Source organism: Periplaneta americana, chromosome 15, assembly GCF_040183065.1.
Source record: "Periplaneta americana isolate PAMFEO1 chromosome 15, P.americana_PAMFEO1_priV1, whole genome shotgun sequence".
Lineage (NCBI taxonomy): Eukaryota > Metazoa > Arthropoda > Insecta > Blattodea > Blattidae > Periplaneta > Periplaneta americana.
Genome location: NC_091131.1, coordinates 19,974,861 through 20,046,949, shown reverse-complemented (window position 1 = coordinate 20,046,949; position 72,089 = coordinate 19,974,861). Strand labels below are relative to the sequence as shown.

Here is a 72,089-nt window from a genome sequence, read left to right as displayed (position 1 = left end):
AGTCTTCTAATTGTCAGTTCCTCTAATACTTAACACATGTTTTGCATACTATTTCGTGCCTGAGCTTAATGAAAAATAAGCTATTAATCATTTTAGTTTCTTTGTAGGTGTCGTTCATTTTTTATTCGTATTTGTTGATAGGCGTTATTCATTTATTTACCGCACGTGTTGTAAGTTTAACTTGCAAGGCCTACCAAAACATTGGTAAGATTGTTAAAAAAACACGACCGGCCAAAAATGCAGTATTAAGACAAATAATTGTGTATAATTTGGTATAATGAAATTACCGAAATATAATTGTGTATTTTCATATGAATATCGCTGTTTTCTAACGCGGCATTTAATAAATGGACATATTATTCGAATTAATATCAAAAATTCATACGGAAAATTCCTAATTTCTACAGGAAATAAAATTGTCCGTAATATTTTAAAAGGCGGATACTTCTTACAACTGCTAGCAGCAGAGAAAATTGATTCGATAGACCCTCCATTTGACTCTCATTTCATCCTGAACAGACGGAAAAACTATTTTGGGAAACTACTAAATGTGCATAGGTCAAATATAAATGATCTGGACGAAATTCAAATACAAACGAAGGCATTCATTCTCGAACCCACACTTTCTGAAGTCGAAATTGCGATAGAAAAGCTGAAAAGTCTCCAGGTATCCACCAAATTTCAGCAGAATTAAGACGAGGGTGAACGCGAATTATTTAGTGACATTTATAAGCTTGTATTTACTATTTGGGAAAAGAAAATTGTACCAGAACACTGGAAGGAGTCTATAATTGTACCTATATTTAAAAAGAGTGAAAAGACAAACTAGTAACTTTCGAGGAATATCTCTTTTGTTGACGTCGTACAAAATTTTGTCCAATATTCTTTGAGAAGATTAACTCCATGTGTAGATGAAATTATTGGAGATAGTGCGGTTTTAGGCGTAATAGATAAACTATTGATCAAGTATTTTGTATTCTACAGATAATGGAGAAAAATGGGAGTATCAGAGTACAGTACATCAGTTATTCATAATTTAAGAAGGCATATAACTTGGTTATAAGATTTTTCAAATCTTATTGCGTTTGTCGTTCCGAAAAGCTAGTTCGATTAATTAAGAAGTCTCAGCGAAACTTACAGCAGAATCCGTATAGGTCATTTTCTTTCTGATGCTTTTCCAATTCACTGAGGGCTAAGGCAAGGAGATGCACTATCACCTTTACTTTTTAAATTTGCTCTAGAATATGCCATTAGGAAAGTTCAGGAAAACTGAGAGGGTTTGGAATTGAATGATACATCAGCTTGTTTATACGGATGATGTGGATAGTAGGAGAAAGTCCACTTGAAGTAAAGCGATAGGTTTGAAAGTAAATCCCGAAAAGACAAAGTATAAGATTGTCTCGTGACCAGAATACAGTACGAAATGGAAATATAAAAGTTGGAAATTTATCCTTTGGAAAGGTGTAAAATTTAGTGCCTTGGAAAATGGTAACAAATGACACTCGATGAGAAATTAAACGCAGAATAAATATGGGAAATGCGTGTTATTTGGTTGAGGAGCTTTTGTCATCCAGTCTGTTTTCAAAAAGGCTGAAAGTTGGAATTTATAGGAGTTATATTACCGGTTATGTATGATTGTGAAACTTGGACTAGCTTGAGAATAACAGAGGTTAAGGGTACTTGAGAATAAAGTGCTTAGGAAAACATTTGGAGCTAAGACTGATGAAGTTACAGGAGAATGGAGAAAGTTACACAACGCAGAACTGCATGCATTGTATTATTCACCTAACATATTATTAGGAACGTTAAATTCCGACTTTCGAGATGGGCAGGGCATGTAGCACGTATGGGCGAATCCAGAAATGCATATAGTGTCAGTTGGGAGTCGGAGGGTAAAAGATCTTTGAGAAGGCCGAGACGTAGATGGGAGGATAATATAAAAATTTTAGGGAGGTGGAATTTGATGCTAGAGACTGGATTGATCTTGCTCAGGATAGGGACGGATGGCGGCTTATGCAAGGGCAGCAATGAAACTCCGGGTTCTGTAAAAGCTAATTAAGACCCTAAACTTTCAACCACAGCTTCATGTTTAAAGTGCCACTACATATGCTTCAGTGCAAATTTGTATTTGAGAAAAACTCTGAATTATCTGGTGTAGCAGCTCAGGACTCATCCTGTATGTAGCCTATGTTGTGGTCTTCCACGCCATACTTTAGTCTAAAAATCAGTTGTTTAAAAGCCAATTAACCACTGTTGTTGCAGAAACGTGTATACTTAGGTCTAATTTTTTTTTTAGAGATTTGTCCGGGATTATACGATATCTCAATATTAATACATACTGTTTAAAGTTCAAATAGACTTTCACTCAGAATTCATAGCGATTCTGAAATTTTACGTATTTCAAGTTACAATCCGCGAATTTATAGCCATGCTGTGTTGAGATTGTTTTCAATGCCCTATATGTTGGAAGACAGAAGTTATTTCAAAATGCATTCAAATTTGTACTGAAATATTTATAGGCCTGCCTCTAGTAATGTAATGGAAAATATCGGATTTCGAATTTCGTGTTGCAGGTTACATAAACATGATTTGTTTACGCATAAAATTAATCTAGATACTACATACACTACGGTTAAAAAATTGTTTCGATTTCACGACCTTAAAATAGAGGATAGCCAATTGAAGCTTCTGACTTAATGTTTGACCTCAAACGATGACGTGACATGTTGGAAATGACGCGAGCACTTATGAACTTGCAGCCGAACAAGAAATCGAAAATAAAATTGATGCTGTAAAAAATGAACATTCTGAATTCGGTAGTACTTCTAGTAGGCCTATTTATGTAGCACGTCGTCTGTACACCAGGACTAGCAAGACTGGAGAAACGCTCTACTCTACTGTAAAGTGCAATGTTTATTAATTTTGAAATCTTATATCTATTATTGGATAATTTTCGATATTAAGAATTAAATTCGTGCCAATATAGGATACATTTTCGAAATATTGCGTCAATTTCAAAGTACTTCGAAAAGAACAAGGCAAAAAAATCGCGATTTTCGGTTTCGCACTGAGAATTTAATAAATGACTTATCTCCTAGAACCAGTAGATAAAAGTTTCCGAGTCTTTCATAATGAAATTGAAAACTTCCCAGTAAAAAATCTTGTCTCAAAGCAATGCGATTTGCTTTCGGTATAGAGAACTAAATAAATCTCCTTTTCTGTAGTTGTATCTATTACGGCGAGTATATTACTTGGCTCTGGAAATCTGTTGCCATAGCAGTCAAACGGAATTCAGGATTAAAATGTTGGCAATTCTTTTCAATTACAGAAAAATTTCCCTATTGAATTGGGAAAGATGGTAAGGTCCCTAAATATCTAATGAGGATGGAAGAAAAGTCCTCAAGGACTTACGTCCGCCAGATTAGTATTAGTACTAACTAGTGATATTTTTAAGATTTTGTTTCTGGCTTAGTGGAAGAAAAATCCTCAAGGACTTGTCCGCCAGATTAGTATTAACTAGCAATATTAAGATTTTGTTTCCGGCTGAGTGGAAGAAAAATCCTCAAGGACTTGTGTCCGCCAGATTAGTATTAACCAGTAATGTTAAGATTTCGTTTCTGGCTGAGAGGAAGAAAAATCCTCAAGGACTTGTCCGCCAGATTAATATTAACCAGTAATATTAAGATTTCGTTTCTGGCTGAGAGGAAGAAAAATCCTCAAGGACTTGTGTCCGCCAGATTAGTATTAACTAGTAATATTAAGATTTCGTTTCTGGCTGAGAGGAAGAAAAATCCTCAAGGACTTGTCCGCCAGATTAGTATTAACTAGCAATATTAAGATTTGGTTTCCGGCTGAGTGGAAGAAAAATCCTCAAGGACTTGTCCGCCAGATTAGTATTAACTAGTAATATTAAGATTTTGTTTCTGGCTGAGAGGAAGAAAAATCCTCAAGGACTTGTCCGCCAGATTAGTATAAACTAGTAATATTAAGATTTCGTTTCTGGCTTGAGTGGAAGAAAAATCCTCATGGACTTGTGTCCGCCAGATTAGTATTAACTAGCAATATTAAGGTTTTGTTTCTGGCTGAGTGGAAGAAAAATCCTCAAGGACTAGCGTCCGCCAGATTAGTATTAACTAGTAATATTAAGATTTTGTTTCTGGCTTGAGTGGAAGAAAAATCCTCATGGACTTGTGTCCGCCAGATTAGTATTAACTAGCAATATTAAGATTTTGTAACTGGCTTGAGTGGAAGAAAAATCCTCATGGACTTGTGTCCGCCAGTTTAGTATTAACTAGCAATATTAAGATTCTGTAACTGGCTTGAGTGGAAGAAAAATCCTCATGGACTTGTGTCCGCCAGATTAGTATTAACTAGCAATATTAAGATTTTGTGTCTGGCTGAGTGGAAGAAAAATCCTCAAGGACTTGTGTCCGCCAGATTAGTATTAACTAGCAATATTAAGATTTTGTGTCTGGCTGAGTGGAAGAAAAATCCTCATGGACTTGTGTCCGCCAGATTAGTATTAACTAGCAATATTAAGATTTTGTGTCTGGCTGAGTGGAAGAAAAATCCTCATGGACTTGTGTCCGCCAGATTAGTATTAACTAGCAATATTAAGATTTTGTGTCTGGCTGAGTGGAAGAAAAATCCTCATGGACTTGTGTCCGCCAGATTAGTATTAACTAGCAATATTAAGATTTTGTTTCTGGCTGAGTGGAAGGAAAATCCTCAAGGACTAGTGTCCGCCAGATTAATATTAGTATTAGCGGAATATTTTTAAGAATTTGTTTCTGGCTGAGTGGAAGAAAATTCCTCAAGGACTTACGTCCGCCAGATTAGTATTAGTATTATATTTTACGATGTTGTGATATTATTGCATTAAGCAGTAATTAATGTATTTGCAAAACTGTTACATGCAACCTTGTGTCCATGAAACCATGCTTGGAAGCCCACCAGGGTCCCGGAGTTCCCTCGCTGATGGATGGTCATCTGTAAACGGTGAGTTGCATAGTTTACTTTTCTCGTACTCTTAAGGGGACATATGCACCTTAGGAAGTTTGAAAATATATACTGTATTTTGCACGATCGTGTTCTTTGTTGTATTTACAGCTATTGTTGTTAGGCCTTGAAAGTTGGGATTTCCATTGGTGCTAGGGAAATTATCTTCCAGGACGTAAAGCTATACTGAAATATACCCATTACAGTGCATTTGTTACTATTACAGTGCAGTTTTGCGAAGACTTTGTAATAATATTGCTCTAAATTTTTAATGAAAAATATATTGTATTTGCAATTTTAAAAATGATTCTGCAAAAAATTTTGTACAATACGCATTTGTGAAGTGCATTAGAAAATTTCGGAAATTTAAAAATTCGCTCTGCTAGTTTTTCAAACTTCTTCCTCGATTTTGTTGAATGGACTTGTCATTAGAATGGAGGAAAAAAATTTTCCTTCGTAAGTAGGAAAAAAATGTAAATATCTCTAATACTACTTCCGAATTACAACCTAAAACTTGACTCTGGAAGTTAACTTGGTGATTTAAATGTGAATATGACATTTAGTTTTCAGTAATTTCATAGCGTTTCCCGGAACTTAAATTTTCAAAATCCATTTCCCTTAAAACTTCCACATACTTAAAAAAAAATTCACACAATTTTACATGCAACTGTATATCATACTAGAGAGAAAATAAATCTGCTTTTAGCACTATTTTATCATTTAAAGTTATTTTTTCATTAATTTTTATCCAAAAAATGAAATGATAGTCCATGAAAATAAATTCAAGAAAAATGTTTGTGTTCGTCTGATGAGGGTAAGATTTTCAACAAATTCATTACGAATAAAATAAAACGATAACATATATTCAAAATCAGGTAAAATATCACAAACAAATTTTCCCTACACAAATTTAAACCCTCAATTAAAAATATAGGCGCACGCTTGATTTTTTTATTCTTAAAAACTAGTCATTAATTTGTGTGGTATCATTATACCAAATACCAGCCCAAAATTTAACTCAGGATTTGTAGAAATTAAATTTTGAATGTTGCTAAATTTATACTAGCGAAAGGTGTACAATCTTGAATAAAAAGACCTGTTGCAGTATGTCCCCTTTGAGAGTTTTCAGTTAATTCCGTTCAAGTTTAGGTTTACACTTGAACGAATTTCTTAAGCAAGACTCTGCCCTGGTTTTCCTTTATTTCGTTTGTTTTTTGCTTTTGTGTCTAATCTATAACAAAGATATATGCAAGGGATAAATTAGATGCAGAATAAACATGCTTTGCCTAGTCGTGTGAACCCAAGCTCTGCTCGAAGTGAATTTGTCTCATCATGCTACAGGGAAGAGGTAATTTTTTGTCTAAAGTTCTGTACAGAATAAACTGTACATGTTATTAATTTCAGGAGGTATTCTTTAAGATATTTCGAAGTTTAATTCAGTTTTGCTCGTTTTTGCTTCCTTTTAGAGATAAAAATTGTTTCATATGAAAACTTTCATAGCGTTTTTTGGGAAAGCCACTGATTTAATTACAAATATGCTAAAGTCAATTTGAGAACAGTATATTATGATAAATGATTGAAAGAATTTTTGTCCCCCAAATGTGCATTGATCTGAACAAATGTAACTTTTCGTTCTGCAAAGTAATTGTACAAGGTTACATTTGTTTGGATCAAATTTCTTCACATTTAAATGGCAAAACTAAAATTCTTTGAATCGTTTATCATAATACACTGCTCTTACATTGACGGAGTATATTGATTTAATTCCCAATGGCTTTCTCAAAGCACTCTATGAAATATTTATACTAAGTTTTTTTTCTAGAAAACGAAGCAAAAACGAATGAAATTTTATGGAAATTTTTGTTTGAAATATCTCTAATAATTCCCTGGAAATTAATAACATTATGGTTCATTCTATATACTCCTTAATTTGATATGAGAATCTCTAGCAAAGCGTGTAACATTGGCCGATGTCTGAATATGACTTTCGATTTATTTCAGGTTGGAGTCACTTGATATCCCCGGATGTCCTCTACAAACAGTGAGTTACCGCCAAGTGCAGCGTCTCGAGTAGTGTTTGAGGGTTGTACCACGGCGCCGTATCGGGGTATGCACGCCATTGCTAGGTTTACAAGTGTGGGCATCGTATCCGACCCTAGATACGATGAACGATTACTGTGGCCGCAGGTAGCACGACGTCGATGCGGGCGCCGGTTGATTATCAGGGCCTAGGGCTAAGAGTCACGGCGGAACCCTGTGATGGTTATTTTTTTTTGTACTTCATAAGTCTCTTAGTTTCTAAGGTCCTCCGCTTCCTCCACGTTAGGCACACTCAACGTTGTCTTGCAATTGGTGATTCTATGTACGTCGTATGATTGATGGGGTTTAGCTTTGCATCCATTAGCCCTCTGTCGGCAGAATATGGATTGTCCTTAGCCTTCTGCTGGCATAACATGGACGTTCAATCAGGAGTGTTTAGCTTGTAAGATGCTTTTTTTTCATCATAGGGGAAAACCGTGGCGATCGGACGCTTGCACGCCTAGTAACTTTTTTTTCGTTAGTCTGGTTAGGCGACAGCCCTCACATATACACAATTCTATTTCGGCGGGTTGCCGCAGGACTCCAGTGATGGCGTAGGACGAGCCCTGCCACTCAGGGTTCTAGGGACGGGGGGTACCAGCGTAAAAAAAAAAAAATAGCTAGCAGATAGAATAAGAATCAATATTTAGAAATTCTGTTCAAACATTGAAGTGTTTTGAAACTCTGACACACACAAACACACTGAATAGAGAGAACATTTTATTAAGGTTTCAGGAACATAGAGATCTTTTATAACGTTGAGGAAGCAAATTGCTCAGATTTCGTCGATTTGATACTCGTTGAAATGCAAAAGATGCATTTGAAGAACATACTCAACTTGGTTTCCTCATATACCTTACTCAGTAAAGACAAATATAATGAAGTAAATAATCACAAAATGAATACACATAATGTAAATGTAACGAAGTAAATAATTAAAAATATATATAATGTAAATGTAACGAAGTAAATAATTACAAACTGAATATACATATTACAAATGAAGTAATGACGAAGTAATTGAAAACTCAAATTGAATATCTATTTGAAATGGAAGTAATATTTTTCATAATACAAAGTAATTGAGCCCTTTGAGTACAATAAAAATGTAACGTCTATGAGGAAACTCGTCGATTTCATCGATCTCGCCGATTTCATCGATCTCACCGATTTCGATTTCGTCGATATGATGTAGATCAAGAAGACTAATTTGAAGAATATTTTCTATTGGTTTCCTCATATACCTTACTCAGTAAATGTAATGAAGTAAATTACAAACTGAATATTCATTAAATGTAATGAAGTAAATAATTACAAACTGAATATACATATTGCAAATGAAGCAATGGCAAAGTAATTGAGAACTCAATCTGAATATATATTTGAAAGGGCAGTAATTTTTCTTAATGCAGAGTAATTGAGCCCTTAGTATACAATAAAAATGTAGCGTCTATGAGGAAACTCATCGATTTCACCGATCTCACCGATTTCATCGATCTCGCCGATTTGATGCAGATCAAGAAGACGAATTTGAAGAATATTTTCTATTGGTTTCTTCATATACCTTACTCAGTAAATGTAATGAAGTAAATAATTACAAACTGCATATTCATTAAATGTAATGAAGTAAATAATTACAAACTGAATATACATATTGCAAATGAAGTAATGGCAAAGTAATTGATAACTCAAACTGAATATATATTTGAAAGGGCAGTAATTTTTCTTAATGCAGAGTAATTGAGCCCTTAGTATACAATAAAAATGTAACGTCTATGAGGAAACTCGTCGATTTCACCGATCTCACCGATTTCATCGATCTCGCAGATTTGATATAGATCAAGAGGACGAGTTTGAAGAATATTTTTTATTGGTTTCCTCGTATACCTTACGCAGTGAATGTAATGAAGTAAATAATTTCAAACTGAATAAAATGTGATGAAATGTAAATGTGATTAAGTAAATCTAAACAATATACATATTGCAGATGAAGTAATGACAAAGTAATTGATAACTCAAACTTAATATCTATTTGAAAGGGCAGTAATATTTTTCTTAATGCAGAGTAATTGAGCCCTTAGTATACAATAAAAAAATGTAACGTCTACGAGGAAACTCGTCGATTTCATCCATCTCACCAATTTGATGCAGATCAAGAGGACGAATTTACTTAAATGTGACGTGTGATAATTGTAAATCAGGTAATGACAGAAGTACATAATTGATAATTAAAACTAAATAACTTAAATTTGTAGGAGCTGGATTTGACGTTTTTCAAAATTTGTTAGGACTTTAATCCTAATGTGTTGTAAACTTGTATTTAATACAATTTGTATAATTTCAAGATCTATGTACTTGCTCAAAACATATGCCACGTGATATTTTTAAGCTATAATTAACTTCTAAATCAAAGTGGCAAATGAGTTCATAATTGCTTGCTTTAAGCTTCCGTTACAAAAAATTTTCTAAATATCTAGGAGCAAACATAACTTTGATAGGTACTGTCTTTTCAGTCTGTTACAGAGATTGTAACACTAAAATCTTTAAATTTTTCTTCGTGTAGTGGAAGCTGTTAAGAGCCTAAGAAAAAGTTAATTTGTTTTGGCAGGTTCAAACTATATCACATTAGGGTTTAGTTATATTTTAATGCTTGATGTTGACGTATTTCTCTGTCTGTTTCAGGTCCCGCCCATTGTCCCGTGCCTCATCGTGGCGGGCGGGTGTAACAAGGAAGGATGCAAAGCTTCTGTCCTAACGGAATTGAAAATAGCAGTTGCATCCTTCCTTGGCTAAACGGGACAAATGAATCACTATTAAAAAAAGGCAGAAGTTACATTTTTTCACAACTCATTTTTTTATTGAAACGAGTTCTGTTACCATACACACATCAATTTATGTTAAGACTTAAAAATCCAGTACAGATGGTTAAAATTCAATTTCATAATTTGTGTTAAAAGGGTTGACAGTTTTTTCTCTCCTGTAAAAATTTCTATTTTCGGACTTCCGCCCGCTTAACAAATAGCTATTCAAATGTGTTTGGGTAAAGGGAGAGAAGTCATAAAATGAGTTTGGAGACAAATTTAAGCTTCGGAACCTTATTGCAAATAATTTTTGTGCGAGATCGTGTGTATTTGCTTGGTTTCCGCACAAAACCAATCTGCGGAAAGTCTAAAATTCCACATTCGGTATTCCCGACCTAACACACACAACAATTTCCCTCTTCTTACTGCTTAAGTGACACATTGATTTTACTGCTTTAGGCTTTTAACATATTTTTAGAGACGTTCAATACAGTAATAATTATAAATTGGAAACTTACCACTGCAATTTCACCTAAATTGCACTGTTAATTATTGTTTTTAAATATTTGCAAAAATTAAGTAAACTCTAAATCATTACATAACCTTACCGTTTGTTTTAAGTTCGCATTTATAGACTGGGGGGGGGGGAAGACTTATATCACGACCTGCTGGAGTATAGTAAACACAGAAAACATTTTAAAGTAACAATGTTGAAGATAGATATTTTTGTTTTGAAAATTTGCCGTCATTGAACAGAAACCAAGATGGAGATTTCATTGAAACTAATTAGAAATTCCTCTTTCAGGTATGTAATAAACGGTCTTCGCACAAAATAATGTACGATACACGAGCGGTATGTTTTCTTTCAATTCTCTGAAATTAAAAAAGCTCAACTACATTTCGCTTTTTCAAACTTTTCCTCGAACATGAAAACTTCAACATACTGCTCTTGTAACGCATATTACTGTTACACAAATATAACAAAACTGCTATTCTTTCGAGTTTTGCAAACTTACTTCCTTTACCCGAACACCACAGAAATTCAGTGCTTCGTATCGTGAAAAATTCTGCACAGGACTGTAGGGAAACCAATTCAATTTTGACATTTCTAGATTTTATTGGAAAATGGTAGGAAGTGGAAAAATATGGTGAAATGAAGGGTTACTCGTATGTTTAAATTAACCAAAACATTTTCAGGTTTTCGGGCTACCGACTTAGCTCATCCAGTAGCGCGTTTTCCTGCTGATCCGGACCTGTGCTTCAATGTGAGTTCGATTCCTGCTTGGGGTGATTACCTGGTTGGGATTTTCCAGAGGTTCTCTCCAAACGTAAGGTGAATGTCTGGTAATGTATGGCGAATCCTTGTCTCATTTCGAGAAATAACAATTGGCTATCAACCCTAATCACATTAGATCGGCCATTCCAGTGTTATGAAGTGGAAACCTAAGATGAGAACCATAACCAGAGCATCCAGTTGGAAAGGCATTTTTTGGTAACTTCTTCTAATGGAAACATAGTTGCTTCATGCAGTTACTTAAGGGTTATAACGTGACTTTTGCAGTCGCTAGATGGCAGGATAGTGAAATTGACAAGTGGGTGCCTTGAAAGTCCATTAGTTTGATCAGTGTGTTGTATGATCAGGGCTATCACGAATTGAATTGACTCTAAACGCAGTAGTTGATACAGCATCGTTAAAGTAAGAAAAAATTAATAATGTAATTTTCTCCATTTAATTCTGAACTTCTCTATACAGGGTGTTAAAAATGGCATTCAATATTTTGAGGTACTAATAATGAAAACAAGGAAAATGTCTAATAAACATGGTCCAATTATCTGCTATGTCGAACAAGTACTCATTGTCTCGGGAGATACTTGTTTTAGGACTTCTGTATATGGGTTACGTTCATACATTTTTAAATGTACATGGTTGAGTTTCAATGGCCGAATACCAAGGGTCCTTAGAAATCGCACCAGGTTAAAGCTCCTGTTTCTCAAAACTATATTTTTTACTTTGTGTTGGACATAAAAGTAACCAGTCACTTCAGTAGGTATTAAATGTGTCTTATCTTTTGTTCCAGTTTTTTCCGGTGGTTGCAGTACATGTAGACGTAGTCCCAGGATATTTTGGTACATACATCAGATACAGCTTCTTCCACCATGGTGCACTGGTACAAAAGTTTGAATTACTAAACCAACTACTGTTACTTTAGTTCACATTGATCAATAGACTTATGGTCAGTTTGTCCAAGTAATGTTTAATTTTGCTTAACGAATGTTAAATTAAGTCTGTTTATATTTAACGCTTTGTTAATGTGTTTTCCATTTGTTCAACATAATTTTGTTTAAGATAACCAACACTTAACTATAACGTCTGTTAGCACTATTTTAACTACTCAACAGCAGTTGGTAATGATGCTACACATGTAAGACAATTTCTGATTGGCTAAAATTAATCTTTAAATTCTATATTATAGAGTGAGTCATGAAACTTGCATAAAATGACAACCTGTTATAGTAGGCCACGCTCCATAAACAAACAGTTGACAAATGAAACTTGTTGGTGACGTGCTGAATAATAATTACAAAGTAAGGTTATATTTCCTAATTGCTATTATGGAAACGAAATACGAAAGAAATAAAATAACACTGATGTATTTAAACAGTCCAAAGTATTTTTTAAGTGTTACATTACCAGTCATGCTAAACATTCCCTACAGAGAGACAAAAACTATTAATTTCGCAACTTCTGTTCGAACAGCTGTGGGGACATCGGCCATATTTAACTGTTAAACGAGTTAACTGCCCGAAATCCTACATTTAAAATTAACAAACTGTTAACAATCTGTTATACCAAACTGGTGTTGAAAACATACAATTTTATTAATTAACAAACTGTTTAGAGTTTAACAGACGTTAAATTTTCTAACAATATTTGAAAAAACCGGCCATTAATCAAATGTAGCTCCTGTTAATTGTACTGGCCCATTAAAATCTGTATTCAAAGTGTGATATATTCAGAGCCCCAATTAACTTCATATTTCATAACTGAGTCACTCCATTAAAATAAAATTCACTGAAAGAATCCACTGGAAATTTCAAGATTAGGGCCTGTATTGATGAACTGTCTTAATATTCTAGCATGTTAAACAGTTCAATTGAATAGATTCACTCAGTGGCGGTTCCTCGGGGGAGGGAAGGGAGGAACATCCTCCTCAAATTTTTTTTTTCTTTTGAAAGTAAATACAAAATAATATGTGCCTTGCTGCTAGAAAACTGTGAGAAAGATGCGAGATTGTTTGTGTAGATGAAAGTCAATCCTTTCCTCCTTTACTGCAGTTAACACACACAGACAACAACGCACTAGCGGCCAGAGAAAGAAGCAGAGTTTTAAAGCAAGTGAATGAACGGTTAGGGAGGAGATCATCCTCTGAATCAGTGCATGGGCGGGAAATAGTGTAGCAGACAGAAACACTGTCATGGAGCAATCATGCGATGTTGCATTCAACCAGACTATAACACATCTAGAAAGAGACAAAATAGAAACAGTTTTAACGCAATGCTATGAAAGATATCATATAAACTTTTTTTAAATTATAAATCAAAATAATATATTCATTGCAATTTATATAGGCTACTAGTCATGGTTTCAAACTTTCGAGGATATTTGAAAGTTAGTCAGGTTTATGTGAAACAAAGATGAAGTAGTTCTAAGTTATTATCGCAGAGCTTTTTGGCCTCTGAAATTCACTTCCATTCATTGTCTACTAGACAGGGAAACAGCCAAGTTGTCAGTTTTTGTGCAAATATATTTGAAATTGAAAGTACTCCAAACTACATTATTTTTAACATAAACAAATTAATCGGCCACCGGCAGCTTTGAACAATAATAGTATTATTTTACAAGAACTGACATTTTTCAAAAGCATGTGATACTGAACTTGTAAAATGTACATGTGGCAACACAGACCACGTGGGTGAGTGCAGTGTTCTCGCTTTCCTAACAGGTTATTTCCCATTCCGATTTTGTAAAACGGTTCTGGTTACGTGTTAGTAGCTAGTCTCTTCCAACACGTGTGATGCTGTAGTGTGTGCGAAAAATACTGCGAGGTTGTGAATTTCTTGTAATTGATAATATGTGTAATTATTCAATAATGAATGGAAGTGAAAACATATTATATTTTGGACAACTTAGGGAACTCAGCTTACAAGAACAGATTATTGCTATGCAGAAGGGAAGGCCAACCACAACACTACCTGGTCTTACATGTATGCATGTAGGCTAATTTGTAGCATGTTTCATTGAAGGTGGTGTCATTTTGTGCTGATAACTTCTTTCCTCCTCCTAAGAAATATGCAGGAGCCGCCACTGGATTCACTCCCTTAATTTTATCAAAACTACAACTCTGATTTCGTATAATTACATTATTCTGTTCCTATATATAAGTAGCTAAGAGGGAAACAGAATGTCGACGAATCACACTAATAAGTTCTGTATTTTATAATGGTTTTGATGTACAGCTGTCAAAAGAAAGTGGCCGCACTAAGTTGCCAGGTGATGATTCAGAATGTGTTCATATATCTACTTACACCACAGCTAAAAGTGTGATTTTTTTTTTTTTTTTAATTAAAAAGGTACAAGGTTATTCAAAAGTTACGTTGTTACGTTGCCATAATCTTTGATAAGAGTTAATATATACAGAAAACAGGAACACACTTTTGCTCATAAAGATACGGAGTTTATTAGTTTCAGTTTAAATGTTCAATAAATCCGCCATTTTGTTCAACCAGTAGGCCTAACAATCTTTCTTTTATATTGTGAACAGTGTTTACTAATATAATTCGTGAAATATCTTCAATTTGTTGCGAAGTTGTATATTTTATTTATTTATTTATTTATTTATTTATTTATTTATTTATTTATTTATTTATTTATTTATTTATTTATTCTGGTGTAGTTAAGGCCATCAGGCCTTCTCTTCCACAACACCAGGAATACAAATACAATAATAGAAATAAACAAAAAAAAAATACACTATATACAAAATAAAGCTACACAAAAAATAGAAAGTCGTAGAATTAGTTTAAAAAGTGTCTTAAATATCTCGCAGCCAAAAATCTGCTGGATTGATATCAGGGAACGTGCTGGCTAGGTGTTAGATAAATTTTGTTAATCTTTATATGCAGTTTGTTAAACTTACTACATTCATAATAACACTGAACAAGACTAATTCTGTCTTGTAAAGTCAAAATCATTTTTAAGTGAATGATAGTGATTTAAAAATTCATGGGGCATACTAAAAATGTTTTGTATTAAACACCAAATTGTGGAAAAAATTATTATAGGAATTGTCAAAGATCTTTAACATTTTGAATAATCACCTTTATTTTAGACTCTAATACTTTAATTTGATATACATTTTAATTATATATATTTGTGTCATTATTAAAATATGTAGTGTATCTGATTTTTTTTATGGACAGGATTCAAAATGTTCAGTTTCAATTAGAAGTTTCATTTTTTCAAAATTTATACACCACACTTACTGTTCTTCAAAACATCCAGAAATTTGTTTTCTAGAATTTAGGTTCCTTGTAGTCTGCCAATCTTATTGGTCTGATGTTTTAAATTTACAATTTACTTACTTTCGACATTACAAACAAATTTGCAATTCATGTTTTGATTTTCAGTTAAGTTGGTTATTAAATACAATAATGTTAAAAATGTTCAATCTTAAGACTTATCAATTCAATATTAACATTTGTTAATAGATGTTAAATATAAAGCACATCAAGCACAAAATAAGTTTAAAAATAACAAAAAGATCAAAATTTCATTTTATATCGCGTAGAATTACACATCTCAACAAACACCATGACATTAACATAATATTACGAATTAATTTTATGAATTGTGACTAATATAAAATGAAGATATAAATTACATTAACAAAGCTTTACATAAATTGAGCTATATATTGCAAACACAATAATATATTTAAACACAGTTTGATAAACGTAGGCCTATTTGAATTTAAAATTGACAATTTAAAATACACATGTAACTGAAACCATTGTAACAAGAGTTTTATGTATTTCAATACTAAATAGAACATTAGTTTCACAATCTAGACTTATTTATAACCTAAAAAATTTTCTAACGAGTAAAATACATAAAACTCGTTAGTCATATTAGGGGGCCCACTTATTATAACGGCAGTTTGATGGTTTACTAAAAGAGAACAAAAATTCCAATATGTAATTTAGATATTTTAAAAGCAAATTGTATCTGATGCTGTAAAAGGCAAAAACGTTTATACATTTATATTTAACATGTATTAACGAATGTTAATATTAAATTGATAAGTCGTAAGATTGAACGTTAAATTTTCTATTATAAACAAAACCTGTTACCATGTTAACCAAAACAAATGTGTGATAAATGAACAAATCCTGTTGTTAGATACATACAAATGTTACCATTTTGTGTTATAGGTACGTTAATTTAAGAAAGTGTTATATATTTTTTTCAAAATGTAACTTGCATTTTAATAATTTTATATTTCTTCAAAAGAAGAGATGAATTTATCCCACTAGTCTGCTGACAATGCACTCCTGTTTGTATTTGAACACGGAGGTTATTGAAATGAAATGTTAATTACACCACAGAACAGGATGTCTATACGTAAGACTAATGCTTTATGAAAGTGCTAGTTGAAATTGATCCTGATAATTGTCAACACCTCGAAATCTCGAAGGTGAAACAATGTAGTGAAGGAACAATGTGAGGAGTAAATGTTAAACATGCATGATTACTTGTAAACATTCTTGAAACAGCATTGATATATCATGAAAATCATTAATGTTTTTGTTGTGATATCGTTGATTTTAACAAAGTTCTGCCAATAAAATATTGAATGTCTGAGGTAATTCTGTTCATTTCATCCAGTTTCCTACCCAAGGATAGGTTCTCCACTGCAAATCTAGCATTCTCCAATCTTTCCTCTTTTTTGCCTTCCTCATTGTCTCCTTGATTCCTCTACCCCAATTATTCTCACGTAAATAAATTTGATTTGCTGCTTTATTATTCAAAAGTAGTTTGGAGTATTGAAGATATCATAGTAATATTTCAATAATACGTAATGCCACAGCCTTCCCAAAACTTAATTATTCATTACAGTTTTTACGTAAATATTTTCCCTTGGACGTTTAGAATTAAATTTTAATTCTTTTTATATATATTTCAATGAGTATTGTCTTAGCCTACTGCAACTTTAGTTAGCTTTCATTATATAAAATTAAGAAACTTTGCACTATAAATAGTACCTAATTATTAAACATTTAAAATAAAAATCCATTCTCTCTAGACCAAAATGTTTTTGTTTCTATTATGTTTATTAACTGTTGAAAATAAATGCGTTTTTTTTTTTATTTATTTTATGCTGAACATGGTTCTGATGATAAAGGGTTTTTCGGCAACATTTAAGTGGTTGAAGGGAATCAAAGGCCCTCAATACTTTTTATTTTCTACCTTATTTTTTCACGTAGTTAGCGAGATGTTTGCTAACCATAAAAGTGGAACGGGTTGGGCACGAAGTCCTCAATTAAAACTTTTATTTTTCTATCGCGTTTTCACATAATTAGCTAGAGGCTTAAAATTCCAAAATTAGTTTCTTAGTAAAACAGAGGGGTTGGGACGAAGCCCTCAATTAATACTTTTATTTTTCTATAGCTTTTTTTACATAAAGGCTTAAAATTTCAAAAATAGTTTCCTAATAAAGCAAATAGTGGGGTTGGGGGCGAAGCCCTCAATACTTTAATTTTTCTGTCTCTTTTTTTTTTTACATGCTTACAATTCCAAAAATGCTTTCCTAACCATACAAATAGGGTATTGGAGGAGAAGCGCCCCAATTTTTATCATTTTTGGATGTTGAAATTGCATAAAAACGAATACAGCATATCTTTATTTGAACCAGAGGCGTATACTGGTTAAAGGGTTTGGGCTACCGCTGACCCTATTATTACACAAAATATATCTAACAATTACTTTAATTTTAATTACTATGGTAAAACTAATAATACAAAATTATTACATTATGTTATATTATAAACTTTTTCTTTTGTAATTTCCTTGGGTTACCGCCGGTAACCCGCAAAATACTCCCCTGATTTGAACACACGAAAATTAAATTTAAAAAAATAGTATTAACTCCATAATTGCAATTCTTTGCCTTGCAATTTAACCCAGTAGAAAGTTTTTTCTCAATTTCACTTTGATATTTGTAGCGTTTGAAATACTCGCCATGGTGACATGCAGACAAACTTCGTTTCTCAATATTATTCAAACAATAGGTATCTATAGTTTGTTATCGAACTGCTACTTCCGTTGACTTTTTCTTTTCAGGGACTCATAACTGGCGGTACCTATAATGGATCTGTTCCTAAAATATAACTGAAAAAATAGTTACTGCTTAAAAATTAAGTGGTTTTTTTTTTGCGTATGTGTGGAGGGTGACAACTATAATGCATCTGTTCCGTTTTTTTAATTACAAACTGAATAATTAAAGGAGCTTCCAACATTATTTGTAATACTAATAACTTTACCTGTACTTAGGCTATATATGATCCAGTTTTAATGTATAGCTCAAACATGAAGATACCAATGCATGACAATATTAATTAAAATAATTAAATTTAAAACAAAAATATTTGTAATAAAACATATATACAGACTATAAAAACAAAATATCAGACTCGTGATTAAAAATTATGGTTTATTTAACGACACTCGCAACTGCAGAGATTATATCAGCGTCGCCAGTGTGCCGGAATTTTGTCCCCCAAGAATTCTTTTACATGCCAGTAAATCTATGACATGAGCTTGTCGCATTTAAACACACTTAAATGCCATCGACCTCGGCCGGGATTGAACCCGCAACCTCGAGCATAGCAGGTCAGCGTTACTACACTACCGAGGGCGACATTCATGATTATATTATCATAATAACTTTGCAAAAGGTAATACAGTATTGAAGAAAATATCACGAAAGATAATCAAATATTACCGCCCAATTGCTGTCATATGCGCATGTGTAAACCCACGACTTAGAGGAGAAAGTTGTGAGAAGGTCATAAACACTGCCCTAAGAGATAAGAGTTACTGAATAATACCGATAATACTTTTATACACGAAGCATATTTCGATAGCGATATTTTTTCATGGATATTTCGCGTCATCAGTCACAGGTTTATAAATGACAACCACGTATCCGTGACAAAATATCGGTTTGTGAAATATCGGCCATCTCTAGTTCAAGCATTACTTACAAGATTGCTCTGTTATAGAGAGTAAAGTTACTTTCTTGCAATTTAATATCTGCTTCGCTTTGCTTTCCTGTATCCTTCTTGTAAATGTTGTGTGTTTTGATTTGTTAGATTGTTTAAAAATGGCGACGAAGCAAGTTAATAGTAGTGAAAAAAGAAAACATTCAATTTCCACATCTGTCCAAAAGAAAGATAAGTCACAGAAAACTCCGAAACCTGACGTCGCAGTGAAGGAAGGCAATGCGGAAATTAGCAAAAAAGAAAAGAAAAATGGAATATTCTACACAGTGTCATTAGTTTCTTTAGGTACAGTATGTCAGAGTAATACCGGTGCTAACATTGGCTATGATACCATTAGTTGTAGCAGTGTAACACGTGACATGAATTACGTTATGACTGAATAGCAGTCTGAACATCTGTATGGACGTTATTCTTGTTTATTTAATAATAATTTATCTTAATTTTAAGTTGGTTAAAGTAGAATGATGTAGGTTATGTTAACTTATTAGGCCTATAGGTTAGGTTTGCGTATCGTCACACTAGAAATTGAAGTGAGAAAAAAACACCGGACAACTAACATCATGTAAATTTCTTCCTGATCTGAGAAACTGCATTTTGAAACATGACAGGATCATAATTATATCGCATTTCAGTTTATCCGACGTTCACCTCCGACAGATTACATATTTTAATACTGCAGTGCCTGATATTCAAGGGCTGCAGGGCCCAAAATAGTATATTACATTTATTCTGATACATATAATGACAGATTCTGTGCACTCTAGTACTAACTTCGAAGTCTTTTTGAATCCATATGATATAGTGAAGGTTGCAGAAACACTAATGAAGTCCTTAGAACTAGTGGCTGAAATTACGAACATGACAAGTTACGTGTCTCTCCCTATTAAGAAATGATAATATCTATATACCTACGTATTTATGCGGTTTATTTCAGTGAATCACCTTTGTTATTCTTTGTAAGGGATATTATCATAATATTTTGTTTGTGTCAATTTCACATTATTCCAGAGTTTGTTGGCGTTCTGATGTAAGTGAGATAGGGGGAAGTATGAATTATCTTTACCAAAATTTATTTAGATTTTCTTTAAGATATACTGCATGAAATAGGCCTAATCTGATCACTCTTCATACTCGTTCTACTTTCTCCATGTCACGCACATCATAAGCCTCGCTACATCCTTCGTTAGTTCAAATAAAATTAATTTCGTTATAATATAACTTAACTGTAACTAGAGGCATAAGTATTACCAGCTCTGGTCAATCACTTCGGAATTTAAAAACGTATGTAATGGAACAGAAATGGATTAGAGAAGTTCCTTTTAGCGCCAATAAAACCCACGTTGTGTCAACCCACTTTATCATCTAAGAAACAAATGTAAATAAGCAGCCTTTAAATTTAATTGATGATAATCTCTGGTCGCATTTATGATGCTAAGCTATTGATACGTGGAATGAATCGTATTGATACATCACATGCCAATTTCTTACATACCGGTTACATACATACATACATACATACATACATACATACATACATACATACATATACATAAGTGCTCTGCCCATGGGCAAGTCTTTCACTGCAAACCCAGCATTCTCCAGTCTTTCCTATTTCCTGCCTTCCTCTTAGTCTCCGCATATGATCCACATATTTTAATGTCGTCTATCATCTGGTATCTTCTTCTGCCCCGAACTCTTGTCTCGTTCACCATTCCTTCCTGTGCATCCTTTAGTAGATAGTTTCTTCTCAGCCAGTGACCCAACCAATTCCTCTTTTGGTCTTTCTGATCAGTTTCAGTATCATTCTTTCTTCACCCAGTCTTTCCAACACAACTTAATTTCTTATTCTGTCTGTCCACTTCACACGCTCCATTCTTTTCCATATCCACGTTTCAAATGCTTCTATTCGTTTCTCTTCATTTCATCGTAAACCAATCTCTTATAACCTGCAAAGGCTACACTTGGGTTTCATCAGGGAGTCACATCCTGTGCATTTGTCTTGTAAGGATACAATATCCCGTCAGTAAGTGCATCTTGCTGCACTCGGACTTGAGTCTGATTCTCGCTTGGGCTGATTACCTGGTTGGGTTTTTTCCAAGTTTTCCCCAACAGTAAGGCAAATGTCAGGTAATCATTGGCGAATTCTCCGCCTTATCTCATCTCGCAAAAAAAAAGTATATTACCTTTGACTTGTTCACATCTTAAAGCTTCAATGCTGATGTAAGATAAATGAATAACTAAAATGAAAAATGAAAAATACAATCCTCATGTCCTTTTCAAACCCAGAATACTGTATGTACTTTGTTATCTGCGCAATCACTTTTTTTAGCTGTATTTACTTTTAGTCGCTTTAACTTTTAGGCCATAACATTCAACTAGATTTAGAAGAACCAGTTACAAAATCTGAAACTTCCAAACCTGTACTAAAAGTGCTGGCATTAGAAGCTGTGAACAATAGATACCCACCAGAAGAATGGTTACATATCTACACAGATGGGTCTACTATCGATAACAACTCAGGATCAGGAATTACGTGTGCGTTATTCTCATTTCATCAACCAGCAGGACATCATAAAACAAATTTTGATGCGGAAATAATGGCTATTCATATCTCACTCCAACACCTACTATACAGGATAGATAAATTTCAAAATGCTGTCATTCTCTCTGATTCTAAAGCAGCATTATATGCAATAAATTCATATAAAATGATGTCAATCCAAATTAAAGAATGTCACAAAATGATCCAACAACTTCAAAAACTACAGAAAAGAATTCAATTGCAATGGATACCTGCACATTGCGGAATTGTTGGAAATGAAACTGCTGACTTTCTTGCCAAAAAAGGATCCATTTTAATTCAGAATACAAATACAAGCCTACCTTTTACATCCATCAAAAGACTAATTAAAAATAAATATAAAATCAAGCACTATGTACCAAAGCCAAAGATAAAAAATGGAGCATTTTAATAAAAATCCAGAAATTATTCCAGAAATCTCACGTAAATCTGCAGTAGCAAAATTCAGACTGCTTACAGAACACGATTATTTTGGCCAAACACTTGAATAAAATAGGAATTTACACAAATCCAAATTGCCCTCTATGCAACAAAGAAGAAGAAATGGCTGAAGATAATCTCATAACCTGTGAAGTTCTACCTGATGGATCCACCACAGAGAAATATTGGAGAGCAAGAACGCTAATGGCTTCGTTGCCAAAGCCCGGCATTAGATAACAACAACAACAACAACAACAACTTTTAGGCCATATTGCGACTGTTTGTAGTTGATTATTGGGAATGCCTAGTTTTGTTGTACTGTATTATTCCGGGTTAATGGGGATCCAATCCGACATTCGCTTATATTTAACTGAAATTAGTTAGTCATTCGAGGAAAACCAGGGAAAACCTCGACCAGACTGATCGGCTTCGGAAATCGAACCCTAGACTTCCGAATGCGGGTCCAGTGTGTTACCACTTGTACCAACTTTGGCATTTGATTTTCATTCACGAATAAATAAAATGTCAGTGTCAGGTACAAATACAAGTGCAGGATGTAATTCTGTCACATAGGAATTTTAGCAACAGCCATGCCTGTAATATGTAGGCTAAATAAATTGAAACTTCTTTCTAATCCATTTTTCACATTTGCCTATACATGACACAGTGCTAATATTGTGCTTTATTTTCACAGCATTTGGGTTTGCTTGTTTGCACATTTACCACGTTGCAACAATGTTTGAAAATGATAGACATTTCTCCCATCTCTCTATGCTTGAAAGAGAAATGACCTTTCGCACAGAAATGGTAAGTATTATTGTATTATTTTAATGTCTTATATTTATTTATTGTATTACATTGTGGACAAAATTCCTTCACTCGTATATTGAGAAGCATTTGATATTTTCAGTTCGTCTGGCTGCGAAACCAGTCGAATCCCGGTCGGGGCAAGTTACCTGGGTTAGGTTTTTTCCGGGGTTTTCCCTCAACCCAATACGAGCAAATGCTGGGTAACTTTCGGTGCTGGACCCCGGACTCATTTCACCGGCATTATCACCTTCATATCATTCAGACGCTAAATAACCTAGATGTTGATACAGCGTCGTAAATTAACCCAATAAAAAAAAATATTTTCAGTTTCGGTTTTCAGTGCTGTCATCAGCTCCCTGTTGTCTACAACATATGATGGGGGGGGGGGAAATTGTACGTTGTCCCTTTAATATTTCGCAACAGTTGTTAGATTTCATGTACATTATTTCTGAATAAATTGACAATATCTGTTAATTGGCAATGTTATTTGGTTTATTATCAAACGTCGTGTCTGTATGCACATGTATGGTGTTTGTGTAGCATAGTTAGAGCCTAAATGTTCTGCAAAATGCCTTAAATTTTGCATATTTAAGTTGTTGCTTCCTATTTTAAGAATAAGTTCCTATTTTTTTGTTTCTAAAAAGACATTTGAAGATTATTTAATTTAGTTGCTGTTTTAAGTCATTTTAACAATTAAAATTGTATTGCCTTCTCATCTGTAAGTTTAATGTTAACTATTCCACAAATGTAGAACTTATTTAACTATCCAAAACAGAATTACCAGTAGTCTATATTTAAAATCTCCTCCTATAGTCCTGTTGCTCTAATTTCCGGCAGCCAATCGCATTGCAGGTCGGCTACATTTAAACGTGTGCATCTTGTGATTCGCTGATGAAGACGTTATTCATTTCTTAAGGCTCGATAAATACTTAATATATTCGCCCGCCATTTTGGCTCTTTCGTTGGCGTTCGCAGAAAGCACACAAAGACGTTATTTGCCGCTCAATTATTTGCTGAAGTACAGTGCGTTTGATTTATTATCATAGGAGCTACGACATGATAATGTTTAACGGTGTGGCAAATAGATTCCTCATCTGGTAGCTCGGCAACGAAAGAACAAAAATGGCGAACGATACTACCTACCTAGACTTCATAGAGCCTTCACTTCCTAAGACGTAAGCAAAGAGGAGGAGTCACGTCAGGAATAACAGCATCTGTCTAGTTGACAGAACCTAACTGTGCCACAATTGTAGCTCATAACCACAGTAGCAACGCCAGTCCAAGGCTATATAACAAGATAACAGCGAAATTACCAAACATTCAATTTGATTGTTGTTGCCAACAAGGCATCATTCATGAGGCAACTAGACTAGAAGATAATGGAGTAGGATGGCCAGTTCCTTTCCTCTTCCATTGCATATTTCGCCAACTAGCTACATATTACACTAGTCAGACTTCAGATGCATACAAACAATTGTTTTTCCTCTGACACATATCGTCAAGTGAGATGTACTGCCTAATAAATAGATGTACAGTACATATCAGCCATAACCTCAATCAGAGGGTTCAGTTTGATAATGCTCCTTATTTTTAAATCAATTAAAAAGTTGCTGTTTAGGGAGGAAATATAAAGGTTTAATTACTGTAATATCTGTGTTCTTTTTATCTTTTTACTTTTTGTGAGTTAAATACTTGTTTTAAAATGTTGTGGAATGCCTCCTGAGCACGAGTATGTGCTCTTTCTGGGGGTGCTAGAGTGATTTTATATATATAAAAAACAGTATGCATCTTTATTCTAGCAATAAAAATTTATTATTATCATCATTATTATTATTATTATTATTATTATTATTATTATTATTATTATTATTATTATTATTATTATTATTAATGCTTTAGTATACATTGGTGCGATCGAAACTCGAATATGCATCTGTAGTTCGGAACTCGATTACAACTACGGACTCGGCTAAATTAGAAAATATACAAAGAAAATTTATATCCTTATGTTCATTCAGATTTCTGCCCATTAATTCCGGGTATAGTTATGAGAGAAAATGTGAATATTTTAATTGTCAAAATCTATATGCTAGATGCCATGAGCTAGATTATCTGTTCTTTTGTAAAGTCCTCAAAGGTGATATATCCTGTGACTCTTTCTTAAACAATATTACCTTACGTATTCCAACAAAAGATATGAGAACCCACAAACTTTTCTATAAGCTTATTAGAAATTCGAAATTTCTTTCACCAGTCTCCAGATGCATTAAAAATGCCAACATGCATGGCTGCGAATTCGATCCCTTCAATGTATAGATTTTGTTTGCTCTTGGCAACGATTTATCATTTATGTATTCTTTTAGGCATTATACTCAATTATCATTGTCTCATAGTGTTTTTAGTTATGTATTTTAAAGTCTTCCATTATTTATCCATTCATCGTCATTATTGTAATTAATTGTAATTGTATTTATGTGTAATAATTATTTTTGTATTATGTTTTTGTTATATTCTTTGTGCTGAACTGTAATTGGCCACTGGCTGTTGTACAGCACATTAAATATAAATAAATAAAATAAATAAATAAAAATTATTATTATTATTATTATTATTATTATTATTATTATTATTATTATTATTATTATTATTATTATTATTATTTAGGCAATTTCCATTAGTGAAAAATGCAAACAGTATTGTCTCTAAATACTGGAATACAGGAAATAAAACAAATCTGTCAAATGATGAAAGGTAAGTTAATTAGTACAGTTGTGGTAGACAGAAGTCTGTCTACACTAGCATGCTTCAAATATCCCCCAGTTACGCCATTTTAAGTAGAACGATTTTTTTCTGTGATGAAAACTCTTCTGATAGAAAGTAGAATTTAGCATAAGAAAATCTAAATACTGTATATACCTTGTAATGAGCAAGGTGTGTTGCGTGAATATCTTATAACTTATTTACAACTGGCTTTTAAGGAATCCGGAGGTTCATTGCCGCCCTCACATAAGCCCGCCATCAGCCCCTATCCTGAGCAAGATTAATCCAGTCCCTACCATCATATTCCACCTCCCTCAAATCTATTTTTATATTATCCCCCCATCTACACCTCGGCCTCCACAAAGATCTTTTCCCCTCAGGTCTACCAACTAACACTATTGCATGAATATCACATAAATTAAGTATATTAAGTATATTAAAAGTATATTAAGTATATTAAAATATATTATTCTTTTCCTTAAACTATGTATTTTAAGTATTACAAATGCCTAAACATCCTGACTCTAGTCATGGTACTGTATTGTGTGTTTCAGGGTCTATATTATTCCTACTATAAAACTCTAATTGAAGCCCCAACATTTGCTGATGGCTTTCACCAAATCACCAATGATAACTTGACTGAATATCCATCTGTCATCAACACGTTACAGAGGTTTAATCTGTATCCAGAAGTAAGTTCTTAAGATCTGAATTTTTCTTTTCAGTCTGAACTAGCTTAATTAAGCTGGTAGTACGAGGCGTGTTCTTAAAGTAAGTTCCGTTTTCACGAATGGTAGCCATTAACTGTCCAGTTTGTTCTAGCAGTTTGGATTGTTGAATGTCCATGTATCTATCTCGCAATTCATGTAATATTAATAAAATTATGAACATTTTTACTTACGAATATTCTTACAGTGGACATTTATATACTATGGACCTTTTGGTTACTGGACATTTAACTGTTACCCTTTTTACTACGGACGTTTTGTGATATGGACGTTGTCCTGCTGGACATTTTAACCTGACAACGATTTCCTCATCTTTACCTTCTTTTTTGCTTCTGTTTTTTTTCTTTCTGTTCTTTCTATTTTATTTCTGCCTCTTGTTATTGTCCTATTTGTTTCATCTTTATCCTCTTTTTCCTAATCTTCCTTTTTTATCTATCCTTTCCTTTCTACCTCTTCCCCTTTTTGTTCTTTGTTCTATTTTGTATTTTTCTTCTCTTTGGCCTTATTATTCTCTTTTCTCTTTTTTGGCGGCCTTTTTTATTTCTTCCTTATTTTTCATCTCTTCCTCATTTTCTTTCTTCTGCATTTTATCTCTCGTCCATATATTGACTACACCCCAACTCTGGTTACTAGCAACAGGCATCTGTAATGAACACCGATCAAAATACCCCTCATTTCTCGTGAAAAACAACAACTGAATAGACTACAGTGGACTTTTTTGGACTTTGTTGCCAGCAAAAAACTGGCTACATTAAGAAGATTGATTGATTCTTTTCCTTTTCATCACTGCAATCGTTATTTTGCGCATGCGTGTTTTCTTCTTCAGTCCTCAGGCAAGCTGTACATGCAGTTTCAGAGCTTCAGTCCGTGTGTGTGGTTAGTTGTGATCAGTTGAAATGTTTAAAGTGATCGAGCACCCCGCCGACTGTGAGCTGCGGTCTGTTATCTGGTTCTTGAATGCGAGAAACATCAAACCAGCTGACATTAATCATCAACTTTGAGAGGTGTATGGTGATGATGCCATTAGTGATGGAATGGTCAGGAGATGGCCACACACAGCTCGTGACACCCAAAATTTCATCTCGAAATTTGGCTGGGAACAGATTGACCATCCCCCCTACAGCCCGGATTTGGCTCTGAGTGACTTTCATCTCTTCCTGCACCTCAAGAAGTTCCTCGGTGGTCAACGTTCTGATGGCAAAGATGAAGTGAAAACAGCAGTGCGGGAGTGGTTCACATCGCAGGCGGGTGAATTCTACAATGAGGGGATAGAAAGACTTGTGCCACGACTCGATAAATGCTTCAATAATGGTGAAGATTACGTTGAGAAGTAATTGAAGTGTGGGGAATACAATGCAACAAAAATGATTTGTAAATATCTTCCCGTTTACTTATTACACCCTTTTGGAACTTACTTTATGAACACGCCTTGTAACTGCTGTGTTACATCATTATGGTATTTTATCCCTTTTGCTTATTGAAATAGCCTATTGATTTTCCACAAGAAGGAAAGATAAAAGGAAAGTGATGCACAGATATTCCCTCTGAATTGTCTTCCACAATATAACAGAACATTATGATACATGCAGTTGTGGTACATGAGAAATTGTTACGTAAGTTTGTCACTACAGGGCAAGATTTTTTAAATTTATTAGTACCACAAATTAATACTTTTTAATACGTATTTTTTAAAATATATCCATACATTACATCTGTAGCATTCTTCGAGATGTGTATGCAGTTGTCTTTCGTCCTCTTCTTCCCTCTCTCTTCTCATTTTTCTTCTTTTTTCGTCTTCAGCTTTTTTTGGTCTCTCCTTCTTGACCTGTTTTTCTCATACCCCTCTCTTTTGTTTTCCTTCACTCTCTTTTCTGCCTGTTGAACTTTTCATCTTTCTCTCTTTTCTTCCTCATTTTCACCCTTCTCTTTTTCTCTTCTACCCTTCTGCTATTGTTTCTGTCTTTTCTCCCCTGCTTCAGCTTCTCTCTCTCTTCTCTCCTTTTTTCATCTCTCTCCTCTCTCTGTTGTCATTATCTCTTTCCTCCTCTTGTTTATCACCCAACTTCTCTTTCTCTTTTATCCTTCCTTTTTCCTCACTTTCCTTCTCTTTTATCTCATCTCTCTCTAATCCTTCCTATTCTTTCCCTCCATTTCTGCCCCTTTTCTCCTGATTTCTTCGATACTAGGTCAAAAGGTCCACAGGAAATTGTCCACGTAAAAATGATCCACTATGTTAGAAGTCCATAGTCGTAAATGTCCATATCAATTGATAAAAGTCCAGAATCTAAGACTTATGCGGAATTTAATGTTTAAAATATGGCTTACATAAATGTCCAATGCTAGTAAATGTCCACAAATATGATATAAAGAAATTTTTGTTCTTTATTATATTCTTAATTCGCTTCACCTTCTTTTGAGGTTCATCGTATCTTTTTAGCTGACGTTATAACTCTAATATTATCTATCTACTTCGCTCCATAGATGACGCAATAGTAAGCACATTCCTTTCACGGTTTATCTACTGGTTGGAGAACAGTAGACTACAGTGGACTTTCTTGGACTTTATATTGTCAGCAAAAAGTTGGATGCATTAAGAAGATTGACTGATTCTTTTTCTGCTTGTCATCGTACTTCTTCTCCTCGTCGTCCCACTTCCCATAGTCTCTCTTGTACCTTCTTCTGGTTGTTCCTATTTTTCTCTTTAACCTCCTTTCTCCCCTCGTCTTCCTCTTTCTCCTTCCCCTCCCCCCTTTTCCTATAAGTAACCACATATATCACCTGTACCTATTTTATTGGACCATTGTACTTACCATCACAGACATTGCAAGCCCTTCGGAAGCAATTATAAAATTACATATGTTGGCTCATTTAACTGCTTTAAATTTTCAGAAGTCCCTTAAAATTTACCAACAGTTCAGTGGACAGAAGCAAAAAATGTGAGATTTGTATATGTATGCAAGGCATGTTTAAATTCCATCATTTCCTCCAGTACAGTATAATCTCACCTGTGTTGAATGATGACTAAAATTCACGTGTTGTGAAATAAACTGTGCTTGATGTGCGAACAGGTGGCAATCGGCTCCCTGTATCGCCTGTTCATTACAGTTGCTGACAGGCTGGGCTGGGCGACCAAGCAGTGCTGGCAGGTGGAGCGGGGGCAGGGCTTGCCCCCTGTTACCAGTTGTGAGGGGCTTGGTGACCCCACGTACTTCTACTTGGAGATGGTGTGGCTCTGCGCAGGCCTGACTGTGGCTCTCGTATTCCTGTATGGGATATTCCTAAGGTATGACTAGGGACCTGAATTTTTAGCATCTGTTTTTTTCAAAATTAGCATCTATTTTGTTAAAAGTAACATCTACTTTTTTCCAAATTAGCATCTATTTTTTTTTCCAAAATTAGCATCTATTTTTTTAAAAATTAACATCTATTTTTCTTTTCAAAATTAGCGTCTATTTTTTTTTCAAAATTAGCATCTATTTTTTTTAATTAACATCTACTTTTTTCCAAATTAACATCTGTTTTTTTTTTTCAAAATTAGCATCTATTTTTTTCAGCATCTATTTTTTTTTTCAAAATTAGCATCTATTTTTTTTTTCAAAATTAGCATCTATTTTTTTTTTCAAAATTAGCATCTATTTCTTTAAAATTAACATCTATTTTTTTCAAAATTAGCATCAATTTTTTTTAAATTAACATCTATTTTTCTTTTCAAAATTAGCGTCTATTTTTTTTTTCAAAATTAGCATCTATTTTTTTCAAAATTAGCATTTATTTTTCTTTTCAAAATTAGCATCCATTTTTTTTTTCAAAATTAGCATCTATTTTTTTCAAAATTAGCATCTATTGTTTTCAAAATTAGCATCTACTTTTTTCCAAATTAACATCTGTTTTTTTTTTTCAAAATTAGCATCTATTTTTTTTTTTCAAAATTAGCATCTATTTTTTTTTTTCAAAATTAGCATCTATTTTTTCTTTTCAAAATTAGCATCTATTTTTTTTTTCAAAATTAGCATCTATTTTTTTTTCAAAATTAGCATCTATTTTTTTTTAAATTAACATCTACTTTTTTCCAAATTAACATCTGTTTTTTTCAAAATTAGCGTCTATTTTTTTCAGCATCTATTTTTTTTCAAAATTAGCATCTATTTTTTCAAAATTAGCATCTATTTTTTTTAAATTAAAATCTACTTTTCTCCAAATTAGCATCTATTTTTTTTTTCAAAATTAGCATCTATTTTTTTAAAATTAACATGTACTTTTTTCCAAATTAGCATATATTTTTTTTTAAATTAACATCTACTTTTTTCCAAATTAACATCTACTTTTTTCCAAATTAACATCTACTTTTTTTCAAAATTAGCATCTATTTTTTTTAATTAACATCTACTTTTTTCCAAATTAGTATCTATTTTTTTTTTCCAAAGGAAATTTTGTGCATTCTATCTTTCATTTCTCAAAAGATAACACTGTGAACAGTTCAGTATTTTTCTCCTTCAAATTACATCATCTGTCTGAAACAACAGCATGATACTGTGATAAAACACGTTCACTGTCAACATTGTTTGTTGGTGTCCACTATACTTGTAAACAACATTCTGAAAATTGAAAATGCTTTATTCTCCAACATGGTATTTGCAAAATTTACAAAAAAAAAAAAAAAAAAAAAAAACTAAGATTTGAAGCATAGAGTCCCTGAATGGAATACTGCTGGACTCTTTCATGGACAGTTATAGTTGTTCGCCCCATTTTACGGAGTAACACGTGTCTCACAAATTCAACCAACTTTGATTATGATTAGAATAACTATCCAACTTCAACTGATAAATCGCTACTGGTATTTAATAGCATTTTTCTCGTGATTTCGCAATTTGATAGCAAATTCCCAATTTTCGCATTTTCAATTCTGCTAGAAAATCATGCTAAATCACCTTACAGATGAAGAAAAATACTTTCTACTGCACAATTAAAAAATTCGCTGATTTCGCAAAAGCGAAATTTTGAGGTCCCTAGGTATGACATGTAACAGTAAACACCTAATTACGTCGTCGCCGTAAGTTTTTATAAAGTGGTTTAATATCTCTGGAAAACATATATAGTCCCGTCGCTCTAATTTCCGGCGGCCAATCACGTTACAGGTCGGCTACATTTAAACGTGTGCGTCTTGTGATTCGCTGGTGAAGACGTCATGCATTTCCTAAGGCTCGATAAATACTTAAAATAATCGCCCGCCATTTTGGCTCTTTCGTTGGCGTTCGCAGAAAGCACACGAGGACGTTATTTGCCGCTCAATTATTTGCTCAATTACATTGCGTTTGATTTATTATCATAGGAGCTACGACATGATAATGTTTAACGGTGTGCCAAACAGATTCCTTTTCTGGTAGCTCGGCAACGAAAGAACAAAAATGGCGAACGATACTACCTACCTAGACTTTATAGAGCCTTCAGTTCCTAAGACGTAAGCAAAGAGGAGGAGTCACGCCGGGAATAATAGCGTCGCGACTATAACATCAGTCTGAATTTTACACTGTGAGAAAATATTTTACTTCAGTTGTGTTTAATAGAGGTCTGGATATGTCTCCAGCTCTTCTCTTACTCCTTATGAGTAGACTACATTCATTATGCACAACTTAATGCAGTTTATATTTTTCAGTGAATCCGTGATGGGTGGTTTGTTGGCAGTGATATGCTTCTTTTACAATCATGGCGAGGTGAGTAAAAATTAGATGATAGTTCTTGAATGAAATAAAACAACATTTTTCTCTGGGAAAGGTAGGTGAAATATAAAAATCCTATTCTCTTCATAATGTAAGCTTATGATTGATTGGATTGACCTACTGTCTAAAAGACATGTCTAAGTTACACATCTGGAATGCAGTGATAACTGATTATGATAATAATTCCTGTATGCACAAATGCTCCAGCACATTTTTGGTTTTTGTTCAGCTATAATTTATTTTGTTTTATGAATACAGATCAGCTTCGATTATCGAAATTATTCATTCCACAAAATTGCGACAGAAACCTGCAGAAAAGTATATTCTATTATGTATGTATTTATTTACACTGCAAGTGGCAAGCACCTGGTGGGATTGGTATACACAATATAGGCAATCTATACTAATAATAAATCTATAGCCGAAATTTTTCTGGTAATTTTCGATTTTTCAAAAATAATTGATCCTAACATATATAATTAACCACCCTGAAACCGAAAATCGCATTTTTGAAATTTTTGTTTGTATGTCTGTCTGTATGTTTGTTACCTTTTCACGCGATAATGGCTGAACCGATTTATATGAAAATTGAAATATAAATTAAGTTCGTTGTAACTTAGATTTTAGGCTATATGGCATTCAAAATACATTATTTAAAAGGGGGGTTATAAGGGGGCCTGAATTAAATAAGTCGAAATATCTCGCTTATTATTGATTTTTGTGAAAAATGTTACATAACAAAAGTTTCTTTAAAAATGATTTCCGATAAGTTTTATTCTTTACAAAATTTTGATAGGACTAATATTTAATGAGATAAATAAGTTTTAAAATTAAAATAACGCCATCTAAGACGGTGCAATGAAATAACAAATGACTTCATCTATAAGGGACCCTGGGCAACAACAATCGAAAAAGGGGCCTTGGACAGCAACAATCGAAAGCTATTAAACTTAGCCTACAGACAATGTTTATGTGTTTGTATGAAATAATATCGGAAGCTAAATTAACCGATTTGTATAATTAATTATTATTTCATCATTGGAAAGTGTAGTTTCTCTAGATGGACATATTGCTGTAATGTTATTACAGTAACTTCTGAGTGCTCTCTGGACCAAAATGATGGCATTTTAATTATTTAAATACAATTTAAATTAAGTAACATATTAAACGATTTATCCTTCTATCAAACACAAATGTTTCCTGGATCAAACGTCCTATTTTAATTATGTAATTACTTTATATTTACTTCTAACAGGTGCAGCGGAGCGCATGGGTACGGGTAGTACACAATAAAATTACAATACACAATACGGTTATATACACAATACAATAAGAATACACAATACAATTGTACACAATAATTACAATTAATAATAATACATAAAATAACCTAATTAATAAGCAGACATCGGATTCTAGGGCAAATGCCTATTTTGTTTCTTTAGGAGAAAAGTAAAAATAATTATTAATATTTGTGTTTCATGGAAATTGAAAGGTATTCAAAGAGTTTTATAGTGCCCTAAAATGCCCTAAAACGGTTATTAGAGCCTAATTTGTTAACATTCGCCTAAAAATGCCTAACTCACTGTAAAGTTTCGCATTTTACTCTTACTTTTTATAATTTATATATGCATTCACTGCGAAATTTAAGGCATTTAAAAAGTGGAAAGTTTGCTTCACACCGGCCATGAAACCATTGATAAAGGAAACAAAATGTTTTGAATCTCACGACACTCGCAATAGATTTCACCGAATTTAACATGTTTGGAGGCATAAATGCCGGCAAAGAACCAACCTTAGTTTTGAAGCAGGCAACAATCACAACATGTGCTGCTACCGACTCAGAGATATACTATACTATAAAAATGACTGTTTTCGGTCTGAAACCGATTAGCTGTACTGCCCTTCAGAGTGTCATAAAATCACAATTTTTGGAGAAAGAGTGTTTTTGAAATATTTATGAAAAGTCGTAAAACTGCGAATTAGTAGGGTAAACCGTTACAAAATATTTAAAAGAATGGCCCTCCTAGTGTTAACACTACCAGGAAATGCAACAATAAGTGGAACTTTGTATTTTTGTCCAATTGAATCTCAATAACAACGGTTCATTTGAATGCTCGTTAACAGTTGCTCTTTCCCTCACCTTATTTGTGTTGAGAAGTTTTGAGCGGTAGGACGTTTTCCTGTGAAGTTTAACGCGATAATGCCGAAAAATATAAGTGCAAAACCTACATTGATCCGGCAATGGCTAACAGAATATTCAGAATTCACTTATGATGGAAAAATAATATTCTGCAAGATTTGTAGCAAACAGGTATGTAACAATAGTTGAAATATATAAATTCTATTAATTTTAATGAGTAGGCCTATAATATTTATACATTGACTGAGCTATCCTGAGGTATAATTCTTTTTAAGACCACTACACTTTAACCTTTTAAATTCCGATAGTTAAAGTATTTGCAGGTCATTAAAACTTTGATTGTTCGAACCCACTAACTTTGTGATAGAAATACGGCAATACAACAATTAGGATTAGGTGTAAATGTTCCAGTAAGTATTGATGTTTCTATTGTACCTAATTTAAAATTTGCGCCTCTCACATCAGTTTCGGTTGAAAGAAGTTTTTCTGCTTTCAAAATGATTCTCAGTGACAAAAGGCAAAGGTTAACTGTGGAGAATTTAGAAAAAATTCTGGTGGTGTACTGTGCAGATAATTATAATAAAGTCTGAGCATGGAACTGAATATCAATAACTTAAAATGAGTAATCTTGATATCAATAATCATTATTTCATTAGTTTTAATATATTAAATTTGTGCAGCTCTGTTTATAAATATAATATAGTATTCTTTTTGAATGTTTAAACATACTTTTTTGTGCGTATTTTAGTGTATAACTAAAAATTTCAGTGAAAGAAATAAGTATGATACCTTGATGTGCCTAAAATGCCTATTTTCATTAAAATAGAGCCTAATTTTACAAATTTTGAGCTTATTTTAGGCGCCTAAAACTGCAATTTTTAGTGCCTAAAAATCCGATGTCTATTAATAAGTGAACCTAATTTTACATTACAACCTACATTTGTACGGATAATAATCTTTCACTTTACTGTCATCTCACTCCCTGTAGTGGCACTATAACGCATTTCACTGACACTTTAGCACACATTTCACTGACACTCTATAACACATTTCACTGACACTATAAATTATCACTGATCAGAACTATTCACTGCACTGTAAACCATAACTTCACTGACTCACCTCGCTTCACTGATACAACAGCTCAAATAACACAAATACTTACACCCTTATGCATACTTATAAACAGAACTACATTTAAACTAACAATGTCACCTTAAAAATTAAATGTCACCTTAATTTTAATTTACACTTCATACACAACTTTTTAAGTAATTCTTGAATCTCCTTAAGAAAGGACAGCCCTCAAAGACCGCTGCAGGTAGGTCATTCCAATCATTTATAGTTCTATTTAAAAATGAAAATTTACCTACATCCATTTTCTGTTTCCTACATTTGATTTTAAAATCATGATCGTTCCTACCATAGTACGTTGGCTTCTCAAACCAAGCCGTTATGTCTACCCATGCTTTCTGACCTAGATGTGCTCTATACAATCCATGTGCTAAAAAAAATAAATGTTCATCTTTCTTCTTGTTTAAAGAAGGTCCCTTGTGTAGACTCTTGCATTGCCCTGCTTTGACTATGCCGACATTTTACTAACATTTCCAGCAACAACAAAACGAAACTTCAACGTGCTCATAATTTGTGTGTACGTTTTGTAAGCAATGTTCGCAAATATCATAAGCAATAAGTTGATTTAAACTAGATAAGAAAATAAATTTACATTCACTTCTCCATCTTTTCGAAATTTTTAATTTTTCTAAAAGATGTGAGTTCATTTGTGTATTTTTTTATTTTTGTTTACCTATTAAACTTTTTTTTTTTAATCATTGTGCGTTACTTTCCAATCCACCCTCATATAATGTCATATATGTTGTAAATATTGTGTTTCTAAGTCCATGAACTATGTATGCTGCAGCTGATTGTGTCATGTTTTGTGTAGTGTTACTTCTTTTGTAGTCGCAGTGTGTGTCATATTTAAAATCTTGCTTGTTTCCAGTGTACTCGAGTACAGTGGACCCCACCTCTGCGTGAGAGCTTCGCATATCCGTTCTGCCTTCTGCAGATGATCTGTGTCAGCGTCTGCCTGCATAAACGTAGAGGCAACCTATCAGTAAAACCTTCTCTCCTAATCCAGGTATGATGTACAGAATTGCGACAATAAATTGAAGTAAGCTGTAATGGAAATGTCATGGCCTGTTGCCGATCTAAATGCAGCTACCAGAGTGCTACATTGGAGTTAAATCACTCGCTTGAACTCAGTTGAGTGTCGCACCCTCGAGTGAGATATGATTGGTCATGATACGCTCGCAATAAATAGAAGCACAGTACAAGGTCATCTCACCGACATGTCTTATCTTGTATGGAAGGCGACACATAAGATACACATATGTTTTGCTCACACGGTAAAAATAAGGCTTTATTTTCTACGTTTATGACGAATGTCTAATGGAACAGTCAATGGAACGTACGAAAACAGGAACATGAAGTTATAAATAAAATAGTATGAAAAACTTCCATATACAGTTGTTATTGCTAATTAATAATTATTCAATATTTGATTTACCACATATATAATATGATAGGTCCGTACATAGTGTTCCACCTATATACTGCGACAATGTAGAAATGTTTTACAAAATATTATTGATATAGCAGTAAATTAATAGCAATATTAGTACAGAGATAACGTCACAGAATATATAATAAAACGAATAATCATGCTGCACAACTGTTAAAGATGAAAAGATTGATACACTAATTATTAGAGATTATTATTATTATTATTATTATTATTATTATTATTATTATTATTATTATTACTAGAAAACTTGATACAGTTCTTGCATTATCGTGATTGTGTTCTCCTATTATAATAATTACATTTACATCCAATGACATCTATCAGATATGGCAAAAACAAAATCACTCCCGTGTGGGGGAAAAAAAAAACATTTACCTACAACATTTATATTACATTTTAAGGCAAGTTTTGTAGTTGTACTATGGAGAGGTTAGTTAAACACTGCCAAGTTTTGAAATGATAAACATCTATGATGTTACTACAAGTTCATCACTGTAACAAGAACAAATGTCTAACACTCGGCTTATACCATTCGAGGATTTATCGCTCGTGACAATTTTACCCATCATGCATGTGCACTACCTATCGGATTATGCTATGAACTACTTGGCGCTCGAGCAAAAACATCCGATGCAGACCTCTGGCATCTACAGACGATTTTCGTTGTAAGTCGGGAATTAACTGTGGATTATGATGCAGAGAGTTCCATTTTGGTACTGTTGATATCACTGGCTGCATTTTCTGCTGAATCTTGTTTGTTCCAGCTGCTCACTGTGTCAGGATCCACGTGGATGTGTCTCATTCTGTGGCAGTTTTCGCAGTTTGTTCTCGTCACACAGATTGTCGCCCTAGCTGCTATGTTCATCGTCGGTGCTATAGACAAGCACACACTCCTAGTCATCTTGTTTGGACAGGCTGTAAGTACAGCAGAGCAGTCGAATCTGTGTAATTGCTAACATCATCTAGTTCTCCTGACTTAGGAATTTGATTCCACCTATCCATGTTGTTGATCTGACTCTTTGTCTACCCCAGCCTCCACCTTTTCTATCTCATTCTCGGCTTCTTCCTCTGCTTCATTATTTTTCTCTTCCTCTGCCACATTCTCTTCTTCCTTTTCTATCTCTTCTTTCTCCTTCCACACTTCTCCCATTCTCATCTTCTCCACGTCTTTTATCCTATACCACATCCTTCATCTTCTCTTTTTGCTTCAATTCCATCTATTCCTTCATCTCCTCCTTTTCACCCTTTTCCCCCCTTTTTTTTATCTTCCCCTCTTTCTGATCTTTCTCCTACTTCTGGTCTTCCCCTCTTTCATGTCTCCCACCTATTCCTTGTCTTTTTCCTCTTATTCGCCTTCCATCTCCTCTTCCACAACTATCACCCATGTCGATGGCATTTAAGTGTGTTTAAATGCGACAGGCTCATGTCAGTAGATTTATTGGCATGTAAAAGAACTCCTGCGGGACAAAATTCCGGCACATCCGGTGACGCTGATATAACCTCTGGAGTTGCGAGTGTCGTTAAATAAAAACATAACATTTATAACATAACATTCGTGATACATTCAGAATGCAGGCATGAGTTATCACAAATCCATTGTCACATGAAATTAATATTACTGTTTAAAGTAGGCAGGCTTTCTTTAGGCCGTACTGTTACATTCCATGCAACTAGAACCTGCATTACAATCTAAAGGTACGATCACACGTCGCTACTTTTGCAGCGCTGCAGTACAAAAAACTGCGCAACTCTTGTACTGCGACGCGTGAACAATAGTGCAACCCGAAAAGTAGCGGCTGCCGAACCTGCTGCCCGCTACTTTTCCATGCTGCGCTCAACTTAAAAGTAGCGACGTGTGAACAGGGTTCTCAGGGTTGCAGCCGCAGCATTTTTGATATCGGTTTTGTTGAAACTTTTGCTGCGGTTGCAACCAGTGTTACCACCCAAATGTGCCAATGATACTTTTATTGCTTGGATATATTTTAATGTTAAATGTGATGAAAATAAATTATTTGTAACAGTTATTAAATACACAACACAGTCTGAGCATAATTGGTGATGATATAATTCATTTTTTAAATTTTCCTTAGCGTAGTTCCAAACAGGAGGGTTGCCAACATTGATTACGTGAATATGCTGTTGGTTATCAATTAAGTATATAGGCGTTTTTATAAGCTTTATAGTAAAAATAATGTCAATTTCTGAATACTAGATATGACAGAAAAGGAAATAATTGATAAGGAAGCTTTTGCGTGAGTTTCTTAATAATGCGAACATAACCACAAAATGTATATTGAGAAGTCAACACGGAGATGGAAACCTGCAGCATGACTGCGGCTGCAAAAGTAGCGCCTTGTGTGTGAACAGACTCGCAACCTCCAGTTGCAACTTTTGCAGCACTCGGGTTGCGCAGCACGAAAAGTAGCATGCAGCGCGCTTCTTTTGGCTTACGTGTGAACACGACACGCAACTTTTGCAGCTGCAGTATAAAAGTAGCGCTGTAAAAGTAGCGACGTGTGACCGTACCTTAACATAAGCTATACCATCATAGCAGTATTAATTTGCATGATAATGATGTACACTTTTTCTTATACAGTAGAATCCCTCTTATCTGGCACCAAAGGGACCAGGCTAGTTCCGGATACGAGATTTTGCCGGATAATTGAATAAATACCGGTATAGACAGAAAAAAGTTCGTATTTCATGGTTTCAAATGTTGAAATTGCAGCCCTGTGAAGCTTATTTCTCTATCACTTGCTCATAACTGAATAAACATAAAAACTGTGTGGATTTTCCGTATTAAAATACATCCCACAACACAAATAATACACTAATTTTAGATCACAGTATTCACTGAAAATGAAAGTTCGTGCAATCTTCCTAATGTGGCAAACCTGATGGTCCAGACTGTGGCAATGTGGCAGATTTAAACTTCTTTTTTGCCCAGCCAAAAGTGCCATTGTTTTGGTATTGCCCGTTACAAGGGATTTTACTGTAGTTGTATTACATTTCTGGTGGTTTGAAAGAGAAGCCCTGATGGCTTTAACTCCACCATTGTAAATAAATAAATATATAAATGAATCAGTCGGAGCTAAAAGGAATTATGTCAAAATATGAAATTTTGGGTTATGCAACAATTTGAACAACTGATGTCATGCGCATCGAACGGTGGAAGAAGGAACTAAGACTTTTAAATATTCTTTTGTCTTCTATAACATAAAAATATAATATTTGTGTTATTAGTGGAATATTTTTTGCTTCTCCTGAAAAGTTGTCAAAAGTGACTTAATTCCTTTTAGCTCTGTCTGATTCAAATAAATTTCCCTTCTTTTATTTCTTCTCTTCATTTCTTACTTTTGCTCTTCCATAAATGAAATCCATATCAGCAAGTTGAAAGTTACAATGAAAGTTGTAAGGTTTAATCAGTCAAAATATCGTTTGCAGGATCAAGTTGTCTGCAATCAGACTTCACAAGAATGGCCTTGAGATTTATTCTAGCTGGTTACACTGACAACTGTTTATAACTGTCTTCTGTATCATCCTTAAAAGTTGTAACTTAGTCACTGAATCACCCTGTAGAAGAATAAGAGATGTTTTAACTTATCACCTGGTGTTGCACATAAAAACTCAAATAAATAAAAGAGAATTAATTGAACATTATCATAGTTAACATAAGCAAGACTGTTACCAGTTGGTCGCTCGCAGTATTCTTACACAGTAATTGAGTCTGGTTGTATCTAAAGATTCTGCAACAAGAGGTGTTTGTGTTCACAGCTAGGAATACTTCAGGCAGGCATTTCACTGTTCGGCAATGAATTGTTGCTGACTTCAGTCCTAACATGCCTGATTGCATCGCTGCTTATTGTGATGCTCATGTTCGAACCAACTCTGACTCAGTTCAACTCGATACCCAGGGGATTCATGATGATTTGTCTCACCACGTTGGGCACAATCACACTGAAAACACGCTTGTCCCAGGCTCTGGGCTATAAGGATGATGTAAGTATGTAATGCAATTTGTATAACTTACAAGCAGAGTCCTAACTTTGTCCATTTATCTAGTATTTTGTACCTGCATGAGGATTCGTAGGCTTTTTTATTAAACATGTCCGTGCATGCACAGACAGCCAATATGATCCTGTCGTGAACTGCACGTCACCTGTCATGTTGATACATTTATTTCATACCAATGGGAAACATCCATTTCATATTTTGCAGTGGCTATTTTCATGGCCAGCACCTATTTTCTGAACATGAATGTGTAGAAACCTAACTAGAATATTTGAGAGTAACACTTGTTTTTATTACCGGTACTTGTGTTATTATTTAATTTGCATTTACTAGACAGTCACCAACTATTTGAAGTAATTTCTGAAAAAGCTCGTAAAAGAGTCTCCCTTCTAAAAAGACTAGCAGGAAATAAATGGGGATGCTCTAGGAAAACTTTGAACACTACATACAAAATGTTTATATAGCCTGTGCTAACATACTGCAGAGAAATTTTAATTACTTCACCTTTCATAAACGAAATAGAATATGTTCAAAACCAAGCTCTCAGACTCATTACTGGTGGAATCAAAACAACTCCAATAGATTCTATGAGATTCCTCACTAATATTGACAGCATCACAATGACAATAGAAGAAAAAGCACTGATTCAATATGAAAAACTTATCAGATTACCAGGAAACAATTGGCAATCATACAGTCCTCTCTGTAGATTGAAAACTCAAAAAAGTTTCATATCCATGGTTCAAGAATTAAAACAGAAAATCAATATCCCGAATTTAAAAGAAAACTTACAAATTAAACCAAACCCTTTAACTCTATTAAATATAGAATATAATCTAAATTTAACAGAAGAATCACTGAAATCAGAAGTAAGCATTGAAATAATGAAACAATTGTCTTTAGAGACAATTAATATTAGGTACCCTCCACAAAACTGGCTTCATTTATACACCGACGGATCCTTGATCTCCAGAGAACAAGGTGCCGGTGCCGGTGCAGGTGTTACGTGCTGTCTCTTCTCACTTTATAGATCTCTTGGGTATGGAACAACAAGTTTTGATGGAGAAATTGTTGTAATAAGTGAAAGTCTTAGGAATATTCTATTTCACATCAATAAATTTAAGAATGCAGTTATATTGTCAGACTCCAAAGCAGTTATTCTATCCATAGTCTCTAAACACACACCTTCATCTCAAACAGCAGAAATAACTAAGATGCTCTCTCAATTAATATCACTCAATAAAATAATTGCATTCCAATGGATACCATCCCATTGTGGAATCCTGGGAAACGAGAATGCGGATTCACTAGCAAAGAAGGGCAGCACTGCTACTTACAGACCTGTTACTAAATCTACGTATTACTCTGTGAAGAGAGTTATTAAATCTACATACTTAGACTTCAACAAACAAAATTTGATAATACAATCACAAGGGAAAAAACGGAACTCTCTGCATCATAATCCACAGTTAATTCCCGATTTACCACGAAAATCGTCTGTAGCTGCATTTAGATTGGCAACAGGCCATGATTGTTTGGCCAAACACCTGCATAGAATTGGAATATATCAGTCCCCTAACTGCCCATTGTGCAACTCAAACCAAGAAATGGATTCGGAACACCTCAAAATCTGTGCTTCAGTGGCTGACCATGATAATATCTTTGAAAAATATTGGAGTGCAAGAGGTCAAATGACTTTATTGTCAAACGCCTGGCATTAGAAAACAACAACAACTATTTGAAGTAAAAAAGGGACAATATTTGAAATTAGATCTTTATTATTGTTTGTTGTATTACTGTTATTTTATTATTTATGTTTATGTGTCATTTACTGAATATTTGAAACAATAGAATCAGACACCTTCTCCAAGAAGTTATCACATGATGCACAGGTTCTGTATGAACCATTAATATTATAAATCTGCCTCCTATTTATGGGAAAATGGAAACAAATTACATTATTATTAAATCTGCTTCCTATTTATGTAACTATGGAAACAAATCTGATCCTGAATTATGCATCTTCTGAAACGAATCATAGTTGCTGTCTAGCTTTAAGTATTGAAAATTTCCAAATTATAAGAGTCTAAGAATGTTGTTATTATTATTATTATTATTTTTTTTTTTAAGCAATCAGTTTTTAATGTATTCCAATTTGTGTGAGCAGTCCTCAAAGGAAGTAATGTAAGAGTTATAATTTTAATTTTGCTGTGATTCATTTTCTAGTTTAATGTTAAAATTAACTGATAATTTCACACACTTGTTATCTTCTATGATACAATGAGTGCTGATAGTTTTTCGATAATTTAATTGACCTTAACTAATGTTTGTTGTCATAATAATTACTTGTCTCGAAATAATTATGACAGGAAACATGAGTTTAAAAGCGAAACTAAACGCTATACTGGAGAATTAGCACGGTCACTTTGAACCGTGCCGTTATGTTTAGCACCAAATTTAAGTAAATACACAATGTCACCAACATAAGAACGTGACGTTGGTGTGTGGCGTAGTTGGCGGGAGAAATTTTTTCTCTCTCTGTCTACCTCCTTCGTTCTGAACATTATTGAGAGATAGCACCACTGTTAGCGACAATGTGTATTTGCGTAAATATTGCGAGTAAATTATGACGAGTGCCTTAGATGAGAGGCTCGGGACAGAAACAGTTTTGCTGTAGCGCATGCGCGGACCTCTCATGCAGTGGGAGCGTGATTCTTACTTGAATTTATTTTTGCGTGTACTTGCAGATTAAATGATTGAGATCCCTTCTTGCTCCGGTTACAGGCCTTGCATTTACGAAGGTTATGTTATGTTATGTTAGGTTAGCTTAGCTTAGATTAGGTTAGGTTAGCTTAAATTAGCTTTGGTTAGGTTAGATTAGTTTTGGTTAGGTTAGCTTAGCTTTGGTTAGGTTAGGTTAGCTTTGGTTAGGTTAGATTAGTTTTGGTTAGGTTAGCTTAGCTTTGGTTAGGTTAGGTTAGGTTAGGTTAGCTTTGGTTAGGTTAGGTTAGGTTAGCTTGATTTGGTTCGTCCATGTAGTAGTTAAAATTATATAATATGACAGTTTTTGATTCGTAATATTGTTAAAAAATAATAGGCCTATAATGAAAGCGGTGAATAATTTCACGGTCCTTAAATTTTTTTTTCGTAAAAGGCTAGGTATTTTTCTATAGGCCAGAAATAAAACAGCAACGCCGTCATAATTACGTACTTTACGCTTTGGCGAACATTAACCGGAAATTTACTTTCCGTCATTTTAATTGTATTCCGTGAAACACATCTTTTTTCCTGTTAATTTCCTTGTGATAACCTAGTTTATTATCTTATTACATCTTCATTTTCATTTAATGCATTCAAAAAACCGCCGTTGTACTACATAAAACCTTGAACTTGACTAATGGAGTGAATTATTTAAGAATATAGTCGCGAATTTGACTACCACCATTTCGATTATATTTTGTTTGATACGGCTCGGTACGGCCCGGTGACTAGTGGCCAGCGAGTAGAGTCGACTATCGATATTGGTCTGCCGTGCGTATTATCCAGTTGTTCCAAACTAAATTACCTGAGGATAACTATTGTCATGAATTGTATTCAGCAAGATAATTCCAATCCGAAGAACTGTAATTCTGAACAACTAAACTTTCGAGGTTATAGTACTACCACAGTCTAATATAGGCCTATACAGTCACGAAGCTTGAGTTGTTGAGGGTACTAAGAACAATAGACTGTGCCGGTACTATTTCACATTGTCTGTGATGAGGCGATAGTAGCGATCCTAGTGGTTAGCAACTATCTATGGATGCATATTCCCTACATATTGAGCTTCGTGACTGTATATACTTGACTGTGATAATAAGATCCAGAAAAACAGTCGAATCGAAGCAGAGATGATAAGAATAAAAGACTCCTTAGAATAAAAACAACTGAACATTTGAGGTTATAACAACACTTTATTTTAAACTTTTTTATCATTGCTTATCAATAATTTTCAACATGTTTAATTTTATTGTAAACATTTTTACTAATAGTAATTATTTGTGCAATTATTATAATTAATTTATTGTTCCATGTCGAGTCTTACTTAATCGTTTGATTGCTGATACATCAGAGTTGATACAAATGAAACAAATGAACGTAAGAGAAAAGAAACTATCATGTATCAATTTTGAGCAGCATGCTTTTAACTATCAGTATAATTCGATTCTCATTGGTCACTCTAGCGTCATTGAGCTTGTTCATTGGCTGAGAAACGTTCACATGGGATTATCAATGTAATTTCTGTCATCAATAGTTACCCGTTCTCAAACAGAAATATAAAAAAATTATCTTCACAAAAGAATAGAAACGGATGAAAACAGTGTTGTTAATTTTGTTGCAGAGTCACATTATCAACGTCTTGAAATCCAAATTAACAGGCTACCGGGACTTCCATACATTGCTGTACACATGCTCGCCAGAGTTTGATTTCCTACCCTTGGAGACACTGTGGAAACTGACAGAAACACTTCTTCTGCCAGCAGTAATCCTGTCTCTGGTGGCGGTGTTTTGGTGTTGGATATCAAAGTTCCTTTCCAGGTCCAAAGGAAATGAACAAAGGTGAAAATACTTTTTTTAGGCCACTGAGATGGCTTTTTATTAAATGTAGCTAGTTTGTATAGCTAGAGGGTTTGGAATTGAATGGGTTATATCAGCTGCTTGTCTATGCGGATGACGTGAATATGTTAGGAGAAAATCCACAAACGATTAGGGAAAACACGGGAATTTTACTGGAAACAAGTAAAGAGATAGGTTTGGAAGTAAATCCCGAAAAGACAAAATATATGATTATGTCTCGTGACGAGAATATTGTACGAAATGGAAATATAAAAATTGGAAATTTATCTTTTGAAGAGGTGGAGAAGTTCAAATATCTTGGAGCAACAGTAACAAATATAAATGATACTCGGGAGGAAATTAAACACAGAATAAATATGGGAAATGCGTGTTATTATTCCGTTGAGAAGAGCTTTTATCATCTAGTCTGCTGTCAAAAAATCTGAAAGTTAGAATTTATGAAACGTTTATAATATCTGTTGTGCTTTATGGTTGTGAAACTTGGACTCTCACTTTGAGAGAGGAACATAGGTTAAGGGTGTTTGAGAATAAGGTGCTTAGGAAAATATTTGGGGCTAAGAGGGATGAAGTTACAGGAGAATGGAGAAAGTTACACAACACAGAACTGCACGCATTGTATTCTTCACCTGACATAATTAAGAACATTAAATCCAGACGTTTGAGATGGGCAGGGCATGTAGCACGTATGGGCGAATTCAGAAATGCATATAGAGTGTTAGTTGGGAGACTGGAGGGAAAAAACCCTTTAGAGAGGCCGAGATGTAGATGGGAAGATAATATTAAAATGGATTTGAAAGAGGTGGGATATGATGATAGAGAATGGATTAATTTTGCTCAGGATAGGGACCGATGGCGGGCTTATGTGAGGGCGGCAATGAACCTCCGGGTTTCTTAAAAGCAGTAAGTAAGTAAGTTTGTGTAATTACACTTGCTACAAGATGGAATATCTCTGTGTACTCATTCTATTACAAACTTTAAAACAATAATAATAATAATAATCATCATCATCGTCGTCGTCCTTGCAGGTATTAGGTCTAGTGGCCTGTTATGGTTTCCGTCCATCTTTTCAGGGGAGCGTCCCAAAGATAGTCTTCCATGTGGTATATAGCGGAGAATTTGTCTTGGGAGTCTGGAACGGTCCATCCTATTGACATGGTTAAGCCATTTTTGTCTATAGTGGTTGAGATGTTCATAAATAGGTGTAATTTTCAATTCATTTGTAATTAGTTCATTCCTTTTGTGGTCAAGCAAGCTGTAGCCGGCAGTCCTCCTTAGAAATCTCATTTCCGCAGTTGTTAGGCGTTGAACATCTGAGTTTCGGACAGTCCAGGCCTCACTACCATTCATGAGGGCAGGTCTTGCTAGAACTTCATATGCTTTTAACCTGTTATGTTTTTGGGTTTTCGTGGTTGTGAAAACCTGGTTGATGGTTCTTAAGGCTCCATTAAAATGTTGAATATTTTCAGATATATCAGTAACAGGTAAATATGTCAAATTATAACCTAAATATTTAAATGAGTTTACCTGTTCTAACATATGGGTTCCAATGCAAATTTTACTCCTAACTGGGCATAACTATCTTGGAATGCCATAATTTTTGTTTTGTTTGGGGAAATTTTCATATTGAAATTTTGTGCTATTATATCTAGGTGATATATTGAGTATTGTAGCTCGTCTTCAATTGCAACAAAAAGAACTTGACCATCTGCATATAATAATGTATCTAGAGTACAATTTCGGAATAATAATAATAATAATAGTAATAATAATAATAATAATAATAATAATAAAATTATTTACAATTTAAGGTACGGTCACACGTCGCTACTTTTGCTGCGCAACTTTTGTACTGCAGCTGCAAAAGTTGCGTGTCGTGTTCACACGCAAGCCAAAAGTAGCGCGCTGCATGCTACTTTTCGTGCTGTGCAACCCGAGTGCTGCAAAAGTTGCAACTGGAGGTTGCGAGTCTGTTCACACGCAAGGCGCTACTTTTGCAGCCGCAGTCATGCTGCAGGTTTCCATCTCCGTGTTGACTTCTCAATATACATTTTGTGGTTATGTTCGCATTATTAATAAACTCATGCGAAAGCTTACTTATCTATTATTTCCTTTTCTGTTCTAACTAGTATTCAGAAATTGACATTATTTTTACTATAAAGCTTTTAAAAATGCCTATATACTTAAATGATAACCAACAGCATATTCACGTAATCAATGTTGGCAACCCTCCTGTTTGAAACCATGCTACGGAAAATTAAAAATATGAATTATATTGTCAGCAAATATGCTCAGACTGTGTTGTGCATTTAATAACTGTTACAAATAATTTAATTTCATCACATCTTACTTACTTACTTACTTTTGAGGGTTTCTCCACTATTTAGCGGTTACCCTGTATTCCCATTCGCCAATCTTCCCGGTCAAGCCATTCATCTCCTTCCAGGGACCTGTCACTCATCAATCTATGGATCTGTCCTCTCCAGGTTGTTCTTGGCCTACCCCACTTCCTTCTACCATGAGGTGACCATTCCAAAAGAGTTTTAGGCCACCTACTTTCTTCCAGTCTTCTGACATGTCCATACCATTGAAGAGTTCGTCTCTCAATTCTGTCCATCACTGTCTCCTCCATATCCATCATCCGTCTCACTTCTTCATTTCTCCTTCTTTCTAATCTGGAAACTCTGGCACTACGTCGTATTCCGTCCATTTCCACTGCCAAAATCTTAGATTTTTTACTTTCTATCAATGTCCACTCCTCTGCACCATATGTCATTATACTTCCCACAACCGCCGTCAAAATCCTCTTCTTGGTGTCATTCAATATCGTCCTGCTCCACAGTACTCCATTCAGCATCCTTATGGCTTTTCTTGCTTGCACCAATCTACTATCTATTTCGGAGTTACAGCTCCCTAAATCATCAATACATGACCCCAAATATTTAAATTTTTGGACAGCTCTAATAGTTCCTTGGTGTAAGGAGATGTCTCTTCCGTTTCCACCTACTGCAAGATATTCAGTTTTTTTCATATTTACTTGTAATCCACCTGCTTCAAATGAATCCAGGAGTTTTCTCATCATATATTTCACATCCTCACGAGATTGAGCCATTATCACTTGATCATCTGCAAATATTAATGAATGTATTGTGCCACCTTGAACTGGTATTCCCATTCCTCCACAAGACTGATTCCATTGTTCTTCATCACATCTAACATTAAAATACATCCAAACAATAACATTGGTCGCAACCGCAGCAAAAGTTCAACAAAACTGATATCAAAAATGCTGTGGCTGCAACTCTGAGAACCCTGTTCACACGTCGCTACTTCTAAGCTGTGTGCAGCATGAAAAAGTACCGGGCAGCAGGTTCGGCAGCCGCTACTTTTCAGGTTGAACCGTTGTTCACATGTCACAGTACGAGAGTTGCACAGTTTTTTGTACTGCATCGCTGCAAAAGTAGCGACGTGTGACCGTACCTGTATGTAGATGGTTGGATTTTATTTGCTCGAGTAATGTTAAGTACTGTAAATATTTACAATGTTTCTTTTTTCCCCTCATTTCATCATTAAATTGCTGATTTGTATCATGTCGTAATTGCTTCTATTGCTGTACTCAGTTGTTGCTTGCAGTGTAATACTTAAGTGTAAGTAACACCTGTCATTAAATAGAAATGAACACTTGGATTGATTGCATTTTTGCTGATGTTGACTTTCCTAATTCTCCAGCAGATCGGATAATCGACTTGCAAGTTACGTTGATCCAGAAGTTCTGTACAACATTCTTCAGCTGGCAGCATTCGCTGTGATGGCCGGCCTTGTAATGAGGCTCAAGCTCTTCCTCACACCACAGCTTTGCATCATCGCTTCACTACTGGCTTCCAGAAGAGTGAGTGCTTCTCATATCAATTACCACTGTCCTCCCAGGAAGCATTTACACACACCCGTATGTAGAAAAATGTAATTTACTGGTAAATACAACTGCCCACATACCTGTCTGTGAAACATTTGCACGTGAAAGAATGTCCGTTTTATACCACTGAACTGAACTAGAAGTTCTTCATAGCAATCTAGTAAAAAGCGTTTATCAAAGAAATGGAATTTGCGAAAACTGCTGAACTGTAAAGAATAGATGACAATAACAGTACTGGTACCGTAAAAAATAGTGTCTACTGGGGCCTATTCCACAAAAGTATGGTGTTGTACAGACGTGGACAAATTATTAGCAAAATTGAAGATTTTTATTATAGACTATATTTTTACAAAATACGATTCTTCAATTTAGACTACTGTTGACACTTTTGTGTATTTCCAAATTATTAGCAAAATTGAAGATTTATATTGTATATTTTTCAAAATTTAACTCCTCAATTTGGACTACAATTGATATTTTTGCATATTTACAAATTATTAGCAAAACTGAAGGTTTTTATTGTATACTTTTAAAAAAATTCGATTCTTCAATTTGGACTACAGTTGACATTTTGGATATTTCCAAATTATTAGCAAACCTGAAGATTTTTGTTTAATATTTTTACAAAATTTTACTCTTCAATGCAGTTGACATTTTTGCTAATTTACAAATTATTAGCAAAACTGAAGATTTTTATTATATATTTTTACAAAACTTGACTCTTCAATTTAAACTACAGTTGACATTTTTGCATATTTCTGTCTACTGTAATGATGGAAATATCCAAAATTGTCAACTGTAGTCTAAATTGAAAAGTCAAATTTTGTAAACAGAATTATCATAAAAATCGTCAATCTTGTTAATAATTTGTTCACGTCTGTACATTACAAGTAAATTCTTTAGTAAGCAGTAAAAATACTAGAGTTTCTGTTCCACAGAAACCTTTGTACAATAGTACTTTACCATTCCATACTTACAAATTACAATGAAGTTTTATGGTTGTGTTCTACAGAAGTATTAGTCTTTGTAACTTAGATACTAGTGAACTGTCTAGTATTCTCTACCAATGAAAGGAGACTAATACATATATTAGGCTGACCAGATTTTTTATGGTCCTACAGGGGACATCGGCAACTTCAAGAAAAACCACAAACACTTATCTAGTCACTATCCGTTGAAATGTTGCAGAGAATACATGTAACTGTAGATACAATTATGGAACTTTGCACACTAAATTTGTAGAGTATCTTAACGTTTTGAATTAAATGAATAAACACACGTAACTTCTATGCATAATTATGGTCACTAAGAATTCAATTTCAGTACTGATGCAAGCATTGAAATCTTTCACATAATATTGTACACACTGAACTCTAAACAAACATTTTACAAGTACTTGTCTGAAGAATATATCTTTTTAAGGATCTGTACGTTCCCATACAGCTTAACACTAAGTTCTTCACATGAGAAATGAAAGTTTGTTTTCACTTTTTTTTTTTTTTTTTTTTTTCAAATTTCAAAATTTATTTACAATTTACATTTGAATTTACATTTCGATAGATACCCGAAATGAGCATATGCTCGTGCTCGGGTACAGTCCAGTAGTCTACATAAATTTTACAGATATCAATAATAATGCTGATGATATAAATAATAGTAACAACAACAACAATAATAATAATAATAATAATAATAATAATAATAATAATAATAATAATAATAATCGTGACAGAAATGATACAAAGATTGTAATACAAAATAATTCATTAATAATAATAATAATAATAATAATAATAATAATAATAATAATAATAGTGATAAAACAAAAATATTTACAATAATAAAATAAATACTAAGACGGATAAAATAAAATATAAAACCACTAGCGAGAGTTAACACAACTTAAATAAGCATATAATAACCGGAAAAAATGCCAAACTCGAAAATCAACAGAAAAGTTCGTTGTATCGCAGACGACAGCAACCACCGTATTGACATTGTGTTGTGCATTAATAATAGTAGTGGGGAGCTGAAAGTCTACGTAACTGCCATTTCCTTCGAATCTTCTCGTACAATCATGGGAAGTTAATGCTGTAAATACAAAATGTCTACGAGTCAAACTGTTCATTATTACCAGGATAAATACAAATAATACTGAAATATATTAATCGAGTTTCAGTTATAGATCTCTCCTTTTGTGCAAGAGGTATCATATCAAAATATTTTATGAATGGCGGGGAAAATATAAATTTCAATAACTTTCTAGTGAGAAGTACAATCAAGTGTATCTATGGCGATGCTAAGGAATCATTTATTGGAGATATACAAGATATACTTGTAACAAGGCTTGAATAATTTCAAGGAAAAAATTGTTCCGGGGCCGGGTATCGATCCCGGGACCTCTGGTTGAACGTACCAGCGCTCTTTCCAACTGAGCTATCCGGGAACTTCACCCGACACCGTTCCAACTTTTCCCTTTATATCCACACAACTCGCGTGGGCTGACGAAACGCCAGAGACCCACATCGAGTGCACACAATCTCTGTGTGACTTGGAATTGTGGTTTTCAGTTAACGTACACAGTGACATATATATATTATACAAATCTAGTCTTTCAGGTAAGGCTCCCTGTAAAGCAGACTTGAATAATTTCAAGGGAAAAATTGTTCCGGGGCCGGGTATCGATCCCGGGACCTCTGGTTGAACGTACCAGCGCTCTTTCCAACTGAGCTACCCGGGAACTCCACCCGACACCGTCCCAACTTTTCACTGTGTACGTTAACTGAAAACCACAATTCCAAGTCACACAAAGATTGTGTGCACTCGATGTGGGTCTCTGGCGTTTCATCAGCCCACGCGAGTTGTGTGGATATAAAGGGAAAAGTTGGGATGGTGTCGGGTGGAGTTCCCTGGTAGCTCAGTTGGAAAGAGCGCTGGTACGTTCAACCAGAGGTCCCGGGATCGATACCCGGCCCCGGAACAATTTTTCCCTTGAAGTTATTCAAGTCTGCTTTACAGGGAGCCTTACCTGAAAGACTAGATTTGTATTGTAGCAAGGCTGTTTCAGTTTTCATTCTTGACTTTTCATCAATCCAGATTGAGTTCATTGTGGAGAAATGTCTTTCAACTGACGAATTACTGACTGAAAAGACATATGATTAATGACACTATTTTGGGAAGATTTTTAAATGGAATAGAATTTTTTTTGAAGTGTTGAAAAACATCACAGCAATTTTCACCTGTTGGTTTGTCACAAAACTTTTCATTTTTTGAACTACTTAAAAATGGACGCTGCGGCAGTTCTAACGCTTCCGAGCAATGCAAATGAAGACAAAGATGCTATGTTCTTCTCAAAGAGTGCAGAATCTCATATTGTGCTCGCTGGTTCTTCTGTCTCATACTGAGAACCGTTCAGAAAGGTGCATGAATCGCAGCAGTTTCATCACGATACTTAAATATTCACATGTAAAATGTCATTGAAACAAAATCAAAACTTCTGGGGACAAAATTAATTTCCGGGGACAAAAACGGGGACATTTGCTCCCTGGGACAGCAACTCAAAACTGGGGACTGTCCCTGGAAATCAGGGACATCTGGTCAGCCTAACATACATGTACTAATACGATTTAAATATATTTATTTCATAATATTAACACAGTCTAGTATATACAGTCGCGAAGCTTGGGGTTATTTTTTGTATTTCTCGCGATAGTTGCTAGCCGCTTGGAGCGTGTGTTTACTAGGAACACTAGATTGTGTCACTGCCATCGTGATCTAATACAGCCCGTAAGGCGGACCATGTGACTCGCTTAACCCGATCACAATGGGCGGTGTTTCAACCATATAAATTAATTAGAATGCATAAAAGTAACATGTATTTCCCTAAAATGTAGTGTAATTGCATTAATAAAATTTAAAACAATGATTAGGAGACATTCAGACATAATTCCTTGCAAGTTAAGGTGTAATATTATTTTTTGTGTGAGAATTACGTTGTTCGTATGTGTAATAGACCTACCAGTCATTATTTCGATTAAATATTGCGAAATTATTGTACATTCATTTATGCACGATTTAATAATTTTCAGTTGCACCGCACGAATATTTAGATATGTTGAAATTATAGGTTATGTTTACTGTCCCAGTTGCCCCTTTCTGTCTAATTTTAGTGGTCTCCAATGCCTTGCCATTCATATGGAAATATTATAGGTTATGTTTACTATATCTTATATTCCTAAATTCGCAATTACACATTATAATTAAGCATAATGTCATGTATGATACTTCGCACATTCAGTTTGTCTGTATTTTAATACTACAATTGAGTACTGTACTGAATTATTATATTTATCTACTACCTAAGAGAAGAAGTAACAATCGTACGTACACTAATTTCATAAGAGTGGTATGATAAATTTTCTGTCTTTATCAAGGAAGGTAGATGTGGTATATTAAAATCACAATATAAATTCTTTTTTATTAAACCCCAAAATAGCTTCCATTCTAAACTTAAAATGTTGATGCGAAAAGATTATGTTAACATGTAAAATTCTCTTCACATTAAAATAACACAGTTTTGTAATTATTTCTTCCACATAGGCTATTATGCAACAAGAAGTAAAGGGAACTTATGGACACATTACACTAAATAAAACTTAGCTATAATATGCAATAAAGTTATAATATAATAATTCACTGAGCTCCATACACTGAAATAGAAAACCCGAACATATATTACGGCTGGTCTAGATCGAAAAGGCATTGACTGTGCCGTATTTCGCATTGTTGTGAAAAGTTGTTTAAACTGTGAAATGTTCGTTATCGGTTGTAATAACTATAAATGGCTAAAATACAATAATTTGAGTAATAATATGGGACAAGGAGACGTTTGTTGCACTATAAATTCTAAGAAGAAGAGGTCAGAGTTATCCTTCCGAAAGATCCAGGAATGTGAGTTTATAAAATATAATATATACTTTATGAAAATAATATATAAACCTTATGTATTTCGTATTTCATTAATGGAAGGAAGGTGTTAATTTTTCAAAAGAATACGATATCGAAAGTACAATACATTTTATCGTCTGCTAGGGAAAGAGTCTGTGATGAGGCGATAGTAGCGATCCTGGTGGCTAATGGATGCATATTTCAACTGTCTATGTTTGCATATTTAGTAAGTATCGAGCTTCGCAACTGTATATACTAAACTGTGATATTAAGATATATATTTTGATAATTTGTGCTACAGAATTATCTTTTCTTGCTTCTACTTCCTTCAAAAGAAACAATTTCATATCCTTTGACACCATTTCAATAATTTTGCAGCGTCTGTAATTTCGTAACAATTAACTTTATGGGTGAAGATAGTTATTACAATGTTATTTCTTAGTTTAAAATCATCTGCCACTTTTGTCTCTCACAGTTTAGAATTGTTTTCTAAGCCTTCCATCATGGCTTCTTGAAGCTCGCAATTGAGATCTATTGATGACATTTAGTTGTATTCTGATGTGAACCTGAAAATTGTTTTTTTATTGCAGTATATTCGATTCATAAGAACAATCGAAGTGCACTGGGCCATCTTGGCGATCATCATCAGTGGAATGAGTGTGCGAGGCATCCGTAATCTCAGTGAGCAGAGAAATATCTTAGGTAATCCAATTGTTTTATGAATGTTGTTGTGTCTAAGTTAAATATCATATTGGCCCGAATCTAGTATGATGTGTGTGTGTTTTTTTTTCATAAAAACAACCATATGAAAACCATAAAACCATACTCGTGTTGTAATTTATTTCAGCCTAACCCTTTTCTGTCATAAAAGAAGTCTAAACGAGAAATCCTTCTTAAAAAGAAATTACTTCCAGAGGCTTGTTTCACGAAAATACAAATTACAATTGTACAAATTTAAAGGGTTGGGTACAGCTTACAGCAGTAAAATTTTGGAAATATTCAACATTTTTTTTCTCCATTACTGTATCTTGTACAATAATGAAAATTGGTATGTTTAAAACACTGTCCTTCTGCAATATGAAAAAAATATTTTTACGATTTAAATAAAAAAATTATTTACATTTTTTTTTTCAACTTTTTTTTTAGTAGGTTATTTTACGATGCTTTATCAACATCTCAGGTTATTTAGCGTCTCAATGAGATGAAGGTGATAATGCCGGTGAAATGAGTCCGGGGTCCAGCACCTAAAGTTGCCCAGCATTTGCTCTTATTGGGTTGAGGGAAAACCCCGGAAAAAACCTCAACCAGGTAACTTGTCCTGACCGGGTCGAACCCGGGCCACCTGGTTTCCCATCCAGACGCGCTAGCTGTTACTCCACAGGTGTGGACCTTTTCAAAATTCAGTTCACTGTGCAGTGATGAAGCATTTCTCTCATAACTCAAAAACTATCCAACATTCTGTGATTAAATTTTTGTGTATATTTTTATACATGTCATATCAACAATATGTTGCTAGATCACTTCTCTACCTTCGATAGATTGTCTGATAAAAAATAAATTCGTTTAAAAAAATGGTCAAATATCAGTATTTTCTTCTAACACAAAATAAAAACAGTATTATTTATTTAACTTAAAAATGATTTGAGCTGGGTTCCTGAATTTTTTTATACAAGCAGGTCTACCAAGTAGCACTAAAACCGCAATCATTTAGAATTGCTTGTTCCTAAAGAATAAACTCTGTGGCCGGGAGGAAAAAGGTCTTAAGTCAATTTTTTGTGAAAATGAGATTTTTATATATTCTGAAAGCAGAAACAATTCTCTACAATCTGGTAAAACGGCTAAAGTCAAATAAGACTCCTGACTGGATTTATAGAGCGTTACCAAATGTCCTAAGTACTTCTTGAATTGAGCACACACAGAATAAAGGACTTAAGAATATTTAATACTTTATTCCTTACAAACTACCACATGTTTACTTTCCATGCTTGCCTATTACAAAGGTCTAACTTGTATTTTAGCCATTTTATCACATACTGATGCCCTTTCCTTTTAAAACTTTAAGTATCAGGGTAAACAGTCCTATAATTGTTTAAGACCCATTTTGCATTCCTAATAATTTACATTTCTCATTTATTTTGACATGAAAAAGGTCTTATGTTTAAATGGTACCTTCTACTCAGTTTGGCTTCTAGTCTTAAAAGGGCTTAAGTGCGGCTATTTTGGAAGTAATCAAGAAAGTTGTAAATGAGCAATATTACCTATTTTAGAAAAAATATAAACAAATAATATCCAGGAAAAACCGCTTAATTAAAAAAAAACTCTATAATTGACACCAATTTCAATCTTTCTACTGCTCTCCTGAAAAGTATAAAATTTTTACTTAAGACCTTTTTCCTCCCGGCCACTGAACTATGCCATTAAATTGGGATAACTCTTTCAGAATCTGTTCAGTTATATCATGATGTGTTACAAAATATTTCACTCTCTCTGAAGCAATAACAGCATCAGTAAAGGATACAAGATTGTTGGAGGCAAGCATGGACAGCTTTGAATTTCCACGAATTTCAAAGTGGGCCGCATTTTAACAATGAATACATACTATATTTTCACGTTCTTATACTTTCAAAGTAATCCTAATTTCGAGGAAAGTTGATGAATAAGTGAAAAACGTGTAAGTGCTTAATGTATCGAATAAGTTTTATTGTACTTTCATTTTTCTATATAATTATGGCCTTCTACGGAGAATACCCTGTGCCTAGCAAAATATGTTTAGATTCAAAAATATTAGAAAGAGTAAATTATTTTGTGCGAGATCGTGCGTATTTGCTTGGTTTCCGCACAAAACCAATTCGCGGAAAGTGTAAAATTCCACATTCAGTATTCCCAACCTACTGTAACACACATAACAATTTCCCTCTTCTTATTGCTTAAGTGACATATTCATTTCACTGCTTTAGGCTTTTAACATATTATTTTTAGAGACGTTCAATATAGTAATAATTATAAATTGGAAACTTACCACTGCAATTTCACCTAAATTGCACTGTTAATTATTGTTTTTAAATATTTGCAAAAATTAAGTAAACTCTAAATCATTACATAACCTTACCGTTTGTTTTAAGTTCGCATTTATAGACTGGGGGGAAAAAAAAAGACAGACGTATATCACGGCCTGCTGGAGTATAGTACACACAGAAAACATTTTATAGCAACAATGTTGAAAGATATTTTGGTGTTTCGAAGTTGCCGTCATTATACAGAAACCAACATGGAGATTTCATTGCAACTAATTATAAATTCGTCTTTCAGGTATGTAATAAACAATCTTCGCACAAAATAATGTACGATACACGAGCGGTATGTTTGTTTTCATGTTCTCGGAAATTAAAAAAGCTCAACTACGTTTCGCTTTTTCAAACTTTACCTCGAACATGAAAACTTCAACATACTGCTCTTGTAACGCATGTTACAATTACATATCTCGGATACACATTATCTTTTTTCGATGAAGTAGACATTTCACAGAAAATTTCTAAATACACCAAAACAATGGGAATAATTAACAACATTATGAAACCTTCCCTAGTACAAAGGCGTACTAGAATTCGCCTATACAAGACCTTGGCGAGACCTGTACTTTGTTACGGCAGTGAGGCATGGACATTGAGGAAGAAAGACGAAAGCAGAATAACGGCCAAGGAAATGAAATTTATGGGATATACAGCGGGATATAAGAAATGGAATCACAAACGCAATGAAGATGTAGTGGAAGAATTACAACTAGAACCTCTAATTAATCACGTAAAACATTATCAGAACAACTGGATAAATCACCTGCTTCGCATGCGTAGAGATAGAATCCCAAAAGTCATGCTTCACTATCGTCCAAACGGGAAGAGATCTCTCAGTCGTCCAAAGAAGCGCTGGATTGAAAATTCAACTGTGAGATCGTAACAGGCCATTTGGCCTAATACTTGAAGGGAAGAAGAAGAAGAATATTTTTCCGCTATACTGGAGAATTACCACGGCAGCTTTGAACCGTGCCATTACGTTTACCACCAGATTTAACTACATACACAATGTTGCCAACATAAGAACATGATTTTGGTCTGGTGTCGTTAGAAGGAGAAATTTGTTTCTTTTTCTCTCTACCTCCTTCGTTCTGAACATTACTAAGAGATAGGACCACTGTTACTCTCATCTATTGCAATGATTTTTCCCTGGACCACCAATTTGCTTGGACGACATTTCTACATAGAAGAATAAGACAAATCTTACAAGTGATCTCCAGTTACTAACAGTATGATCATCAAAATTGTGTGTCCATTTTATCTCGAACTAAAATCTCTCTCGCATTTTATTTTGTTTCATCACGGCCAAATGGATTTATCTCTTCGGTATCGATGTTCTAGTTGGTCATGGCCTTTATGACAATTTTTGTTTTGTAATATTGATAGACAGTAATACAATTAAAGCGGTGGCCCCTAAAAGTTTTTTTTTTTTTCGTAAAAGGCTAGGTATTTTGTCTAGGCCACAAATAAAACTGCAACGCGGTCATAATTATGTACTTAATGCTTTGGTGAACATTAACCGGAAATTTACTCTCCGTTATTTAAATGATATTCTGTGAACCACACCTTTTTCCTCTTTATTTCGTTGTCATAACCTACTTTAAGATCTTACTGCATAAGCATTTTGTTTTAGTGCATTCAAAACATCGTCGTTGTAGTGCATAAATCTTGCACTTGACTAATAGAGTGATTTATTTAAGAATATAGTCGCGAATTTTACTACCACCATTTCGATTGTCTTCTGTTTGACATGGCTCGGTACGGCCTGGTGACTAGTGGCCAGCGAGTAATGTCGACTATCGACATTGCTCTGCCGTGAGTATTATCCAGTTGTTCCGATTTTTCTATATTAGAACACCAGAAAACTTGGGGTTGTACTAGATTCGGGCGAATATAGTAGTTGATTGATTATTCATTATTATTTAACAGCCTTTCTTAAATATGTAAACTTTAAGAGATAAAATGATATGGTGACAGTGTAGCATTAGTGCTGTACCAGTAATGCTGGTAGGGGAAACACAGATACGTCTTTCGAAAATATCTGCTCCACAGTTGCCATGTCTATCACAAATTTCGTGTGATCTTTCTAGATTCGAAACTCTGTCCTCTTCAGTGAGAATTATAATAGAGTTATAACTAGATCCTAATTAAGGTAATGTTTTGCAAAGTGCGTAAGAGACACTTAATGTTTAGTGACAGTTCTAAATAATTGTATTTCAGGTGAATATAGCAATGTTCCGTTTGAGGAGCTGTTGATATGGGTTAAGACTGAAACAAATCCTCGAGCTGTGTTTGCTGGCCCAATGCCCGTCATGGCCAACCTCTTGTTGTCCACTAGAAGACCAATTGTTAACCACCCTCACTACGAGAATTCGGAACTCAGGTATGTTGCTATTTTCAGCATGAAACGTTCAAGTGGCACCTGTTTGGGAAATAGTCCGTTACCATTTGTGTATTACTCTGTGCTCATCTTGGTCCTTAGTGCCGATGCAACCTGCAACATATCATTGTTCCTTAGCAGCAGCAAACTGATGCAACGCACAACATAATAATAATAATAATAATAATAATAATAATAATAATAATAATAATAATAATAATATCAGCTTCTTGTCTATGCAGATGACGTGAATATGTTAGGAGAAAATAGACAAACGATTAGAGAAAACACGGAAATTTTACTTGAAGCAAGTAAAGTGATCGGTTTGGAAGTAAATCCCGAAAAGACAAAGTATATGATTATGTCTCGTGACCAGAATATAGTACGAAATGGAAATATAAAAATTGGAGATTTATCCTTCGAAGAGGTGGAAAAATTCAAATATCTTGGAGCAACAGTAACAAATATAAATGACACTCGGGAGGAAATTAAACGCAGAATAAATATAGGAAATGTGTGTTATTATTCGGTTGAGAAGCTCTTATCATCCAGTCTGCTGTCCAAAAATCTGAAAGTTAGAATTTATAAAACAGTTATATTACCTGTTGTTCTGTATGGTTGTGAAACTTGGACTCTCACTCTGAGAGAGGAACATAGCTTAAGGGTGTTTGAGAATAAGATGCTTAGAAAAATATTTGGGGCTAAGCGGGATGAAGTTACAGGAGAATGGAGAAAGTTACACAACACAGAACTGCACGCATTGTATTCTTCACCTGACATAATTAGGAACTTAAAATCCAGACGTTTGAGATGGGCAGGGCATGTAGCACATATGGGCGAATTCAGAAATGCATATAGAGTGTTAGTTGGGAGACCGGAGGGAAAAAGACCTTTAGGGAGGCCGAGACGTAGATGGGAGTATAATATTAAAATGGATTTGAGGGAGGTGGGGTGTGATGATAGAGACTGGATTAATCTTGCACAGGATAGGGACCGATGGCGGGCTTATGTGAAGGCGGCAATGAACCTTCGGGTTTCTTAAAAGCCATTTGTAAGTAAGTAAATAATAATAATAATAATAATAATAATAATAATAATAATAATAATAATAATAATAATTCTTTATTTATACTGGCAGAGTTAAGGCCATAGGGCCTTCTCTTACACTCTACCAGGTCACAAAGTATACAAGCAGTTAAAATTTAACAAAAAGTTAAAAGAACAGAGTACTAACATATTACAAAAAAATAATAATAATAATAGCATAATAAAATCAACAGTGGCGGTGCGTCAACAAGAGCACGTGAACACCTTGTTTCCATTAATGCACGACTACTGTAGTTTTATCATTGAATACCGTATTGACGTAGTGGCAATGTATAATATCAGAATCGAGTATTTTAAACTTCCCGCATCTTGCATAAATTTCTTATGTAAACTTGGAAACATCCGTTCACGTACAAGCCGTGCTCTTTCCAAGAAGGTTACAGGAATTTCACGCATGCGCGGGAGAAAATTTTCTTTCGCTGGCCGCTTATGACTCGTCAAGAGCACAAAGCGTTAAGTGAACAGTGAATCTATCCTACAGAAGTCAGGTGCATCGATGCTATCGTTCACGTGCTATATCTCGAGGAAGAAATTTAATAGTCTGTATTCTAGCCTGTAGGTGTCAGCATGTCACTGTCTGAACATTTACTTTATGTGGATGTGTGTACAGTGCTGCTACGAGAGTGTAGTTTGTGAATTACTATACTTCAGTGTCAGCATAATAGCGTAGTTTTGTATTTCAAACACATGCTGGCTGACTGTGGTGGTGGTATGAATTTAAGTATCTGTATGGCAGTGTATAATATTTAAGAATAATATATATTTTTTTTTATCCAATGCCACCAGGTTGTCTTTTCGACATTTCTGGTCTTCTCTCCTGGCCGTGGCTTAATTGTAACCCACTTCTGAGGTTGGGGCACCTGGAAGGCGGAGTTACATTACCCCGATGATGTGATAGGATGATTATGATAATGTGGTGCCAGGAGAGGTCTTAAATCTAAACTTAACCTAAATTATGGAAAAATTCCTGTGCTCTAACCGTGAATCGAACCCGGGACCTCATGAACTATAGCCAGAAAGAAGCTTTGACCACTAGACCATGAGGCTGGTCTTTCCTTTACTATAAATTCCTTTTTCACGCCAAAATTTCCCTGAACAATATTGGCAAAAAAAAAAAAACATAAAACAATGCAATAATCCAAAATGTCTGTATACAAGGACAGGACACCTTATAACACGAGCATTAGCCCCGAAATGGCGGCAAAACTGCGTAGATCAGGATAATATTTACTGGCATGTATTCATAGTAATCAATCTATGCGAATGGGATTACAGTACTGGTATAGGCTATAGTGTATCAGTGTGTTGTGAATCAAAATATATTACTAAACACATGCTTTTGTAAATAACGGCACTGTGGTATGTATTAATTTTTAAGAAAAGTAAACAATGAACTCTGTTCAAGTAATTTGGAACAATAAAGAACTGGGTAAACTGGCTTACCAAAAAAAAATTGGAAATAAAAAGACTGGTTTCATTATTATTATTATTATTATTATTATTATTATTATTATTATTATTTATTATTATTTATTATTTATTATTATTATTATTTATTATTTGTTATTTATTATTATTATTATTATTATTATTATTATTATTATTGTTATAATTATAATTATAATAATAATAATAATAATTATTATTATTATTATTATTATTATTATTATTATTATTATTATATGTTCTTTTGAATTTATATACGGTTTTTTCGATAGTGAAACATTGGAATCATGACATTTCATATTAGGCTAAATGTACGATTTCAAATTCTCTTTGATTTTGGAACACAAAATTGTGAACACATATAATATTTTATCACGAGCCGCCACTGAAAATCAACACTAAACAACATTTAAAAAATAATAGCATAATAGAAAAAAAGAAAGTAAAATACATTGGAATATAGTAAAAACAACTCATTTAATACAAATAGTTAATACGGAAAACGTAAGGAAGAATATAACAAAATGGAATGTAATAAACAATAATAAAAAAGTAAAGAAGTACGAAAATTAAATAAAATTCACAATAAAAAGGCTATGATAATAAATTCATCAGCTGATAAATAGAATAAAAAGGAGAAAGGAAGGAAAGAAATATATAGTCTATATTTTTACAAAACTGTCGCAGAAAAAAGGGCTTATAACTGAAAGGAATCTGAATTGAAAAAGTGCAATTTTAATATATTTTTGAAACTAGACAATGTCCGACAGTCTCTGACATGTTGTGGTAGAGAGTTCCAGAGATGAGCTGCAGAGACGGTGAAAGATGAAGAGTAGGAGGATGTTCTGTGTTTAGGAATGGAGAGTGTGATATGGTGTTGTGAGCGAGTGTCTATTTCGTGATATGAGGACAAATGTTGAAAACAAGAAGCTAAGTAACTAGGGTTAGAGTTCTGAAGAATATTGAAGAGTAAAGTGAGAGAGTGAATAGTTCTTCGCTCTTTGAGACGGACCCAGGACAGCATATTTAGTGAAAGTGTGATAGGTCAGATCTACGGACATTGCAAATAAATCGAACACATGCATTATGAACACGCTGTAGTCTGTCAGTCTCATGTTAAGGTCAGTGTAGAGAGTGTCACAGTAATCAAAATGAGGCATCAAGAGCGACTGCATTAAATTCTTCTTGAGAAGCAACGGAAGGAAATTTCGAATTCCTTTTAGTGCGTAGCATAAAGGATACAAATAAAGTACGAGTAACTTAAAAATTCAACATGTGTAATGTTTTCAATTTATTTTGTAGGCCTCATAACCTACAGATATCCAAACCCATAAAGTCGAACAACCACCAACCACTTAAATGTTTCACGCAATTAAGAGGATTCGTAATATTATAAAATCAATTTAATGTCTTGGTTCTGTCGGTGTTTTATGTGCAGCTGCATTGGCTAAATCATTAGGATTTTCAGCCAAAACTGAGGATTTATTATGGCATGCCTATAATATTATTGAATTTTTTAATTTCAGGTGGAACATTACCGGCACTTGTTGTTGAAGATAATCTTGAGAGTTGTGTCTTAAGTAATTGTTATTCATTATTCCTGTAACGGATGAAATTATTGAAACCATTCTAACTGCTTTGTACATACTGCCCGTGTCTCACGTCCTGAACCGAGAGTTCCCTAGTGCTTATAACCACGCCTCTTAGGTCTGCTCGGAACGTCACGGGAGGTGCAACGTAGCGGCACGGCAGCATATTACATGTTCTGAAAACATTATCCTATGCCATCGCAGGGATCTTTACTGGTTATAATACTGGATACTGTAATCGTGGTTACCACTATCGCTATTATCTCTGATGGCGATTTCCTAAAATGTAAGTACACACTAGGCCACTCTTCATTCAGTTTGTACAACTGCTGAATTACCATAGAGCAGCATTTCTCAAAGTATGTTCTGGGGTTCCGTGAGCCTTATGTGATTTTACTTGGTTATTTAACGACATTGTATCAATACTAGGTTATTTTGCATCGATGGGATTGATGATAGCGAAATGGTATTTGGCGAGATGAAGTCGGGGATTCGCCAAAGATTACCTGACATTCGCCTTACGGTTGGGGAAAACCTCGGGGAAAAAAAACCCAACCAGGTAATCAGCCCAAGCGGGAATCGGACCCGTGCCCGAGTGCAACTCTGGATCGATAGGCAAACGCCTTAGCCGACTGGACTGCTCCGGTGGCTATTTTATACTTAGTGGATATTATAAAAATATATAAATGTTACGGAAATATGAATCAATAATAACATGAAACTACCGATAATAATAATAATAATAATAATAATAATAATCCAAGAATATGCGTAATAATAATAATATGTTTAATGAACATCTAAAACGGAAAATACCCACAATATTTATCACTTTCATCACTGGATTCTCTGCGCATCTGTTCACTAAAACAAAATATCGAAAAGACAAAATGCAGAAGTACAATAGAAATGAGACTACAACTTTCCGCCATAAAACCAGATTGCAGGCTTAAAAAGCAAATACATTCGTCCCACTGAACAGAATTATTGAGATACTAGCTTTCACTTGTCTGTTAATTTAAACACTAATAAAATATTACAGGGATTCCGCAATTACACTTTAGATTAAAAGGGGTTTCGCGGTGGAAAAAGTTTGAGAAACACTGCCATTGAGGAAAGAGTTTACGGATGTGTACACGTGATAACCGTAATCGCGATTAGGTCTATAATGTCTTGTAGAGACTGTAGTCTACAACTGGTATTAGTGTTTAGTTACAGGAATTGATGGGGACATAATCTGTTTCGTGAGGGGACAGCCTATACATTCGCTTGTCAATGGCTGATCTTGCTCCATAGCTGACGAAAGGAATCCTGAAAAGGCCGATGTGTTGAACGTAGGGTAGTAGGCACATGCGGTACGCAGTTCCTCCTACCCTGTCCCTCTGCGTCTCGCCCCGCAAAGAAACAGCTCAGGAAGTGAGGCACGGGCAGTATTTTCTCTGCTGATATTTATTTTATTTATTATACGTACCATAGAATAATTAATTAATTTATAAATGTCTGTCTAAAATACAGGCACAAGTATGAAATATTTTAACCATAACTTGGTCCTGGGTACATGGAGATACGATCCTACTAACAGTTTGGTTGTAAATCGAAAAATACTTCTGTCGACAAAATCTATGGTATGTAATCATTGCAATAAGTGAAAGTCTCAGGAATCTTCTATGCCACATCAATAAATTTAGGAATGCAGTTATATTGTCAGACTCCAAAGCAGCTATTCTATCAATAGTCTCTAAACACACACCTTCCTCTCAAACAGCAGAAATAACTAAAATGCTCTCTCAATTAATATCACTCAATAAAAGAATTGTATTCCAATGGATAGCCTACTATTCTATTGTGGAATCCTGGGAAACGAGAATGCGGATGCTTTTGCAAAGAAGGGCAGCACTGCTACTTACAGACCTGTTACTAAATCTACGTATTACTCTGTGAAGAGATTTATTAAATCTACATACTTAGACTTAACAAACAAAATTTGATAACACAATCACAAGGGAAAAAATGGAACTCTCTGCATCATAATCCACAGTTAATTCCCGATCTACCACGAAAATCGTCTGTAGCTGCATTTAGATTGGCAACAGGCCATGATTGTTTCGCCAAACACCTACATAGAATTGGAATATCAGTCCCCTAACTGCCCATTGTGCAACTCAAACCAAGAAATGGATTCGGAACACCTCAGAATCTGTGCTTCAGTGGCTGACCATGATAATACTTACTTACTTACTTACTGGCTTTTAAGGAACCTGGAGGTTCATTGCCTTCCTCACATAAGCCCACCATTGGTCCCTATCCTGAGCAAGATTAATCCATTCTCTATCATCATATCCCACCTCCCTCAAATCCATTTTAATATTATCTTCCCATCTACATCTCGGCCTCCCTAAAGGTCTTTTTCCCTCCGGTCTCCCAACTAACACTCTATATGCATTTCTAGATTCGCCCATATGTGCTGCATGTCCTGCCCATCTCAAACGTCTGGATTTAATGTTCCTAATTATGTCAGGTGAAGAATACAATGCTTTAAGTTGTGCTTTGTGTAACTTTCTCCATTCTCCTGTAACTTCATCCCTCTTAGCGCCAAATATTTTCCTAAGCACCTTATTCTCAAACACTCTTAACCTATGTTTCTCTCTCAAAGTGAGAGTCCAAGTTTCACAACCATAAATAATATCTTGATATTATGATAAACCATGATAATATCTTTGAAAAATATTGGAGTTCAAGAGGTCAAAGGACTTTATTGTCAAACGCCTGGCATTAGAAAACAACAACAATACAGTAGTTTTTTTCACAGCTGCATACCCAGATTTTTTTCTTCGTTTGAAGAAATTTAGTACCATATTTTGTATCTCAAAATTTGTGTTATTTGTGATGTTTTCCTATTACTTTCCAGAGAACGAACAAAGAAAGTTTATTCAGTATTCAGCCGTAAGGGTCCACAAGAAGTGTTCAGAATCCTGTCTCAGCTCCAAGTGGAATATGTTGTCCTCGAAGAATCGTGGTGCTTTAGGGAAAACAGGTACAGACCTAGCTGAATTCATAAATTGTATCTTGCTTGTGTATTATTTTTTGTGTGGAATGTATATAATTTTAACTATGTAATGTATGAATGAAAGAATTAGAGAAAGTTTTAATATGTGTGTGTACACCCAACCCAAGTGTACGCCAATGTGTTTGTACTCGGTAGGCCTATGTGTGTACCAGTGTCTGTCTTGGAATGTGTGTATACAAGGTGTTTCAAAAGTAATAGTCAATAATTTACAGATGAAAAGCATAAACTAACCCAAAGAAAAAATCTTTAATACTCATTGTTCCGCAAATTAACTATTGTCGAGATAATACACATTTTCTGTTGAGATTCCTCACTGATTAAGAGCAGACGTGCAGACATACTTAACTGAACTCTACTTACAGAAGGTGTTCAGAATGCTGTCCACGCATCTGAACACAATGTTGCAATTTTCTCTGTCGTGAGCTGCAAATCTTCTTGGGCAGTCCTGGATCATTCCTTTTTTGATTAAAAGCATGTTCAATCCGAAATTGCAATTCCTGAAGTGTGTTAAACTCAGAAGTGCAAACCAGGCTTTTTGCATGACCCCAAACACAGAAATCTATAACAATCTAGATGTTACGACATGATAAATGTGTTTCATAAAACTGCTAGCAGAGACTGCTAGTCTTAAAGCTGCGTGTTCGTGCCCTGACCAAACATAATATTATCGCCGCGCTCTTATGGTTAACATTCGGCAGGTCTTTGAGCGGCCTCATGCATTACATTCAGCAGGTCTTTGAAATTTAATTGTATTATTGTTTTCAATTTATTATGTCCCTGCTCTAATCACTCGCCTCAATTTCAATATTGCAACCAATAAGCTGCTTCCATTATTAAATGACACCTACTTGTCTAATCCACGTGGACTAAAACCGAGGTTGCAATGTCTTGTGCTGAGGACGAACATTAAGGTATGTGATTAAAAATTATTATTAAAGAGTTATTATTAAGAGTTAAGAATGTCAACGTACTCGTATATGAAATAATAATAATAATTATTGTTATTTTTTAATCCAATGCCACCAGGTTGTCTTTCGACATTTCTGGTCTTCTCTCCTGGCCGTGGCTTAGTTGTAACCCACTTCTGAGATTGGGGCGCCTGGAAGGCGCAGTTACATTACCCCGATGATGTGATAGGATGATTATGATAATGTGGTGCCAGGAGAGGTCTTAAATCTAAACTTAACCTAAATTCCAGACCGTGGATGAACACAGGAATAATCCCCTTTAAGGAAAAATTCCTGTGCTCTAACCGGGAATCGAACCCGGGACCTCATGAACTATAGCCAGAAGCTCTGACACTAGACCATGAGGCTGGTCATAATAATAATTATAATTATAATAATAATAGCCATTTAACAATATAACAAACTAGTGCTTATTCTTATGGAGGAAGTAGTCATGACAACGTGACGCTTAGATTGAAACCTACAGAGCAACAATCGGTCGGCAGAATTACGTTTTAAAAGCACACCGCACGTTATTGTAGTCTATGATGCCGACATGTTAAGCATGAGGCCGCGGCGATAATACATCTCTTTGATAACTTGCAAACATTCATACCCTATACTGTTTTCGCTGTAAGAAAAATCCTAATGTAAACATAAGCACGTTGCTGTCACACCCGTGATTGGCTCCCAGTCGAAACACTCACATGACGCAGGAAAATATGGTTCGTATTTGGAAACCACAATCTTGTATTATTTGAAAATAGAAAATTGAATTCCAATTGTTAAATACGATGAAACATTTAACTTCACTCATGTGTAAAACGCTATGTAAAAGAAAAGCTACTTTTATATTTTGTTATGTACTATAAACGTGGATGAATACCAACAGTAATACCGAGGTAGTCTGTTCTTGTAACAAGCTGGCGTCACTTGAGCTCGTAGTTTGTTGTTCACGTAGGCTAGTATTGAAGTATGGTTTCTGTATCCTCAAATATCCATTGTGAAGACATAAGACTTAAAAATAATTTAATTGTAGTAATTATAAAGTAAATGTTTCCTAAGCAAACGAATGCATAGTAGTGAGGTTAGGCCTACTTGACGAGTAACGGGAAATGTTTAACATGAAACAGAATGTACAACAGTAGGCGGGAACACGTACTGAGAATCTATGGCGCCAAACAGCGGCCAATGAAGCCTCACTTCAGTCACGTGCTATTGTTTACATTAGGATTTTTCTTACAGCGAAAAGATTATAGATGATCAGCATGTCTGGCCGCGAAACCAGGTGGCCCGGGTTCGAATCCCAGTTGTGACAAGTTACCTGGTTGAGGTTTTTTCCGGGGTTTTCCCTCAACCCAATACGAGCAAATGTTGGGTAACTTTCGGTGCTGGACCCCGGATTCATTTCACCGCCATTATCAGCGAGCTCAGAATATGTGCATCAGATACGTGTGCAACATCCGACGATATGATCACATATCACCGTCCTTCGCAAGTCTCTCGTGGCTCCGACTTAAAGAACGCAGAACTTTACACTCTTTGTCTTTACTCTTTCGAATTCTGCACACCTCAACACCAAATTACCTTTCGTCTCGTTTCTCTTATCTATACTCTAACCACGACGTAAATACCAGATCACTTATCTGTGGCACGCTAAGTATACCTCTTCATAGAACATCTTGTTATTCCTCATCTTTTACAATATCCACCTCGCGTCAATGGAATTCCTTGTCACAAAGTATTAGGGGCTGCAAGACAACAAACACCTTTAAGAACAGCTTAAAAGATGACCTTATTAGCATTTCACTCCAATCATACTGATTTAAACTATCACTGACTACACTGTTACTTTTTTCTTTAGAAATCATCCTGATAGTGCTGTATTTTCAAATTTGTCTCATAATAATCTCTTTCTATTATCTAACATTATTTGAAATATATTAAAATTCTATGTATTTTAGTTTAATTCTGCTACACAGTTTATTTCAGTGTTTAATTAATAGTTCATAGTATTTTGTTGTTTAATTCGTAAATAACTCCTGTATACATGTAACTCTCATCTAAATCAAATTGTTGAATTCTTTGTAAGTTCATGCATATGTATATACACTTTTTGCTGGTTGAGTGGAAGAGAAGGCCTTACGGCCTTAACTCTGCCAGCTAAAATAAATCATTATTATTATTACCTTCATTTCATTCAGACGCTAAATAACCTGAGTTGTTGATACAGCGTCTTAAAATAACCTGATAAAATAAAAAAAAATTCATACCCTAAATCTGACTTGCACATAGCTGAAGCTGAAGATTAACAAAGATTTACGTTCCGTGCACCAGAAATGAAAGAGTTGCGTTGTGTTTGTAGAAATGGCTGCAGTATGGTGGAGTTGTGGGATGTGGAGGAGCCAGCCAATGCACACAATGCAGCCCTGTGTCCGCAGTTGTTTGTGCAGAGTCCTGCACCTTTCCACCGGGTGTTCGCAAATGAAGCATACGTGGTGTTGAGACTACACAGTCAGTACGTGGAGCTGAAGCCTCCGAAGGCGTACAAACTCTAGCAACGGTCCAAGTCTTCGACAATACTCACAGCCGAGACAGACAATAACGAATGATGGAACAAAGCACGGAAGCTGTCTCGAGCAGCAGCAGACATGAAATACGCGATTTAAGCCTTATGTCGTGTTTTGTTAGCGTCTGTGAAATATGTGATAAAAGTTACATTGTGCTTTAAGAATGAATTGAAATTTGAAAGAATGTAACTTAATCCGAGTAAAGCTTTTTATATTAAAAATGAAACAGAACATCACATTTTAAGTTACCCGAAGTAGTATTGTGTAAGGTAATCTATCCTATAGGATCGTCAACAGCAGTTAATGGGAATGAAGGAAGATTATCTTCTGCAGCTGAGAAAGACGTGTAACATGTTGTGGCCTAATCGTGATAAGTATTAGGGCTTCAGTTTGTGGCAGGTGAGAGCCAAAGTCTGATTTTATTTTAATATTTAAAGGTACTGTACTCTTAGTAATAACACTAGTTTGACAAAGACTTACAAGCAAGGATTCTTGCTTGTTGGAAAGTTCATTACCTAGTTGTTAGTTGGGAGTAAATCTGTATAATGTTTATACATCCTGCAAGAAATACAAGTTACACTCTGTTCTTTGTTTGGTTTATTGTATTTCCTGAGTTTTCTTTTCAATTATTAGGAATAAAGAATGCCTGTACCTTTTTTTTTTCTTCGAGTGTGTGCGTGCGTGCATGAGATTGTGTGAATGAATCCATATATTGTCTTTATTGTCTATATATTGTCTGAAATATATCAGTCCCCTAACTGCCCATTGTGCAACTCAAACCAAGAAATGGATTCGGAACACCTCAAAATCTGTGCTTCAGTAGCTGGTCATGATAATATCTTTGAAAAATATTGGAGTGCAAGAGGTCAAATGACTTTATTGTCAAACGCCTGGCATTAGAAAACAACAACATCATATTGTCTTTAACATTCAATATTACTATGATGTCCCGAAGTACATAATAGAGTTTCATTGCAGTAATTCTATGTTTCCATATGGTGAAGAATCGGTAGAACAGAGAAAAATTATTCTCTCTGGCACCGGGACTCGAACCCGGATTAACAGCTTTATGTGTCGGCGCTTTATCCACTAAGCCACACCGGATCAGTGCTGCTCATCGGATTGACTACTACCGCGGAGGAATCGGAGATTACGAATAAAGCTCTCCACCGGTGATCTCCGGTACTGTCGTGGGTGAACAGGGGATATACGGAGGGATGCGGTGGTTCGGAACGAAGCGACAGTTAGCTCAAGGACGACCGGCGCGTACGTTAAGTTACTTGGTACGGACTGACAGTAGTTGTGAGTGGAATAAAATGGTACCAAATCGGATATCTATCGCATGGAAATTCTTTAATTTAGTTGAAGGTAATAATAAAGTCGTATGCTTTGTGGGCGAATTTACTCTAAGGCCCAATTGTATAAAACTCCCTGACTAAAGATCAACTTTGATCGAAGATC

The 72,089-nt window shown here is 34.6% G+C and overlaps 1 protein-coding gene across 3 annotated transcripts; it reads left to right on the top strand.

Moving 5' to 3' along the window:
* Positions 1-18,985: 18,985 nt before the first annotated feature.
* LOC138714699 (protein C-mannosyl-transferase DPY19L1) lies at positions 18,986-71,233 on the top strand. Of its 3 annotated transcripts, XM_069846765.1 has the most exons (15): positions 18,986-19,003; positions 19,311-19,505; positions 22,916-23,028; positions 26,346-26,483; positions 29,588-29,802; positions 32,173-32,230; positions 36,382-36,519; positions 37,731-37,883; positions 40,741-40,965; positions 45,359-45,576; positions 49,321-49,480; positions 55,042-55,153; positions 59,743-59,905; positions 66,953-67,078; positions 70,424-71,233. In XM_069846765.1, the coding sequence occupies exons 2-15, from the start codon at positions 19,322-19,324 to the stop codon at positions 70,614-70,616; spliced, it is 2,196 nt and encodes a 731-aa protein (XP_069702866.1). In that variant the 5' UTR covers positions 18,986-19,003; positions 19,311-19,321; the 3' UTR covers positions 70,617-71,233. The 3 variants fall into 3 exon arrangements, with proteins under 3 accessions (XP_069702866.1, XP_069702865.1, XP_069702869.1); XM_069846764.1 differs by lacking the exon at positions 18,986-19,003 and having other exon boundaries at positions 19,056-19,505; XM_069846768.1 differs by lacking the exon at positions 18,986-19,003 and having other exon boundaries at positions 19,057-19,505; positions 49,324-49,480.
* Positions 71,234-72,089: the final 856 nt, after the last annotated feature.

Bases quoted from the DNA above. Each gene is read 5' to 3' on its own strand.
- LOC138714699 (XM_069846765.1), top strand. From the start codon at position 19,322: ATGGCGACGAAGCAAGTTAATAGTAGTGAAAAAAGAAAACATTCAATT. The intron at 29,803-32,172 runs GTATGACTAGGG...TATATTTTTCAG, and splicing joins CTGTATGGGATATTCCTAAG to TGAATCCGTGATGGGTGGTT. The intron at 45,577-49,320 runs GTGAAAATACTT...CTAATTCTCCAG, and splicing joins TCCAAAGGAAATGAACAAAG to CAGATCGGATAATCGACTTG.